The 61,550-nt window shown below is 40.8% G+C and overlaps 2 protein-coding genes across 6 annotated transcripts; both read right to left on the reverse strand.

The window, feature by feature from the left end:
• Window positions 1–18,145: 18,145 nt before the first annotated feature.
• On the reverse strand, window positions 18,146–59,131 carry LOC143038859 (mitochondrial inner membrane protease subunit 2). Of its 5 annotated transcripts, XM_076208492.1 has the most exons (5): window positions 58,776–59,131; window positions 27,187–27,265; window positions 24,938–25,031; window positions 24,578–24,841; window positions 18,146–18,279 (listed from the first exon to the last, which is right to left on the reverse strand). In XM_076208492.1, the coding sequence occupies exons 1-4, from the start codon at window positions 58,867–58,869 to the stop codon at window positions 24,620–24,622; spliced, it is 489 nt and encodes a 162-aa protein (XP_076064607.1). In that variant the 5' UTR covers window positions 58,870–59,131; the 3' UTR covers window positions 18,146–18,279; window positions 24,578–24,619. The 5 variants fall into 5 exon arrangements, with proteins under 5 accessions (XP_076064607.1, XP_076064602.1, XP_076064606.1 ...); XM_076208487.1 differs by lacking the exons at window positions 18,146–18,279; window positions 24,578–24,841; window positions 24,938–25,031; window positions 27,187–27,265 and adding an exon at window positions 49,561–50,206 and having other exon boundaries at window positions 58,776–59,111; XM_076208491.1 differs by lacking the exons at window positions 18,146–18,279; window positions 24,578–24,841; window positions 24,938–25,031; window positions 27,187–27,265 and adding an exon at window positions 49,561–50,206 and having other exon boundaries at window positions 59,035–59,106.
• On the reverse strand, window positions 48,088–49,558 carry LOC143038858 (KICSTOR complex protein ITFG2-like). Its single transcript, XM_076208486.1, has one exon. The coding sequence runs from the start codon at window positions 49,556–49,558 to the stop codon at window positions 48,242–48,244; it is 1,317 nt and encodes a 438-aa protein (XP_076064601.1). The 3' UTR covers window positions 48,088–48,241.
• Window positions 59,132–61,550: the final 2,419 nt, after the last annotated feature.

Genomic DNA, 61,550 nt, shown 5'->3' on the forward strand with positions numbered 1-61,550 from the left:
CTCTTTTGTCTTTTATCTCCCTACAACTTTTGTTGTACCACCACTTTACATATTCTTTTTCTTGTTTTTGTCTTGGGACATACTTTTCTACTCCTTTTTTATAGATTTTTGTCAAAATATTCCATTTATCTTCTATTGTTGTATCTTTGTGTATTCTTTCCCAGTTTTCATTTTGGAAGAATTCTCTTGTTTGATCAAAATTTGTTTTTTCATACATCAATCTTCCTTTTCTGTATTGTTAATTTCTTTTCATGTATTTTTTCTCATTTAGTTCTAGTTCTATCAATATGTGGTCACTTTTGCTTATTGGTGCCTGGTATTCTATCTTTTCCACTATTTTAGGTTCTGATGTGATTATTAGGTCTAGTCTCGATGGTTCCTCTTCATTTCTATACCTAGTGTTCTCTTGGATCCATTGTGTCATTGTGTGGTCAATAATCATCTCAAGTAGAACACATCCCCATGAGTCTTCTCCACCCTTTACGGTCATCTCTTCCCAGCATATTTTTTTGCAATTATAGTCGCCCATCATAACTATTCTTTCTCCATCTTCCATCATTTCGTTTAGTGTTACTCTTGTGTCTTCTAACATGCTTTTATGTTCATTCTCTTCCCATGAGGCTGTTTTTGGGGGCACGTAGTTTATTACAAACTTTCTGCTCTTCTTATCTCTATCTTCTACTTCTATCATTATCATCTCTACTCTATTCTTCCCATATGTGACTCTCTTCACGTTTATATCCTTCTTAGTCAGGAACATAACTCCACCCCCTTGTTTTATCTTTCTGTTTCTAATCCAATAATTATATGCATTGTGTCCTATGCTGTTGGGTGGTAGTGGGCCTTTTAATTTTGTCTCAACAATTCCCATTATGTCCGGATCTTTTTCTTTCAGATATTTGTTCAGTTCATTCAGTCCTGTTATTAATCCATCTATATTTGTGTAGGATACTCTTAACTTTCTGTTATTTCCATTGTATTCTCTGTTTCTTTTGTGTTTCTTTTATGTTCCATTTCTTCAATTTCATATTCACTACTCTCCAGTAGAATTCTTGTTTTTCTGTCTCCGTTCTGGTCTCGTTTTTTTCTTAGCTTCATGTCTATTCCTTATTTCCTCCTCTCTTTCCTCTTTATTCATTTCCCTTTTTATCCATACCTTTTTATATTGTTCACTTGTTGCTAGTTTCCCTGTTTTGGATAAGATATTCTCTGCCGTCGTTTGTGACCTGAATTTAATCTTAATTGGTCTGGTCTTGTCTGTACTATATTTCACAGGCCTGAATTTCTCTTCGATTTGTTTCATTATTTCTGGTTCATCTTCCTGAACTAATTCTAGTAAATTTCTTACTTTTTCATTTTCCTCTTTGGTTCTTGTGGTTCTATCTGGGTTATGTTTCTCTTCCATTCCTAATATAATTATACATTTATTTCTATCTGCTAAGTGTCTTACTATATTCTCCTTCTGTCTCATCACTTTAATAACTGAGTCTTCAGTTTGTTCTTTCATTTGCTGTTTGATTATGTCAGTAAATGCAACTTTACTGTTTTCTTGAATTTTTTCCAACCCTCCTTGTTCTCCTTATTATTCTCCTTTAAGACTTTATTCTCCTCTTTTACTTCTTTTAACGGTTTTTTTAAATCTTCAATTTCCTTAGTTAAGTTTTTGTTCGCCTTCTCTAGTTCTTCCAATTTTTCAACCCTCTGCACAATGTTGTTAACGTGACCGAACCTAAGTTCCCAGTGCTCGATCATCTTATCGAGCTTCTCTTCTAGTCTTGTTAATCGGGGGGGGGGGGGGTTGTGTCCCCCCCCCCCACCCTCTTTAAATCCCTGGAAAATATTCTCATCACCTTCTACTGTATTGCTCTTATCTATACTTCTGATCTTTACATTTTTGTTAGACATTTCGTCGTCGCTAAATTGGTCCGGACCTCTTTTGTTTAGATGGCGTCTGCCTGCCTGGGCCAAGTCCTCACCTTCCTCATTTCCTTCCATTTCCCTCAGTAATCCCTCCCCTTCTCCTTTTTCCTCACTTTCCCCTACACCACGAGCAATTTCCTCCCCACCCTGTAAATACAATAGGTACTTCCTTTGCTTCGGGATCCACGAAATTTCACTTTTTCTTCAGAACGTCCTCTAAGCCGTCCGTTCGTTGAAGTGTGTGTGTGTGTGTGTGTGTGTGTGTGTGTGTGTGTGTGTGTGTGTGTGTGTGTGTGTGTGTGTGTGTGTGTGTGTGTGTGTGTGTGTGTGTGTGTGTGTGTGTGTGTGTGTGTCTGTGTGTGTGTGTATGTGTGTCTGTGTGTATGTGTGTGTGTGTGTGTGTGTGTGTCTGTGTCTGTGTGTGTCTGTGTGTGTGTGTGTGTGTGTGTGTGTGTCTGTGTGTGTGTGTGTGTGTGTGTGTCTGTGTGTGTGTGTGTGTGCGTGTGCGAGATAGAGAGAGAGAGCTAGAGCATGCTTGTCCAAAACTTGAGTTAGTATACGGGTGTATTAATCGCAGTTAGCTGCTTCAAGAATGGCATCGACAGAAGGACGGTCACTTGGAACTTTGCTGCGATAAAGAAAGGACAAGATCAGGTTTGGATCCACGATAAAGTCTCCGCCCATCTGATGAAGATCATCTTCAACGTCATGATAGGCAGCCGGCAATGGTTTCTCTGCAACGATTTGGCCACCATAGTAACACAGAGACGTTGTGCCCCACACTTTAGCAACAGTCCTGCAAAAGAGAAATTCAAGAACTGAGTAGTTTCGAGTTGATGGGAACAAGGTGGCTGAAGGTAGTACTAAATCTTTCTATATTAGGTCTTCAGCTAAAAGTAAAATAAGATTAATCTGTGTTATTGCTATTGCCAAGAGAGAGGGAAAAAAAAGTTGAAGCTAGGATTCAAGAGAAGAAAGCTAAGGTTCAAAATAAGATTCCAAAAGGAGATGAAACGGATAGGAAAAGAGCTTGAACATGTGCATATGCGTACTAACGAAGTGGCTGCTGCCAGAGAGGAACCATATCAACACTTTATGGAAGAGCAGCAGAGTCTAGAACTCGCAGGAATACATGGAACTAATGTCAGGCATGGAATTTATGGTTAACAGTCCAAGGCCCAATCTCCAGTGTTGTTAAATCCAAGAACTGATGTTATTACACCTTGGGCACAAACGGTAAACCTCATGTGTTAACACTTCAAACATTCAGTCTTGTGTTCAATTTTTTTTTTTCCAGTAAATCCTACTTTTTGCTGCGGAGTTTTTGCAGCTTTTGTGCACAGGAGTGTCGGTTGTATATCCTTAGACTATGATACCTAGGTCTTTTTCTTGATCAGATTTCTTTAGCTGGTTACCGTTCATGGAATAATCATTACAGATGTTTTTGTTGCCTATATGCAAACTTTACATCTATCAATGTTGAATTCCATTTTCTATTTACCGTTCCACTCAACTAAATTATTCATATGAAGTTTGTTAACTATGGTTAGAATTCCTTTCTAGTGACCAAGACCTGTACTTATAACTAATGCTAATGTATTTATTTCATGTTGAATTTCACTGTTAGATCCCTGATGTGCTGTCTGAAGGACATGTGCATATTATAGTGTTTTGTAACCCCGCTGTGACCGTGTAAGCTTGTTGTCATGACCGCATGGTCATGTAGTCCTCTTGCTGAGGGGGGTCCTGTGTGCACTGTAAGGTCCCCTAAATCACTCAACAGATTTATGTTATGGGTCACCCCAGGTGCAAAAAAAACTTGGGTAGACATGGTGAATCATGGTAGCAACTTGGGAAATCATTAGTTTGTAAATGCCCCTAAACGTTACCGAGAGCCGAAAAACAAGGATTTTCAATTTACATAATAAAAGTTATAAACCATATAAAAAGTATCAAAAGAGCTGCATCTTGTGTTTCTCAAACGTTGTTGTGTTTATACACATTACATATAGTGCCTTTCATGAAATTTAATGTGGACATTTAGCATAAAAATGTCAAAAACGACATAAAATATATCAGTTTAAAAGACCATGCAAAATAATTCGGACCAAGTTCCTTTTGATATCTAACAATGTAGCATTTTGATTACTTTTTCATGTTACACACATATAGTCATATTATGTGTATTACAGAATTCAGACAATTCAAATTGTACCAAGCAATTCACATTGTATGCAGTAGAACACAAGTAAAAATGCATTGTTAAAAAATTCCATCTTATGAATCATTCATGTTTTCTCAGGCACATTCAAACAGATTATAGTCTATTGGGGTTCATGCATTGTAATATGTCAGACTGACATTTACAAAATACACAGCATGGGGCAAGATTATGCCTACAGACACATCGTTTTGCTGCACATTTCTGGCAGGAACAGGTGAAGGGAATGTCATCTGGCAGCATGTGAATGTTGATGTCTGGCATTAACAAACCATCCACTTCTATGAAGCTGTATTGTAGTGGACAAAGAGAGGTTCCGTTGAGGCAGTTCATCTGTATGTGTGCAGCATAAAAGCTTCTACGAATATGCTGCAAGGTGGCACGAGAATTTGAGGAAGCTGATCAATCGTTACAGCCTTACTTTGACGATACATCTGGTATCTCAGCCTGTGAGGGTATGGACTGCCGGGAGTACATCACACAGGGGCCCAATCTTCTGTGCAAGTGTGTGAAGAGGAATGTACCTTGTAGAGTCGCCGACACCAGCTCTCATCCAAAGCTCAGCTAGCCCATGCTGGCAGAGCATTTGCCAGTGATTAAGTGCAATAACAAGTACATCTGTATCTGCAGATAAAACACATATTCTCTTGGTTCCAGTTATTGTTGCCTGTACTGCATGGGGGACCAGTCTGACATCAGCCTCCTCAATGGCAATATCAAGTTGTGGTAGATAAATTACAGCAATGGTCTGAAAAGTGGCTAATGAAATTTAACACAAGTAAATGCAAGGTAATGCACATAGGTAAAAATAACAGTAAGTACGATTACAAGTTATTTGGAAATTCGTTAACCAAAGTGGATAGTGAAAAAGATCTCGGCGTAATTATCAGTAACGACCTCAAATCATCAAAGCAGTGTATTTCAGCCTCTGAGAAAGCAAATAAGATTCTGGGACTGATTGCGCGATCTTTTGATTTCAAAAGTCCATCACTCATTAACAAGCTATATAAATCGTTAGTTCGTCCACATTTGGAATATGCTGTTTCCGTATGGTCACCGAATCTCATTAAAGACATTGACAGACTGGAAAAAGTACAACGGCGAGCCACAAAACTGATCCCAAATATCAAAAATAAATCATACGAAAATCGACTAAGACACATGAATCTGTTTTCCCTAAAAAAGCGTAGACTCAGAGGTGACTTGATACAGGTCTTTCAGATTTTAAAGAGAATTGACAATATCAAAAGTGACAAAATTTTCACATTGAATGAGAATAAGACAAGGAACAATGGTCTCAAACTGTCCGGAAATAGATTCAATTTGGAAGTGGGTAGAAACAACTTTGCCAACCGTGTAGTTAATGAATGGAATAAACTTCCTGCACAGGTAGTGCAATGTAGTTCAGTTCGAAGCTTTAAGAATCATTTAGATAAATACCTAAGTAAGATGCTGTAATGATTATAATTTATCTTATATTATTTGTTTTTGTTTTGTTATCTTTTGTCTGTCTGATTTTCATTTATTATTAGTTATATGTCAATTTATTATTATTTGCTATTTACCTGTTTGTTTATTATTTAACTATACCTATGCATTTATTTATGTATTTTATTTATTTACATTATTATAGTTTTTATTTATTATTTTATTATTAATATGAATTTTTTTTTCGCATCCGACCTAGATATGGATCAAAAGGTCTCCTGTCGGTATGCTCCGCCTTTGTAATCCTTTGTAGATCAACCTCTAGTTCATCACGGGTGAGTTGGCAGTGCTGTGTGCCCAAGTCGTCGGTGCTTTTCATGCCTCTAATTATAACATCTGGCCAGTTGGATTCATGGTGAGTCTTCAGCCATTCAGAAAAAAGTTTCTGGAGTTTTGTTTTGTTTGATGCTGAGGCCCAGAAGGATTCAATTGAGACTGGCAAAGGAAATGATTCATTCAAGGCACTGATCTCTATGCCTCTGCCAGTGGCCCTTCTGGATCTTTCTGAATCCTTTACTGAACCTTCTACATAGCTGTCAAAGACAAAATCAATGCTTTTTGGATTTTTGCAAATGTTGAAGATCATGTTCCAAAGATGCTCACACAGTTCTCCAAAGGATTTCACATTTTTAGTCCTGATGCGTCTCATATATGCCATAACATCAACAATATAGGTTGTTGGAAATGTGTAGTCCCACTGAGAGGGATGTATGTAGTCTTCTGCAGCTAACACCTTCTCAAGTTCTATTATGAGTGAACTTTTGGTGGGCTTCGTCATATACCCATCACCATCTATGAGGCTGCTTGTCGGCAGTAGGTCATATCGAAAAACTTCTTTCATGTCACATCCCCTGACCCGAGCTATGTCTAATATCTTCTGTGCATTTCTGTTCTTTTTCTGACTGAACTATCAAACTTGCCATGTCATTATGATACCGAAGAAGTTCATCATAGCTAATAGTGAGGCCAAATCGATGAGAGTAGAACTTTTGCAAGCCTTATGTATAGCTTGAGCATTCATGATGTGTAGAGGTGTTCTTTACCTACAAAGGATTACAAAGGATTACAAAGGCGGAGCATGCCGACAGGAGACCTTTTGATCCATATCTAGGTCGGATGAAAAAAAAAAAAAAATCATATTTATAATAAATAAAAACTATAATAATGTAAATAACAAATAAAATACATAAATAAATGCATAGGTATAGTTGAATAACAAACAAACAGGTAAATAGTAAATGATAATAAATTGACATATAACTAATATTAAATGAAAATCAGACAGACAAATTATAACAAAACAAAAACAAATAATATAAGATAAATTATAATCATTACAGCATCTTACTTAGGTATTTATCTAAATGATTCTTAAAGCTTCGAACTGAACTACATTGCACTACCTGTGCAGGAAGTTTATTCCATTCATTAACTACACGGTTGGCAAAGTTGTTTCTACCCACTTCCAAATTGAATCTATTTCCGGACAGTTTGAGACCATTGTTTCTTGTCTGATTCTCATTCAATGTGAAAATTTTGTCACTTTTGATGTTGTCAATTCCCTTTAAAATCTTAAAGACCTGTATCAAGTCACCTCTGAGTCTACGCTTTTTTAGGGAAAACAGATTCATGTGCTTAAGTCGATTTTCGTATGATTTATTTTTTTATATTTGGAATCAGTTTTGTCGTTCCCCGTTGTACTTTTTCCAGTCTGTCAATGTCTTTAATGAGATTCGGTGACCATACGGAAACAGCATATTCCAAATGTGGACGAACTAACGATTTATATAGCTTGTTAATGAGTGATGGACTTTTGAAATCAAAAGATCGCGCAATCTGTCCCAGAATCTTATTTGCTTTCTCAGAGGCTGAAATACACTGCTTGGATGATTTGAGGTCGTTACTGATAATTACGCCGAGATCTTTTTCACTATCCACTTTTGTTAACGAATTTCCAAATAACTTGTACTCGTACTTACTGTTATTTTTACCTATGTGCATTACCTTGCATTTACTTGTGTTAAATTTCATTAGCCACTTTTCAGACCATTGCTGTAATTTATCTAAATCTTCTTGAATATCTAATTGGTTTGAGTGATCATTTGCCACTCCGCACAGTTTTGTATCATCAGCAAATTTGGAAACAGTAGATTTTAGTCCATGGTCTATATCATTTATATATACTATGAATAGAAGTGGCCCAAGAACGGAACCCTGAGGAACTCCACTTGCAACACTTTTCCATCCAAAAGTTTTTCCATTTTAAACAACTCTCTGTTTTCGACCTTTCAACCAATTACTAGTCCAACCTAATAGGCTACCACTTATTCCATGCAAAGCTAATTTAGTAAGTAGTCTTTCGTGTGGGACGGTATCAAAAGCTTTTGCAAAGTCTAGATATATTAAATCTATATTGTTTCTTTTGTCATAATTCGAGATAACTGTGTTGTAGAATTCGAGTAAGTTAGTTACGCAAGAACGTTTCCGTCTGAAACCATGCTGGCTATCATTTATCAAACGGTTACTTTCTAAATGATATTCGATAGCATCTCTGATGATAGTTTCCATTATTTTTCCTATGATTGAAGTCAAACTTATAGGCCTATAGTTATTTGGTTTCTTTTTGTCACCTTTTTTGAATATGGGAGTAACGTTAGCTAGCTTCCATTCTCTTGGGACATCTCCTGATATGATGGATTTCTTGAAAATAATTTCTAATGGAACAACAATCTCATTTTTAATTTCCTTTAAGATTCTTGGATGCCAACCGTCAGGCCCTGGTGTTTTATTAACTTTGAGTTTGTCTATACACCTTTTAATTTTTTCTTTTGTTATATTTACCGTAGTGAGTAAGTTTACCCTAGACTTTTCACAGGTTTCAGTTTGGAATTCACTTTGAGGTGTTTCGTTTACGAATACCGAGCTAAAATAATTGTTTAAGATATTACACATTCCTTCATTTGAATATTCAAGTTGACCGTCAGCAGATAATAGGGGACCAACGTGATTCCTAACAACCTTTTTATCTCTAATGTAACTATAGAATTCTTTGGGATTCTCTTTGGATTTATCAGCGATGTTACTTTCGTATTGTCGTTTTCTTTTTCTTATTGTCTTTTTTAAATCTCTCTGTATTGAAACATAACTTTCATAGTCATTAGGTGCACCCGAGCACTTATATTTCTTATAAGCATGTCTCTTTTTAGCAATACTTTTTTCAGTTTCTTTGTCGAGCCACTTTGGGCGAGCCTGATTTGGGGGGCGTCTGTCCTTAAAAGGAATGTAAGTTTGAATCATCTTAGTGAGCGTATTTTGAAATATTTCCCACGTCTGATCTACAGGCCTTTCGTTTAATTTTGCCTCCCAATCTGTAAGCTGAAGCTCCTGACGTAGTCCTATGAACTGAGCTTTACTGAAATTGGGTATTTTAGAAGCACAAGTATCTATTCTAAAATTGTTTAGGAGTTTGAATCTGACTAAGTTGTGATCGCTATTTGCAACAGATTCACCGACTTCTACATCAGTTACCATGCTTTCGCGGCTAGTGATCAAAAGATCGAGTAAGTTTCCATATCTTGTGGGCTCTTTTACATGCTGAATTAAGTAATTGTCACCAAGAAAATCAATCAAGCGACTACCTATATGGCCATGTTCAAGGGTCATCCAATCAATGTCAGTAAAATTGAAATCACCCATTATCAATAAATCCCGGTTGCAGAAACTAAACAGTTCTTGAAATAATAGTTTGTCGTCTGCTAATGGTAATGTCTTTGGCCTATATATTACACCTATATTCATTTCTTGTCCATTTGTTTGGGTTAACTCAACCCACAAACTGTCATATGCATCCTGTTTCACTTTCTCTAAAACACAAGCATGAACATTGTTTTTAACGTACAATAGAACACCCCCACCTTTCTTATGGTTTCTATCCTGATGAAAGTGTTTAAATCCCGCAATATTAAATTCAGCTTCGAATTCTGTACCATTTAACCATGTCTCAGTTATTCCTATCATATCGAGATTTTCGCTTTTGACATACGCCTGTATTTCTTGAAATTTGTTCCTAATACTACGAGCATTAAAGTACATGGTTTTAAGAAACTCGTGATTATTTCTTTTTGACACATTTTGAGTTTCAATATCATGTCTTATATTATCATTTTGTTTTTTATTTATGCCTTGCTCTATATTATTATTATTTGGTCCTTCATTGACATTCAATGCCTCATTAACATTTCTCCTATCAAAATTAATATTTCCCCCATCCTGGACATCTGGTCGATCACGGTCATCCGATCTATTTTGTACATTTTGTCCCCCTACGTCACCGTGATTCACGCATTGTAGTAGAGTATCTGGTACAGTGCAATCATTCGTCTCCTTATCCTGTGAGATACAGTAGACTGACCATCATCGTTTTCACCATCAACATAATCAGCCATCAGTACTTCAACTTGTGGGAATTGATTGGGATCAAACTGGAATAAGACTTCGAGGAACTTCAACACTACAGGAGGTATAACAATGCTGTTCCATGACGTCTCCAGGTCGTTTGCATCACAAAATTTGTCTTTCAGGTGGAAATCTTCTGCCATCAATGCTTCCCGAATCATTTTGGCACAAGCAGTAGTGGGATCAATAGATCGTATTGTGTCCGCCATGTCCTCTACTGATGTGGTATCCTTCAAGAACACCATACCAGACTTGTTTGGCTCTCTTGGAAATGAAATCGATAAGTTTCCCTTGTAATGATGACAAAGCAAGATGCGTAGTTCCCTATTACTAAAGGTGCATTGTACTTCACTACCAAGCACATTTGCCATGTCTCTAATGTCACAAAGAGGATACCCAACACCTTTAAGGAGATTAGCATCTACAGAAGCAATAAGTTCATGAAATACCTTCATTTTTGGAGAAACTTCTTGTTGGGGGTCACTACATTCTGTGTCTTTCTCATATCTACGGATGTATGACCTGATACAGTTTTTGTGACACAGCAAATCAGCTCCAAATGCGATTCCACCAACCAGAGCTGCCTTGAGGGAGCACGCTAAGCGTGCGGCCTACCAGGGTGGAGTCATATGGGGTCAGGCGACTGCCTCAAATCCAGAAACCAGTACCCCTGCTGACTGGGGTTGGATTCAAAGTGAAGAGGTGTGGAAAATACATTGGACAACTCTTCCATCAATAGCTGCATGCTACCAGGAATTAGCCAAATGCTGTTGCAAGAAAGACTGCCTCAAGAGGTTCAAATGTTTCCGTGCCGGACTTTCTTGTACCGCTCTATGCAGCTGTGTTTGTGACCAGTAATGTTGTAGTGAACCGAGGTCAGTTCTCGAACATTTGACAGAAGATTTTGAATAATTTGTGCATTATTGTTTCAGCGTTAATGTCATGTTCATGTTTAACTAAGTCAGTTTTTTATTTAGACTCTATAATCATTCAGTCCATTAATTCAGTATATGATATGTCGTTAATAAAATGTGTTTTGATGAAATTTTTGGTTTATTTTGTTAATAGTCATGTAAGTGGTGCTAAAATGCTTTCAAGCGTATCATAAATGAGTTCAGCATACCCAAAAACATACCATTTGATACCAAGATCACTAAAATCGGTTGAATAGATACCAATCTATGAGGAATATCGTCATCGCGAGCTCCTGATGGCGGCCATCTTGAAAAATGGCCGCCATCTTGGATTTTTAGGTGGCTAGTCGGACAGATCTGTTTAGTATACCTTATGGAGTCATCAAGCCAATTTTGGTGCTTGTATCATCAAATGCATGATTTTTCCACTAGCCGCCCCACTAAAATACTGAGTGAATGTCTTGAAGATCACATGTTCTTGTGTAAACGTCATCTTGACAAAAAACTGTTGCTTTAAGGAATACTTCTGCTCTGTTGCTTTCTGCAATGCGGAACTTTTCACATACACCTTTGTGCTTGATCTGACCACATGGGACACATGCTTTTGAATAAATGTCTGCAGGATTAGGGGACTCACGTGGTTTTATCTTGGATCGTGTGGAGAACCTTTTGCTCTGGTCACCAGTAGTCTCTACACTGCCAGGCGTAGAGCCCTGTGATAGTTTTTTGTCACTAATTCTATCTAAGGTCTTTTTCAATGTGTATTTTTTGTAGCAATCATTGTTCATGTGATAAACAAAGTGTGAAGTGTTTCCTTGCAGCAGCCGCTCATGAACAATATCTTGTCTGATATTTGCCGCTTGAAGAATACGCTCTCGGCCATTTTCAGTGCTGGTCACCGCACAGTTTGTGATTTGCTGGCATATAATGCACCTCTGAAAGTCTGTTTCTGACGGTCTTCTCTTTAGTGGAACGCCCTCCATGATGTTAGTTATTTACCCGAAATAGAAAATAATTCAATAACTAACATGCATCTACTCTTCATGTGTCAAAAAATGTGAAAAGGCGATAATGTAATGAACAAAATTGTTGCTTTTTCACTACCTTGCTGAAAAATTAAGAAAGTGTTATTTATGAGATCTCAAAATATAATCATTCCTATGCACAAAAACATGAGTATTGACATTTAAATATAACATATTCACAGTAAAATAGTGACGGAAATTTCATACGAGGTAGCCGTTTTTGACGTATACTAAATCGTGATTTCCTGAGTTGCTACCATGATTCAGAATGTCTACCCAAGTTTTTTTTTACACCTGAAGTGGTCCCTAACATGAAACTATTAAGTAATTTAGGGGACCTTGTAGTGCACACAGGACCCCCCTTAGCCACTGGACTAATGATAAAGACAATCTAAGGACCTATTGGTTATTGTTAATCACTCTCAATCAACAACATCGACTTAGGAGTGGCGACGAGAATTGATGCAGTGCTTTGTATAGTGGAAATACAGAAACAGTGTTTTAAGTGAGTGGGATAATGTAATAGGAGAGTGAATTGGTTTTCAGGATGACGCCATGAAGCATGCCGGCTATATCGATCCTGAAAAATTAAGCATCCAGTGATGATTGGTTTTATGCAATTTTGCTGAAATATTTGGAACTGAATCACCTGGACTGGCTGCAGATTCGAGGTTTTTGACTTGTTCATATATATACATAGCCTCAACGTTTTGGTACATTCGTTTGGATTGTTTTGAAATGGCGGGAAATCAATCGAAATTTTATCCATTTCATCCGTCAAGTAAATGCCTTGGTGGATTGAAAAGGGTAATGAGAAATAGACATCTGGGAATGGATGCTAAGAGGAGGTTGTATGAAGGAGTGATTGTGCCAACAGATTTGTACGGGGCAGAAACATGGAACATGAGAGAGGAAGAGAGAAGGAGTTTGAATGTGTTTGAGATGAAATGTCTGAGAAGTATGATAGGGGTTACTAGGCTAGATAAAGTGAGAAATGAGGAGGTGAGGAGAACAGGGGTGGAAAGGGAACTGGGAGATAGGGTTGATGAAAGGGTGTTAGGATGGTTTGAACACATGGAAAGAATGAGTGAAGAAAAATTAGTAAAAGAAGTGTGGAAGGCAGAGATGGAAGGAGTGAATATAAGGGGACGTCCAAGGATGAGATGGATGGATGGGGTGAAAGGGGCATTACAAAAGAGAGGAATGTCTGTGGAGGAAGGACGAGAGAGGACAGAAGATAGGGGTGAATGGAGAGGGGTTGTGTATAGATGATGCTGTGATGCATGAGGGGGAGTGGGTGGGGGATGGGGGGTGAGGAAGTATGTACGAGAAAAAATTTGACGCAGCCCGAAGGGATTTCTCCCCGTCTTCTCCTTTTTGCATGAGGGGACGGAGAGGGGGGGTCGCCGAATTTGTGAAGCGGCCTTGCTGTGGATGTGCTGTGTCTTGCGACACTGCTTCTGACCCAGGGCGGTGGACGGGATGCAGGGATGGCCCGTCGTCCAGGAGGTGCCAAGATAAGAGGGAGGGAGGAGGGTGGAGGAGAGTCGAATATACAGGAAATGGAATGGGTGGGAGTGGTTTCTATGCCTTTTCCTTTTTGGCTACCCCCCATGTAGGGGGAAAAAGCCTTTGGTATATGTATGTATGTATGTATGTATCCGTCAAGGATTAAATTGGTTCTATGGATTAGCCCAGTGTTTCCCAACCTTTTTTGGCTGCGACCCTAAATCCACTCTTAGCCTGGGGTCGCGACCCTAATTGTAATAATAAATTCAACCATTTCATGTTATATTTCTACGTACTTGCATAATGTTTATAAACTTTCGTTTTTATAGTTCAGTTTATATTTACTATCACAATGAATTTAAATACATTTGAAACTTGAATGAAAAAAAGTTAAAAAAGACCCTCTGGCGACCCTCAAAAACACCCTCGCGACCCTAGTTTGGGTCGCGACCCTGGGGTTGGGAACCACTGGATTAGCCCATCAGAGGCAAATCTTGATAACTTGTCTATTACCGAAGATATCAAAAAGAATATTCTTTTAGTGCGGGTGGGAAACGCAATTTTTTATGTTCTAGGTAATCTGTGTGCGCCAGAAATACTAGGTTCCAAGTCTTATGAGGATATTGTTTCTTTTGGCATTCCAACAAAGGAAAAAGAGGAGTCGGTAAATGAGTTATAAATAGACTTAAAAAAGCTATCCAATGATTGTGCATTTGGATTGCAGTTTGTAGACCACCCGGTAGGCTGGACTCGTAATTATAAGTTATGTGTTTATCTTTAAAAGGAGACAACTGGTGTTGTAATCCCACTACGACTGGGTAAGCTTGTTGTCATGGTCGTCTGAGACCATGTGGTGTTTATATTTGAGAGCCCGACCACATGGTCATAGTAAAGAGAAGCTAAGGACCTATCAGTTATTATTAATCACTCTCAATCGACCCCATTGACTTTGGACACATCAAAAGTGAGACCTAAGATTTTGGGGCTCTTGTCTAATTCATTAATGTAAGAGGCTGGTAGATTCAGTTATTATTAATCACTCTCAATCGACCCCATTGACTTTGGACACATCAAAAGTGAGACCTAAGATTTTGGGGCTCTTGTCTAATTCATTAATGTAAGAGGCTGGTAGATTAAGATAGACAAATAGGTAGATAGAGAGGTAGGTGTCGAGAAATTCATTTTTACGACTTAGATGTTTTGAAAACAATGGTCGCGTCGGAGTTGCAGAGTTGCATAATCTCGCTCAACGCCTAAAGTTGTAAAAACAAGCTAGGGTATCGATATTGGTGCTGATGTGACGAAATGTTAACACTAAGCCACTTCGCTTCGTGACCAAGATTGCTTGTGTAAGCAGTATTGCTTGAGACAGTGTAACAGTCTTTCTGATTGGAGAAGAGGGTGGAGAGAAATTACACAACGTAACATTTTTTTTTCTTCAAAAGTTTTGTTTATTGTATTTTTTTTAGAGTTTATTATTCCATTTTTCCTGCTGATTTCAAATATGCAATTATTTTTTCTGTATCATCGACCGTTATAGAAATACATATAATTTCAATGTTACCATGTATATTTTGGAATTGTTATGTGGTCTGCTACTAAATGTTTATCTAATTTTCTCTTTCAGATCAATGACTGAACTATTTACCTGTTAAGATGGCTACTAGAGGATGTGAAGATTCTCCTGATACATTTTGCTATGTGTGTGGTTATTATATTGGGAAAAAACAAGTACTACATAAGATCGTGAGAGGTGCTAAAGTGTGGATAGCGTACAGACTCTATTTCGGAATGCCCATGGGTGACCAGGACAAGCCATGGGCACCTCATGTGATATGTGGAAGCTGCCGATCTACCCTAGAAGGATGGCTGAGAGGTACAGGAAGGGCAATGCCTTTTGCCATTCCTAGAATATGGAGAGAGCCGAAGAACCATCACGACGACTGCTACTTTTGTATGATTGATGTGGCGAAGTACAGGAAAGTGAAAGGAAGACAAGCTCTGCAGTATCCAGACATACCATCATCTAGAGCACCTGTCCCACATGATGATAGCTTACCAGTACCACAACCACCAGAAAATGCAAGTTTATTTTTATCATACTCTCTTTACTTTTAATTAACTTCAATATTAAGTACTTAATATACATTCACTTTCCTAAAGATATATGGAATACTAATGCTATTCGTCTTTGTTGAAGTTGCTATATTTAGTTATTTCTTTCCAGATGGAAGATGCAATGGAAATTTCATCTGAAGGGTCAGCAGGTAGCAGCAGCCATGAAATGGGAGACGAAGATTTCGCACCAAGAACGACTTCGGAGCCTCACTTTCCAAGTCAGAGTGAGCTAGATGACTTAATCAGAGACTTAGGTCTTACTAAGTCAGGAGCTGAGCTTCTTACATCAAGGATGAAAGAATGGAATCTACTAGGAGAAGACTGCAGGACATCTGTGTACCGGAAACGACATGAAGAATTTAAAATTTACTATGACTTTAGTGATGATATGTGTTATTGTAAGGATGTTACTGGTTTGTTTACAGCCCTTGGACTCGAACATGATCCTGCAGAATGGCGACTGTTCATAGATAGCTCAACACGAAGTCTCAAAGCAGTATTGCTCCACAATGGAAATAAAAACCCATCTTTGCCTCTTGCACACTCAGTACAGAAGAAAGAAAACTATCATGTCAAACAGCTTCTTGAAAAAATCAATTATGCTGAATTCAAATGGGATGTTTGTGGTGATTTCAAGATGCTAGCCTTTTTGCTTGGCTTACAAGGGGGATACACAAAGTATTCCTGTTTTCTTTGTTTATGGGACAGCAGGGCTGATGATGATCATTATAATAAAGTTCATTGGCCCCCAAGAGTTGAACTGCAGCCAGGAATGTTAAATGTTCTCAGACAGCCTCTAGTAGATTCGAAAAAAGTTTTATTACCCCCACTTCATATCAAGCTAGGGTTAATTAAACAGTTTGTGAAGGCTTTGGATTTTGGAGGCGAAACTTTCCAAGAAAATTGTCTTATATTTTCCAAGCTATCTGAGGCTAAGCTCAAGGGTGGTATATTTGTTGGACCCCAGGTAAACAAAATGTTGAAGTCGGAGAAACTGGAAAGAGCGATGACGAAAGTTGAAAGAGAAGCTTGGTGTTCATTTCGTGATGTAGTTCGTGGATTCCTAGGAAATCACAAGGACCCTAATTATAAACAAATAGTGGCAAAGCTTATTGAGAACTTCAGGAAACTTGGTTGTCGTATGTCCTTGAAGATACATTTCTTGCATTCTCACCTAGATTTCTTCCCCGAAAACTTGGGGGCTGTCAGTGAGGAGCATGGCGAGAGATTTCATCAGGATATTGCAACTATGGAAAGAAGATATCAAGGACGATGGAATACTGCTATGATGGGAGATTACATATGGTCACTAGTCAGAAAAGACGAAAGCATGCATTCTAGAAAATCTCGATCGTCAAAGCACTTCTAATCATGAGAAGAGTCATCAAAACACTTGCAGTGCAAAGTTGTGTTGTTTATTTTGTTCTTACTAATATTGTAGCTCTTAAATACACTTCATATTATGAAAAAAATACTAGATGTTGTATAATTATCCTTAGAATGCTAAAGTAGATTGAATCAATTAACTACTGTAGAGAAAGGTTGCGTATATAACAATAAAATATAAAATCAAGAATAAATAAAGAAATATTGATGTTACGTCAAAACTAATGTGATATTTGGATTCAGTGACACGAAATACATATATAAACATGAAAAAATACAAATAAACAAAACATGTGTTACATTGTGTTATTGGTACACGGAGGAAAAGTCACGCCCTTAAGGAATGACACTTATTTGTAACGGTCAAAGTTATTGGATGAATTAAGTAGTGACATCGGAGCAAACATGGCTTGGTGAGTGAATTAAGGATCCCAGGTGGGAGTCCTCTGATGTAGTTGTAGAAGTAGTGAAGAAACTGAAGAAAATGATTAAACAGTTTTAAATATCCTAGGAACAACTTATATTAAGTGGTACTTGACTAAGCAGGCATGAGACCTACAGAGGAGTCACTTAGAATTATACAATGATGAAAAGAAAGTGAAGAAAGTTGAAAGTGAATGAAGAAATAGAATATCATAGAAAGAACACTTAACAGAATTAAAACCAGTAATTAAGGAAGAGAAAGGAACTGAAAGTGATGGTGGCAACAGAGTTAATAATTAATGTATTATGGAAGAATATGCTACAAAAAGATAGGGGGCATACTCACAAGCTTATGCAATCATGATAGACCAGCCTAATATAATAAACACTTTCTAGTATTCACATCAACTTCGATTCACACAAAGGGAAAAAAAATCAGCTTTGTTGGGGTGAATTGATGCTTTTCATTTGGATAAGTTGGACTTTTGTGGCAAAAAAGAAATTTAGACAAATAAGAGTTATTTAATTTCCTGATGAAACTAATTTGTAGCAAAGTTTCAGGAATTTGAGTAACTCGTATATTTGAGTTTCCTTTACCATCACAGTTCAACTTCAGAGGTTAATTTTGTATATGTAAATGGTGATGCGTGAACTAACAGAGGATGACCAACCTCTTAAGGCCAAGAGCATTGTAGAGATTTCGCTGTTGATCCTGTAGCAGAGGAAAGGGACACTGTGTGTCCTGCAGCCACAGTCTTGCTCCTTTAGTACAACCAAAGGTTACCACTATCACGTTGCACCCTGCACCTTGCAGCTCTTTCTATAGAGGGCACCAAGAACATAAAAGAGAAAATAAACCAGATTAATTATACACATTTGCATGCACATGCATGTTTATTTGTCTTTGCGTGTACATACCTGTACATATTTAGTTTTTTATAGTTTGGATGTCTTCATGTCATATTTTTCAGTCACATTAGCCCCTCTGGCTACACTCCTTAATTTCAAACAGAATTTGAGGGAAAAAAAGACTTCATACAAGAAAACACGAACTACAAATAAGTGAAAAATCAATAATACACGGGAAAACAGAAAATAATTTGAAGACCTCTGTTATAACCCAATTTCCATCCACAGAGCAGTGGAAGAAATCGCAGTGACCATATAGCAAGCCTGAAAAATATACATTGGAGTGATGACCACCATAAAAAAGAGCAAGAGGAAGAAGAGCCACAACAACTAAACAAAGTCAGAAAAAACAGGTGGGTAAACAGATGCACATATATTATCTTTGTATGGAGTCAAGAATGGGAAATGATGTTCAATACCAAAAAATGTCATGTACTTGAAACGGGTAATAGTGGCAGACCATCATTAAACTATTCTTTGGGAAGTGAACCCATCACAAAAGCAAAAGGGGAGCAAGATCTGGGAGTCTTGATAAAAGACAACCTGTCACCTGACAAACATATCAGCTGGATTGTGGTAGAGACATACAGACTACTGCAGAAGATTAAAGTCGTATTTCATTAAATGGATGAAGAGATGATGAGAAAACTCATCGAAACCCTGATCCATCCAAGATTGGAATATGCATCATTAGTATGGTCCCCACACAGATAACAGCAAGATTTAGAGAATACAAATAGCAGCGACCAAACTGATCCCCAGGCTGGCAGATAAACCATATGAAGACAAATTAAAAGTACTGGGTATACCAACTTTGAAAGACTAAAGAGAAAGGGTGATATGATTACAGTATTCAGGTCACTAAAGGGGATAGATTTCATTGACAGAAGAGATCTGATCAAAGAAGTCATGGGAGCAAATTAAAAAATACCACATGTCTAAAGTATATGAATACAGTTTTCCATATAGATACATAAATACTTGGAATAGCATAGGTGATATAGCCCAATCTCAAAGAATGTTGGAGTTCAAATCTAAATATGATAATTGGAAATCAAAGATATATACAGTGGTACCTCTACGCGATTAATCCGTTCTGTACGCCTCCGCGTAAATAGAAATTCGCGTAATGGAAACGCCATTTCCCATTGAAATCAATGTTAATTCAATTAATCTGTTCCCGACCTCGAAAAAGTTTTTTCCCTCTGATATGATGAAGCCTGTCACCAAACGGACATAAATAGGTATGATTATGATGTTCCTGCAACATTAATGCCAAAAATCAATGTTAAAGACCACTTACAAGGTAAAAAAATATAATGAAAAAAGCAATCTTTGTATCTACCAATGGTAAGGCTTGCAGCTGGCGTAGGGGGATGAGAGTGAGGTGGTGGAGTGATGGGGGCTTACTGGCCCCCCTCTGAAGGAGGAGGTGCTCCTTCAGCTGGAGCGGCAACCTCATCAGGGCGCTGTCGTTTGGTACGAGGCTGGAAGAACTCTGTGATGGTTGCTTGCCGGCGCCGTGTGTGCAGGATTTGGTGGTAGTAAGGCATGACCAGTTCATTGAACTGGCCTGCAACACGGCTCACTAGCGTCTGGTCCGGATGCGTGACCTTCACGAAATCGTAGAGTTTCCTTCACATTACACAGGCCTCCTTCACCTCGGTGGTGGGGCCCTGAACACGATCGTCGTCTCCCTCAACCTCTTCTGTTCCAGGGCCAGTTCGGCGCCCTGCTCCTGATCCAGCTTCTTCAGCTCCTCGGTGGTCAGTTCATCCTCGTGCTCCCCTACTAACTCCTCGACACCCCCTTCCTCCATCTCCAGGCCTAGGTCTCTCTCTAGCGCAACGATGTCCGAGATGACCGATGGACCGCTCAGCAGGCTCAAAACCCTCGAAGTCCCGCTCCCTGTCAAATGATGGCCAGAGTTTCTTCCACGCTGCCTGTAGAATCCTGATGGTAACCTGCTCCCAGCTGTTGCTAATCATCTTGACACAGTGCAAGATGTTGAAGTGGGACTTCCAAAATTATCGCAGGGTTAGGTCTGTGTAGGTGGTAGCGTTGAAGTAGCGTTCAAACAGAGCACGCGTGTACAGCTTCTTGAAATTAGAAATGACCTGCTGATCCATCGGTTGCAGAATGTAAGTGGTGTTCGGAGGCAGGAATTTAATTGTGATGAAATCCAGGTCGTGGGGAAGATGTGCCTGCATGTCGAGGGGATGTGCTGGGGCGTTATCCAGCAGCAGGAGGCACTTCAGTGGCAGTCCATTCCCCTGCAGAAACTTCTTGATCTCAGGGCCGCATGCCCCTTCGAGCCACTCCTGGCACAGCTGTCGGGTTGCCCACGCCTTCGGGTTGGAACGCCACATCACTGGAAGTCTGTTCTTCAGGACGTTGCCCCTCTTGAATACTCGTGGCGTCTCCGAATGCTACACTACAAATGGCGTGATCTTGCAGTCGCCGCTCGCACATCACTGTAAGCCTGTCTTTCATAGGCTTATACCCCGGCAAAGCTTTCTCCTCAGCAGTAATGTAGGTGCTGTTAGGCATCCTCTTCCAAAAGAGCCCTGTTTCATCACAATTAAATACCTGCTGTGGCAGGTAACCCTCACGACGCACCAGCTCCTCAAACTCCTTGACAAACGCCTCAGCTGCGTCCGTGTCCGCGCTTGCCGCCTCACCATGCCATGTCACTCCGTGGATGCCCGTACGCTGCCGAAACTTCTCAAACCACTCCCTGCTGGCTATAAAGGGCACTGAAGGTGGTGTAAGCTGGCCACTGGTACCAGCCTGTTGCCGCTGCAAGTCGGCATACACTTGGCGAGCCCTTGAATAGATAATTTCCTCACTCAAGCTGTCACTCTTACGCTGCTTCTCGTGTATCCACACAAGCAATAACTTTTCCACCTCGTCCAACAATGGTAAGTGGGTATCGTCCGAGAAGGAACAATGACATTTTATATCTCTTCTGGACTTATTATTGACATTCTCGTCCGCCATCACATAAATGATATACAATGAATATTTAAATGTTTTGTACAAGTATGCAAATATGTTACATATATTTACAATATAAGGGTCATCCCTGCATGTGACAATTACATTTACAATACACAATTTATTTACCACGGACACATAATAGCTTGACCACGATTGATAATTTTATTTACAAAGATGTTATATGCGTTAAGGGGACACTGCAGAAGTGGCGCGTTGCCACATTACTCCCCCCCGAGTGACTGGTGAAACGAGACAATCTTGGAGGTCCGAGGAATAGGAGTGCAGTTGACGGCAGTGTCCGTGGGTGGTACTTGCATAGGAACCAAGTCCGCTGAGGTAGGACCACGTCCGCTGAGGTAGGAACAGGCTGGTCCATGATGGTTAGGGCATCGGGTCTGCGGCGGCGGCGGCTGGGGCGGCAGGGGTGGTCCACGTCGACTGCGGCAGCGGAGGTTCATGACGGCTGCGGCTGGGGCGGCGGCGGTAGGGGTGGTCCACGTCGGCAGCGGCGGCAGGGGTGGTCCACGTCGGCAGCGGCGACGTCTGGGGCTGCGGCGGCAGGGGTGGTCCACGTCGGTAGCGGCGACGGCTGGGGCGGCAGGGGTGGTCCACGTCGACTGCGGCAGCGGCAGGGCAGGTTCACGACGGCTGCGGCTGGGGCGGCGGCGGCAGGAGTGGTCCACGTCGGCAGATGGCGGCTAGGGCTGCGGCGGCAGGGGTGGTCCACGTCGACTGCGGCAGGTCAAGTTCACGTCGGCAGACGGCGGCGGCAGGAGTGGTCCACGTCGGCAGCGGCGACGGGGTGGTCCACGTCGACTGCGGCAGGGGTGGTCCACGTTGGCGGTTGGTACTGCGGCGCCAGGGGTGTTCCACGATGGCAGCGGCGGCGGCGGCGCTGGGAGTCCACTCCGGCAGAGGCTGACGGCGCTGGGATTTTCTTACGAGCACTAGGTTCAGTAGGACTTCTCACCTGTTTTGGAGGCATTTTAAAGGCACAAACAGTACAATACCAAGGGGTAGGCGCCGAAAGAAGGACCAATCGTGCACACAACAAAGATGGCGGGAGGAGACACAACACAGCGCGTGAATGGTGACGTCAGCAAGATGGCGGCGCGGGATTTGATTTCCTGCGCAGTAATGGACACCAATGTGCCCGCGTAAATAGCAACAAGATTTCCCCATATTTTGACCGTGTTAATAGAATTTCGCGTACTTAAGGGCATGCGTAAATAGAGGTACCACTGTATTAAGTTGGGACTGTACATGGATTTAAGGCTAGGTATGATAGAAAATTAGAGAATTGAGATGGGATTCAATGAGCGTTTCTCCTTTCCTGTAAATTACAATTAGGTAAATACATACATAAAAAACCCTACTATCAAGAGGGCGACCAAGTCAAAACACACACCCTATACCTATTCCACATCTATCCAAAATTCATTTGTTGTCTCACCCATCCCATATTATATATATATAGATACATATTATATATATAGATACATATATATACATATATATTATATATAGATATATATATATAGATATATATATATATATAGATATATACATATATAGATATATACATATATATACACATATATATATACATATATATATATGTCTATATTATATATATATATTATATACATATATGATGAAGGTGGAAAAAGAAGTCACGGGTCTAGTTCCGGGTTCCTGAGTTTATTCCTGACCGGTTTCGCTCTATGCTTCTTCAGAGGAACTAGACCCGTGATTTTTTTTTCCACCTTCATCAACTTGTCACAATGTACCAGCATATATATATATATATATATATATATATATATATATATATATATATATATATATATATATATATATATATATATATATACACATACATATACCAAGGCTTCTTCCCCCTTACAAGGGGGGTAGCCAAAAAGAAAAAGGTATAAAATCATTCCCACCCATTCCATCCCTGAATACACTCCACACCCCTCCACCCTCCCTCCCATCTGAGCACCTCCTGAATGAGGGGTCATCCCTGCACCTTGTCCAACAGCACATAAGAATGAAGGAGACTGCAAGAGACCATAAGGCCTACACAAGGCAGCTCCGTATCCATCACCACCTGTCAACCCCATCCATAAAGTTGTCTAATCGTTTCTTAAAACAACTGATAGTTTCAGCGCTTAATACATGGTTACTAAGTCTATTCCATTCATCGACCACCCTATTAGTAAACCAATTCTTGCCTATTTCCTTCTTAAATCTAAATTTGTCCAGTTTAAAACCATTACTGCGAGTCCTGCCCTGTTGTTTTAATATGATGACCCTGTTTGCATCACCATTGTTAAAGCTTTTGATCCACTTGGAACATGGAACATAAGAGTGGAGGGGTTTAAATGTGTTTGAGATGAGGTGCCTCAGAAATGTAATAGGGATAATTTGGCTGGATAGATTGAGAAACGAGGAGGTGAGGAGAACTGGGTGGAAAGGAAGTTGGGAGATAGGGTTGATGAAAGAGTATTGGGATGGTTTGGACACATGGAAAGAATGAGTGAAGAAAGATTAGTAAAACAAGTGTGGAAAGCAGAGGTGGAAGGAGTGAACATGAGGGGGTGACCATGGATGAGATGGATGGGGTAAAAGGGCATTGGGAAAGAAGGGAATGTCTGTTGAAGAAGGACAGGAGAAGACAGAAGATAGGAGTGAATGGAGAATTGTTGTGTATGGATGATGCTGTGATGCACGATATGGAGTGGGTGGGGGTGGGGGGAGTATGTGTGAAAAATAAATTGACGCAGTCCAAAGGGATTTCTCCCTGCCTTCTCTTTTTCTGCATGAGGGGATGGAGAGGGGGGTTTGCTGATTAAATGAAGCGGCCTTGCTGTGGATGTGCTGTGTCTTGCAACACTGCTTCTGACCCAGGGCAGTGGGCAAGATGCAGGGATGATAAATCATCCAGGAGGAGTGAAAATAAGAGGGAGGGAGATGGAATGGGTGGGAGTGGATTTTATGCCTTTGTATTTTGGCTACCTCCCTTGCAAGGGGAAAAAAGGCTTTGGTATATGTATGTATGCATATATATCTATATATATATATATATATATATATATATATATATATTGAATATTTTTATCAAAATTAAGAATTATTCTAATAATTATTCATCTTATAAAAAAAAAAAAAAGGAAAGTTGTAGCAATCACATGAGAATTTTTCACCTGTTTCTCTGCAAGCTGTGCAACGTGAATTCGTCATGGCAGTCAAGCAAAGTGGCGATTGAGGACGACCAAAGTGCGTTTGCTTCCAGCTGATACCGCCTGCAATGTTGTCATTTCCGTTGTCTCTTTACTTGCATCACCAAGAGTACCTGTCTTCACCATTTCCAAGCTAACATTTGGCATCGAGTCACCCTTGGAGAGTTGCACAGTCGATGAATTGGCAACATGAAGGTCAACCTCTTGGAGGAAAGCATTCCATTCATCCTATGTAACAATAAGAATAAATAAGACTACTGCATAAGATAGCAGTATCTATTTCTTGTGCTTGAAATAATGTGATTATAAAGTAAGTCTTCTTACTTCAATTTCCAAAAGTTTAGTGGCAGCGTTGCAAACTTCCGGAGACAATTTTCCAATCTCTTGTTCCAACTCATCACGTTCCTTTACGCCACACCTATAAAGGCAAACAAATTACATACATGAACTATTGGCCATTAGAATAGCAATTTCCTCAGATCCCTGTTACCTTTGAAGGTTGTTAGTCGATACACGATGGGGGTTTCCAGACTTGATATATTGAATATAATGTATTCACTACAGAGTTGATACAGAGGTGAGAAGATTGAAGGTAGAGAGTTGGAGGTAGAGGGTTGACTGTGGACCTATGAGACCTGCAAGTACTGTGTGCAGTGAACACTGAAGGAGCTGAAATGAGACCCATGCTGAGTTATATGAAGTGATAATGACCTGTGGGTATGCTAAAGGCTGTCAGAGGTCTAGAGTCTGGAGCAAAGGGGATCTGGAAATATCCCGACATAAGGTCTAAGGTCGTGAACACTACGTTTTCACCAACGGAGTGGAATATTTCTTGTAATAAAGGGATAGGGTGTCTATCTGGTATAGTTAGCATATTTAACTTTCTGAAGTCTACTGCTATTTGGATCAAATCAACACTATAAAGTGCTAGACACGTGCCTTTTAGTGTTTTAACTTCTGAGTTATATTTTTGTACATGAAATAAACAATAAAGAAAGCCAAAACCTTCTTAGTTAACCTTTATGGTAAGGGGATGAAAGCAAACACCAACTCTTGCAATTTTTGGCATTCTTGCTGTAATATAGGTGATATCTATGTATATGAGGGCATTATTTTAAGTTGAAAGCACGGATACCAATGCATAGAGAGGAGTGTGAGTAATCTGTTGCATGTAAGAATTGTTGTGCACGTGTGTTGAATCTTTGGTTGTTACCATTGTCTGAACCTCTATGAGAAACATTACAATTTGTTATGTGAAACATTACTATCATTTGCATTATTCAACCTACATGTATAAGGGGATTAAATACAGAATATTCTAACAAGGTATCTGCCACTCGGGTCAACTCATCCACTGAGGTATTGACATAGTACATTACTAGTGGACTTACATTACTAGGTAGAGCTTTGAAAAAAAAAAGCAAAAAATATGTAACTTGTAAAGGTGTGGCCATCATACGTAATTCCTGTACCCATGCCTTCCTCTCATTGCCACTCGTTTCAGGCTGGACGCTTAGCTTACTTCACACAGGCGACGCCGGAGAAGACCTACATTGGCGACCCTGGGGCGGGAGCTAACATTGGTGACCCTACAACCCGATAAATGGCGATCTATGGCGTATGCGTGGTCCGCGTTCGATGGCTGCGTCGGTCTAGCACAGGCGTCAGAAGATGGAAACCTACTTTTGCTACTGACTTCTTCTAGCCCATATTAGTCATTTCGTAGGGTCACCACTGAAGGTTGTTAGTCGATTCACGATGACGGTTTCTATACTTGATTTAGTGAATATAATGTATTCACTACAGAGTTGATAGAAGGTAGAGAATTGGATGTAGAGGGTTGACGTTCTATATATTCACTACAACTTCACCTCCAAACAGTTCCTTATATTTTGGTTCTCTCCTGTGTTTAGAGGTAGATAAATAGAGAGAGACGGGGGGCATTATAGTTATGCTCGAAGAGGATAAGGGTACACAAAGCCAAGGCAACAATATCAGTCTATCACCTCTTGGTAGAATGCGAGTCTTGCCTCACCCATTAAGTTTACACGTACTGCATAGGCTACCATATTGTTGTGACTGTTGCCCAAGAAATTTAAACAGAGCGGAGCTAGCGTACCCATTCAATCGGACACAAACGAAAGTTATGTGGTCATAGTTTACAGGATGATGTCGATTGCCTGTTTTGCAGTTACGTACAACAAATAACTTTAGTATTAATCTGTCTCATACCACGGCACTGCACTAAACTTTCATCAGTGCACAAATTCTGGAATGGACTGAATGTAGACATTTATTTATTTATTTGTTTGTTTATTTATTTTTGTGATTAAAAAAAGAATAAAAATTATATTTGTTGTTTCTTATGTCCCAGATTAGGCTATCTGAGAAATCTAACAAATGCATTATGCTGATCAATCAAGTTGAAGTTAACACTTAAAAAAAAAAAAAAAAAAAAAAAAAATCTCTAAATGTCGGTATTCCAATAGCCACATGGTTACTTTCGCACAATACCCATTAACATGAACGTACATCTCGTTCACACTTAGATTTAACAGAGGTTTTATACATACCTCTTAAAAAGTGCTGCATAAGCTTCAATACCTCCACAGAGGATGCCAGTGTGTTTGTCCACAAAATCCAATCCATTATCTGCAATAATGCACCATCTTAGAATATGAATATTATGCGGTTGAAATGTTTGGTTACGTATGCTGTCCACAAAAATGTGTATAGGGACAGTCTGGAGATAAGTTTTCAGAAAATTTAGAATGGCGGAGTATGTGGGTTCTATGAAAGGAGGTAGCAGAAAGTAAATGTGGATAAAAACAAAGATGTACAAAAAATACCGTGTGTAAGGACAATCTGGAGATAATTTTCAAGAAAATTTAGAAGTGGCGGAGTATGTGGGATTCATGAAAGGAGGTAGCAGAAAGTAAATGTGGATAACAACAAAGATGTACAAAAATACCGTGTATAAGGACAATCTGGAGATAATTTTCCAGAAAATTTAGAAGTTGCGGAGAATACGCGATTTGTTAAAGGTGTCCCGAAATCCCTGAACAGTGAAAGGAGAAGGGGGTGGTTGAGGGGCATGAGAATTCTCATACATTGAGGAATTGGTGAATGGAGATAACTGCAGTTGGGAGCCAAAGTCCAGGAAATTTGAGACGCCGGCCGGGACCACGTACGTTCCCTTCAAGCCAGAGATTTTTTTTTTTTTTTTTTTTCCAAAAGGTGGGGAGCAAACTCGTGTAAATCACAGTCCTAGGGCTAATAAAACAGAGCTTACTACACTAATTTTATTACGATTTAAGGTATCTTTACAATCAGTGGCATACAATTGATATTCAACAAGTCTTATCTTCAATAAATGTATAATGAAAACCATTTCACATTTATTCATTTATCAGCTAACTGGGCAAGATACAACATACGTATTTAGTTAGAGACTTCCTACCTGGCTAGCCCTGCGCACTCTAAGAACTAGCTAAAATATAATGATACCTCTGATTATTCCTGTTCTCTCCTGTAATAGTGCACTGACTGGTGATGTCTTTAAATGAGTGGATGCCCTCAGTTGAACAGGATGCTCTCGATAGTCGTGGGTCCATGCGTCGCATAGGGGCGGCGGGAAACATACCTGTCCTTAGTTGATAGCACCGATTTCGTCAATCTCTCCGTGCGCAGATCCCGTTCTAGAGGTAAATTTTCCTGATCACGTAAGTTCCACGTATTGAATCACTGGAGTGGGATTGGCAATTACCCCCAACTGAACTTGTAGATACTGATTTCGGGGCACATCATGAAGCACATTTTCTTGTTTCTGTAAGTTCAGGGACACTAAAAACGAGTCACTATAACGTGATTGGCGATGGCCAACGACGAGAAAATTTTGTTCATGTTCGTGGTGATTTTGTTCACTGGCGAGGTTGCGAGGTCCTCAGAGGACGTGATCTATGGGAGTGTCGCGTGCCTTCTGCCACGACGTGATACCAGCGGCACCAAGCATGAGGTACAGTACGCTGTTTTTCGGCGGTCACATTTCCAGTCGTTAAATTGCGAGGAACGCGACGCAACGTCTGGGCAGAAGTTGAGGCAATTCTAATAGTCTTGTGAGGTAGTTACTAGTTACGGGAAAGGGACACATGATCCTAACTAGCCTAATTAAAACTAGCCTAGACAAGAAGTGGTAAGCGCGCAACGGACCCTCCAACCAAAACAATGAGAAATAAGATCAAATGGTAATACATAGGTAAAATGTATCAGTCATGATATGACGAATTAGTTCAACTAATTGAGAAGTTGAGATGTTTCAATTTTAACATTATAACGCCTGTGATGACTTCGATCATGAATCTACGAAGATTTCTTGGAAGATGGGGGGGTGGGAGTTTCCTGAATAAATAGAAGATACTTAGACTCAATAAGGCACTGCAACCAATTAGTGCTAAACTCTCGCAACAGTTGCTGGGGAGAAGAGGGAGCAAAAATACCAAGTAGTAGTTACTGGTGGCCTTAAGACTTCCAGCGCTTCCATAGAGCGAAGGAAAATTGGTAGCCGAAGGAGCTGAAAAGAGATCGCAACAGTTGCTGGGGAGAAGAGGGAGTAAAAATACCAATTAGTTACTGGTGGCCTTAAGACTTCCAGCGCTTCCATAGAGCGAAGGAAAAGTGGTAGCCGAAGGGGCTGAAAAGAGATCGCAACAGTTGCTGGGGAGAAGAGGGAGCAAAAATACCAAGTAGTAGTTACTGGTGGCCTTAAGACTTCCAGCGCTTCCATAGAGCGAAGGAAAATTGGTAGCCGAAGGAGCTGAAAAGAGACAAAAGAAAATGGGAAGCACTAGGCCGTTTGTCACAACGCCAAAGTTGTGACAAAAGGTATCTAAAAGTAAATGTAGATAAAAGTAAAGCGAGATGTACAAAGGGTAAGAGTAGGGGTGGGTTTGAGGCGAATTTAAAGGGTGAGAGGCTTACAGAAATGGAAAGCTTTAAATACTTGAGGTCACATGTAGCAGGGTATAGAGAGGAGGTGGAAGTGAATTACAGAGCAAGGGAAGCAAGTAAATGTCTGGAAGAGTGAAAAGTGTCATGAGGATTAAGCATCTTGGGATGAACATAATGAAAGGACCGTAAAATTGTGCTCACGGCGCTGCATGGGGTTGAGACTTGGAATCTGGTGGAGGCAGAAAGGAAGAGCCTAAACTTGTTTCAGATGATGATGGTGGTGATTGATGATGATGGTGGTGATTGATGATGATGGTGGTGATTGATGATGATGGTGGTGATTGATGATGATGGTGGTGATTGATGATGATGATGATGATGACGATGAATACTTTATTTAGTCAATTTGTAATGATACATATAAATTGAAACTGTGGATCCAGATCATTCAAAGTTACAGTTACAACACACATACAGTACAACCCACAATAAAAAATATCTGACAGGGTAAGGTCCAAGATTAAAACTACACATACTACACTATTTTAAAAACACCATGCTGTAGACTTATCATGCATCAGAATCGAAAACACAATGGAAGCAATAACTTTACCTTTTTGCATGGACAGAAATATGGTGCAGGTTACAAGGGTAAATAAAATGAGGAATAGGGTCGTGACGCAGAGAGCGGGGTTGGAGAGCTGGCAGATAAGGTTGATCAAAGAATGACGGGATATTTTGGGCATATGAAAAGAATAGTAGGGATTGTCAAATCTCATTATTATTATTATTATTATCAATGTAGCCGATTACTTTGATTACTTTTGTGACCAATAATGGATTAGTAATCGATTATTTTCAATTAAGAGCTAGATTATGCAGTGGTTTATTTGTAAAGTATAAGGCATATATTCATGACTTTAGTGTAGTTTCTCAGCCAAGAATAATGGGAAAATGAAACAAAAAATTGAATAGCTGTCATTTTATTAGCATCTCCCGCTGCTGCCAGAAATCCCTCCCTATCCTCCTCCACTTTCAACACTCTCTAAAATACTCCGCACATCTTCCCCTTACCGCCACTTCTGTTAAGATCTGTCCATCTGTGCCTTTTGCCCTTTCTTCTCTGGCACCATTTATAAACTGCACCCAATTCAGTGAGTCGAGTGAATTGCACTCTGACCAGAAACGATTCAAGTAGAGGGTCTTGGAGGAATACTGCGCACTCCTGGTCGTTCATAAGGTGCCGGCTTAGTATGTGGTCTACGAATTTTTTTTCTCTGGTATAGTATGTGGCCTACTTATTCAACGGACCGAGGAACGCACCCAACTCTGCAGTATATATAGCTTGTAATTAGTAATAACAGTTCTCCGTCTGTTTCCTTTGTCATCACTGTTCAACAGAGGTACGTTTTTCAAAATTTACCATTACGTTTTAATTTTTTTTTTAAGTGTAACTTACAAGTTTAAACTTGTTGCTATATTCTAATAATTTGTTTATATTTCTCATATTTCTTTTCAGTTAACCTTACCCATTCGAAGATGTTGCTTAGAGAATTTTATTTGACAATTGCTGCCAGTGATGAAGTGCAACGTCATGTTAGGTTAGGTTTAAATGATTTTTTTAAGTATTGTTGTTTGTTTTCAATTTTTCCTGAGGTAGGACACATTCAAATAGGGTCGGCCACATACTAAACCAGTTTCAAAAAGATAGGCCACATACTAAAGCGACACCGTTCATAAACCCACACCCCGCCACAGTCAGGTAATCGCGGCCACGAGAATGCGCCGCTGGGACAAAACGCCGACTCGCCAGGTACTTATAACTATTAAAGGCGAACCCTTCAATAAGATCGACTTGGGTTGGTATGGCAGGTATGATGTACGAACGTACATTCCAGATCCTCTTCGTTGCTTCAGGTGTCAGCGCTATGGTCACCACCAGGCGAGGTGCACTGCTAAGCAGCCCAAGTGCGGCATTTGCAGCATACCTCATGCCACCGAGACTTGTCTCAAGTTCAAGGCTGGCACTGAGACTGTTGCAAAGTGCCCCAATTGTGGAAAGAAGCACCACGCCTGGAACACCTCATGCGCAGTGCGTAAAGTACAGGCCATTGCCTCAAAGGAGAGAACTGAGAAGCGACAGGACTTCATACCTGCCCCCCCAGAAACATTTGTATGGGGGCAGCAGGAAGCACTCTCCCACCACAGTACCACAACCACCTACACATAGCGCTCCTGATTTGAACAACCAGGTGCAATTTTCGTCACTTAACCCAGCCCCCACACAGACACAACAAGTTCCCAAGAAAGTTAGCGCACCCAAACCCACGTCAACCTCCAAACCTGCACCCACTTCCAAAACCACGCCCGCCTCCAAACCTAAAGCCAAACCCACGCCCTCGGTACCAACCCCACGAGCACAGGAACGGCAGCCCCCTCCACCTCAGTATCCGTCTGATGTCATCCCCCTCAGGGAGGATGACATCGACTTGACTGTGACTGGTGTCGTCTCTGCAGTCGCTACTACCCTCGGGGAGAGCGACCCAGACAAGATGCTAGTCATGATCGATAGGGCCGTCAAGAACGTGCTCAAGCTCCTTAAAGAGAAGAGGAACCCTAGGCGAAAGGAGAGGACTCCCTCCCCCTCTACCTCCTCATCCTCCGCCTCCTCCCCTTCCACTTCCCCCAAGCCCGCCACGCCCACTTTCACTATTGGGAAAGCAACAAAAACAATGTCAAAGACGAGGAAAGTGCTTTCTGCTAGGCCCCAACGTCAATGTGCACTTAGACTTGAAGACTCCTCTTCTGATGAGGAGGAAAATGTCCCCACTGTAACAAAGACGCAACCCATCTTGTCTTCTGACCGGGGAGGACAAGATGAGACCGAAATGGAAACTGACAGGGAAGATGATCGCCCTGTTCAATAATCACTTAAGGTTGCTACAGTGGAACATAAACGGGTTCCGCAGCAAAAGTTCGTATCTCCTTGCGCTTGCGCAAGAGCATGATTACGATATCATGCTTCTCCAGAAGACATTGGTGAGCGACGAGGTGCGATTTCCGGGATATCGCATCTTCTCCCTCCCTCGCTCGCTCACTGCTAGGGGGTGCATGATCTTAGTCAAATCATCCATCCCCTGCAGTGAGATCACGGACCCTGTATCATGTGGGGATGGTGTAGAAGTTCTCGCGGTTCGACTCCATCGAGCCCATGAAATGTACTCCATCTACAACATATACAGGGGCCAGGGAGCGGAACTGGACCTTGGAGAAGTGTGTGGTCTTGGTGCGGACAGGCTCCTCATCATAGGAGGGGACTTCAACGCTCATCATGATATTTTGATGTCGCCCCATGGGCCCAATGTCGCTGGGCGCCACTTAAATTACGTATTAGATGAATGCCCTGACATTGCGTAGTTGAATGATGGAAATCCGACGCACGTACAAGGTGGACGACTTGATCTGACCTTGGCGATGGCCACTCTCCTCCCTAGGGTAACCTGGGAGGTGCATCCTATTGTCACTAGCGATCACTTCGGTGTCTCTGTGCACATACGGGATGCACCACCCATACCAGCTGTATTACCTGTTCCCAGGTGGAAGACAGCTTTGGCAAACTGGCCAGTGTTTGAGAGGTCTGTTGAAGAATGGGCAGCGTCCTACGTTCCACCACAGGACGTGGAAACGTTAGAAACTGACTTTTCTGCAGCCATTCAGGAGGCTGCCAACAGAGCCATCCCAAAGACTCGCCAGTCCCCCAGAGTACATAAGAACAGCTGGTATTAAACCCCCGAGATGAGAGAGGCCAACCATCGGGTGAACATGCTCCGGCGTGTCTTCCGACGGCGCCGAACTCAGACCAATTTGGCCAAATTGCGCGCTGCAGTTCATGACGCTCACGTCATAGCTGCAGATGCCAGAAGAGCTAAATTTCTTGAATGGTGTGAGGGCTTTAACGCTCGCACCTCCCTAGCAGAGCTATGGTCTAAGCTCCGTAAAGCCACTGGCAGGACTCAACCACGACGCACTCATCATGCCCCTGATGCTGAGGCGCAGCCGCTGGTGCAGGAGTTTGTCTCTCGCTCCAGCAGCACCTCACTCCCGCAGTGTGTTCAAGACACACTGCAGGACCTCCAAGGAGTGAGGGGTCAGTGTTGAGGACATGATGAGTCAATCGGATGATTCTGACGCTAGCTTTACGCTTCAGGAGCTACGGGTCACGCACAGGACCAGCTCAGACACGGCACCTGGAGAGGACCTCGTCACCTATTCCATGCTGACCCACCTTGGGCCACCGGGTGACGAGACACTTCTAAGGGTGATAAACGCGTCTTGGAGGACTGGCAAGCTACCAACAGCCTGGAAGACGGCAATCATAACGCCAATTCCAAAGCCAAAGAAACCTAGTGCTTATCGCCCCATCAGCCTGACAAGCTGCATGGGAAAGACAACGGAGAGGATGGTGCTAAACAGGCTGCTGTGGAAACTGGGCCCAATGCATGAGCATATCCATACTTACTGCAAGGGCACTGGCACAGCAAACAGTATAGCAACACTCCTCAATGCTGTCAGTGGCACACCGTCCATCGTGGTCTTTTTGGATTTGGAAAAGGCGTTTGAGCTGGCCAGTCCACTTGTGATATTAGACACCCTTGCTCGCAAGGGCGTAAAAGGCAAGCTGCTTTCTTGGATTGCTGACTATCTCAGTCACCGGTCTGCGAAAGTACGCTTTCAGGGTCATATATCAGAGGCCAGAATGCTGGAGAATGGCACTCCACAGGGGGGGGGGTCCTCAGCCCCACTCTGTTTAATGTGCTCGTCTCCAACATTCTGGAACTACCTCTACCCAATGGGTGCAAGGTCATCTGTTATGCAGATGACATTGCGCTCATAATTACTGGGAAACGGTAGTGCTTCAACAGGGCTCAACGCTGTTTAAGTGCTGTAGCGACAGAATGTTGCAGGTTAGGGTTAAAGATCTCCCCTACAAAATCGAAGGCCATGGCATTGAGACTCTGGAAAGAGAGGGAGCACCTCACCATCCAGGACCTTAGGCTGGACTGGGTTCACCAGTTTCAATACCTGGGGGGTCTGGATTGATGGGAGGCTCACCTTTCGGAAGGAACTAGCCTATCTCAAGGAGAGACTGAAGGCAAGAACTACAGTTATGAGAGCAATGACGGGGAAGGCACTTGGTGCCACGCATCAGGTCCTTCGCACGTTTTATGTGCAAGCAGTCCACAGCTTGGTGGACTACGCTGCCCCAGCTCTCATAAATGTGGCAACTGCCAGGCTTGAAGACCTGGAGTCTTGCCAAAATGCCGCAGCAAGGATTATCCTGGGAGCTCAACCTTGGACTAAGATCGTTAACCTCCAGATGGAGGCTTCATTAACATCACGGGTCAGAAGGCTGGAGGTCGACTTTCTTGCCAAGATAGTCCAGAGCCCCAGAATAACTGAACTGAGTCAGAGCCTTGTGACAGCTCTGGGACGAGTGGGTACTCTTATCCACTCCGGTACCTGGCTGTCACAGGCGGCTGGGCTCCTGGACTCCTTCAGGCTCACCAGCACTCTTCTTGAGAAGGGTAGGGACTCTCCACACCCAGAGTTCAAGCCCCCACCACCATGGCTGTCGATACCTGCAACCTTCGTTGTCACAAAGCTTCCCAGTAAGAAGTTGTGATCAGGAAAGAGTACGAGCGCAGGCCCTACAGGGCATCCGCGCACTGTCGGAACCTGGAATGGCGGTCTATTACACGGATAGCCCCGTAGATCCCAACAGGCCTCGCAGTGCGTGGGCTGCCTTCGTGACGGATGGTTTGACCTTCGGCAGGAGAGTATCTGATCATGCGTCCACTCTCCAAGCTGAGGCCGTAGCGGTCCAAGGAGCGTTAGAGCATGCTCTAATATCTCGAGCTGGTCCTGTGGTGATCCACACGGATTCACAGTCTCTGCTAGGCAGCTTAGAATCGACACAGCCCAGCGACAATGTACGCCTACTGACCTCCGTCCTAGCACTCCTGCTGAAGCTGCATCAGCAAGGCAGGAGTGTTACGCTCAACTGGGTGCCAAGCCACGTGGGCGTCCCAGGCAACGAGCTAGCCGACGCCGCAGCTGAAGCGGCGCGCCAAAGACCCGAAGTGGATGTTGTCGTCTCTCTCAGCAGAAATCAGTTGCCTCTACGCACCAGGGCTCTTAATCAGGTACAACGGTTCTTTCAGCACAGACTGGAGGCAGAGTTGTCAGAGAGGGCGAGGTGGTACAGGGCAGTCACAGACTACGAGCCCCTTGTACTTCCTCGCTCCACACCTAGAAAAGTGGAAACTCTGCTTTTCCGTCTGCGTCTGGAGGACCGTTGTTTCTGGGAAATCAAGAGAGATTCAACACTGCAGAAAGAAGATGCCACCACTGTAGCCACCCTCCAGCACTGCCCCGCAACTGCTTTTCTGAGGAGAGGGCCTCCGACAACATCTGAGGTTCTTGTGCGTCGCCTATGCCGCCACTTAAGCGATTATGAACTGCGTCGGCTGGTGGAATGTCAGCCCCCCCCTATAAATTTTTATATATATATGTCTCACTTAGCACCATTCACTAAAGTATTCACTTAAAACACCAACACTGATACATCATGAAGGGTGCATTCGCCGGGATGTGCATACGCATTTTACATGAGTATGCACATATTGTGAATGTATGAGTGTGTGTGGTTGGGCCCACACAGTGCACACACACTCATAAGTCAAATCACCCTCCAAACGGGCTCACACTAAAAGCCCATGGGAACTTCACTCCCGAATCTAGCAGAACAGAACACTGACACCTCACAGTGATGGTATGGAGCAATTCGATCGTACCCTGGCTGACGAGCTCACTAAATACAATGAGGCGAGCAAGCAGGAATGATTATCGTTCCGCTGAACACGATACTACCGGATACACTCGTCTGTCAAATCCGAGTACCGCAAACATGGCGACGCATTCGGGACTCCCGGGTTTCTCTGACGTCGGTGTAAGGACTCTATACTCGGTCTCGTAGACTCTTGGCGAAATTATTTTCAGAAATGAGGTGATGGTATCCAAAGTATGCAGATGTGTTAGTTATCTGTATCATCAATAATATTAGTTCTGTTTACGCACATGCTACACAATGTGACAATGTTTAATTTTCCTAACCGTGGTTTTTAGACATGAAAACTTCCAACTTGCAAAGGTAAATTATTTATTCTGTGCTAAGAAGAAATTTCTGAATATCATGTTCTAATATAAGATTTATATTACTTTCATCGCTTAGTTCAACTTACCAATCTTTATTTTGAACATAGTGAACAATTCAATTGGATGTATTTATTATGTTACATGTAACAATACAAATTGATTTCACATGGTTACTGTAGGGATATCTAATGTACATCATCACACATCAAACAAATTGGATTGCAATTCTGCATTACAAATTAATTATCTCAATAACAAGTCCAATCACCGCGTGCGTCAATTACCTCGTTCAGGCTACTGCCCAGTTTATGTCACCTTTCAAGGCAAGAAGGACACTACCTGTCCGAGACGACGAGTCTGAGAACACGACATAGCTGTACCAATTATAAATTCAGTCTATAATACATCTCATTACCTTATTTTTACCCACATTTACCTTCAACTTTCTATCGCATACCTTCCCAAACTCCGTCACTAACTCCCTTAATCTCTGACCTTAACACAAGCGCAGTGTCATCAGCAAACAACAACTGGCTTAGGCCTACCTCCCATCTTCTCCAATTTCTTTAACCACCTCCTATCCCCTACCCATTACCCTTGCATTTACCTCCTGCACCACCCCATCCATGCACACACTGAACAGCCACGGCGACATGACACATCCCTGAGGCAGTCCCACCTTTACCTCAAACCACTATTTTCAACTCTATCAGCTGCCCAGGATGTAACACTTCACCCCATACTATACAACACATAATGGAAGACTGCATTATACACAATCATGCACGCAAACAACACAACATACGCTCTATAAAGGATTTGTGGGAAAACCCAGTTTCGGCTATGGCATTCCTTGGGGAGACGGGACTGCTCGGACAGACAGTCTAGGGAACGACAACAACAACAACTCTATCACAGGCTCTAATATAGTAAAAACTCTTGACTGCTCTTAACAGCTTCCCTCCCACCATTCCATATACTGTATATGCAAAACCTCCCACAGAACCTTCCTGTCCATCCTGTCAAACTTTTCCAAATCCATAAAGGCCCAAAAAATATCCTTACTTTTTGCTACAGCTTTCTTACATACCTGCCTTACCACAAAAATCTGATCCACACAACCGTTACCTTTCCTAAACCCATACTCTTCCTCACCAATTACTCTCTGTTCCTCTCAATTAAAACCTTCCCAACTACACTCAACAAACTGATCCCTCTAAAACTACTACACTCACACTTGTCCATTTTTCCCTTATAAAATGGAACTATATAGGCACTCTTCCAGTCCTCTGGGACTCTACCCTTCTTTAGACAGACCTTAACCTCACTAGCCAGTCCACCATTACTGTACTTCCCTTCTTCAGACTGTGTGACACCCATCTAAACCAAATGTCTTACCTGCTCTTATAATAACTACTTGCCCCTCATCTTTTCTTATTTTTTCCATTTTCCTTACCAATTACTGTCATTTTTGTACTGCCTCACTGTTACCACTACTCCCTATCTTCTCCACATTTTGCAGCTTCCTAAAATACTCTACCCATCTTCCCCTTACCACCACCTCTTCCGTTATCATCTACCTGCACTTTTTGCCTATTCTCCTCTATTTGATTCACTACCCCTTCCTCTTAATTTCCTTCCAAAACAACTTATCACTTTCAATATTTTCTGTCATAGCCATCCATTTTACATCTGCCCTCCTTTTTGTCTTCTTTATCTTACGTTTTGCTTCTCTTTTCCTCTGTACCTCTCATATATTTCTTGTCCTACCTTGCAACCAGTCTGTGAATGCTCACTTCTTTTCTACAGCTTTCTTCATTTCATCCTACCACTCGCTACCCTTTCTTCTATTCACTCCCATCTCCTTGTTCCACACACTACCTTTGCACAACTTGTTACTCCATGGTACATCCCCATTCCTCCTCTGCTCCTATCTCTACTTTATCCTTAATCACCTCCCACACTTCTCCTTGTAGTCCTGCCCCTTTTCCTTCTAATTTAGTTTACTCTAAGCACCTCCTTACCTTTTGTCCTTTTCCTACTTCTCCACTCTCAACTTACCTTCCACCAAAAAATGATCTAACATTCCCCCACTCTCCCTTAACAACATGGACATCCAAAACTCTTCTTGCTCTTTTCCTGGATACCACTACGTAGTCCATTAAAGCATCATCAACCACCCTTCCATCAACTGCCCACTCCCATATGTACTGAAGACAATTTTTTTCCTAAACACTGTGCTAGCTATCATCATCTCTCTAAACACATCTCCACCATTAATTCTCCACTATATTTTTTTTACTGGCACTCCACACTTCCCAATCATACTCTTTATCAATTCATCTGCTACTTTATTATTGAAACCTCCCAAAACCACTATATTGAAATTTCTCTTAAAACTATGCACTCATTTAAATCTATCCAAAAAGCCTCCCTTTCCTCTACACTCTTCTCACTACCATCACCATATACACTTACAAAGACCCACATATCCCTTCCTAATTTCATCTTCTCCACATTAACCTTAAAGAAACTTCCTTCCTCTCCACCACACCCTTACCTAACTCTCCACTTACTAGTATGGCCACCCCCTCCACTTACTAGCATAGCCACCCTTTCCCTCCCTCTGTGGGAATTAATTTCTGTGTGATAAATTAGCACCTAGTTTGGAAGGGGAGGTCCTCTGCTGGGGCATGCCAAGTTCCTTCCCTGCCAAGGGCCTGATTAATATGATTAAATAAAACTAGATATACACACATGTTGGCATGTGACAGGAAAGGAACCTATAAACATGTATATTATATATATATATATATATATATATAAACATATGTATATATACATGTGGTGTGAAGTAAAAACTAAAAAATTACTGACATACCAAGAAATGCAAATTAGGAGAGGAGACAGGAGAGAGAGAAGAGAGAAAAAGAGTGTGAAAGTGAGAGTGTGAGATTATGCGAGTGTGTGCATGTTGTGTGTGGGAAATTTGAATGGAGTACCTGGTTCAAGAAGTGTACAAAGAAGCATTGTCTCGATGACCATATACTGACGAGTCCTTATTGTAGCATTCCAGATACTGAAGGGATCACTAGCTTTTTTTTTAGCATTTCCTCGTTTTCACTTATGTCTTTCCTTGGTCAGCATTTCCCAATTCTAATGAAAATTTTCCAAATCCATTGACCTATAGTTCTGCACTGTCAACATCCTATTTAAGGAGTTATTACAATATTTTCTCCAATTGACAATACCACCTACCTGAATTTTTCTGCTATAAAATCACTATGGGAAATTATTTTGTTTTCAACAAAAATGCAGAATGTCATTTGATATGATGGAGGAAAATTATTTTCCTCCAGCGTATCAGATTCCTTCCTGAAACCTGGGCCCACCACAAAATACACATGCCCAACATGCTCTAAACCCATTACTTCGAGCAGACAGACAAAGGGCTCAGTTCAATGCAGTATGTGCAAAAACTGGGCCCACCTCACTTGTACAACACTTGCTGACACAAACCAATACACAAACACTTGAACATGTTCTACCTGCCCTCCAGTAACTCCACTCCCACCTCCCCAACCGCAGCCAGCACCCTCACCCACTCACAGTTTCCCTCTGCCCTTACCCCCGATTAGTACTCCCCTTCCTTTGTCCCCGATCTCTCCTTTCCCCCCCTCTGACCCAGATCCTACACCTACCCCACTACCACCCCAACCTCAACCCCAAACGGCAACATACAACACATACAAAACACACATCATCAACATATTACAACACAACATTGACGGTATTAACACGAAAAAACATGAACTTGAACACTTTCTTAAACAACACAACATACACATTGCGATTTTACAAGAAACAAAACTAAGGCACTCACACAAAACACCATCATTTCATAATTACACCACCATCAGACAAGACCGGACTGACGGCTATGGTGGTGGACTCATCACCCTGATCCACCACTCCATCTGTTTTGTGGACACAAGTGCCACAACCAAAATTCTCCTCCCTACCACAGATAACACAACAGAAATCCAATCCATTCAAATCCGCACAGGCAACAAATCAACACTGACAATAGTTAACATGTACATTCCCCCCCAATCATCCCCCCACAGTTCCAGACACCTTCAGGCCTCATTTTAGCCAACTAGCCTCAATCCCCAACCTGATCATGGGTGGAGACTTCAACGCCAAGTCGTCTGCCTGGTATGTCGACAACCCTGACACAGACAGAGGGCTTGATATACAGACTCAGTTTGACTCATTGACTATCATGAACAACACACATAATCATCCACATATCCCACACCAAGCCCTCTACACTCCCTCCTCTCCTGATATCACCTTTTGCTCCCCCTCCCAACAACATCATGGAGAGTGGTCGGAACCCTTGGCTCTGACCACCTTCCAATCATCATCACCACCAAAACAAGATGCACCCCAGTCGGCCACAGACACACTTACACCAATTACAAGAGAGCTAACTGGGAAGCTTTTACTGAAGAGACAGAACAACATTTTGAAACACTTAACCCTATATATCCCAACCTGACGAAATCGTCAGTCAAGCTTCGGGTGAGTCTCACTGGCATAGAAAAACAGTTATAACCGGTGTGTCTATCCTGACGAATTCGTCTAGGCTTCTTCTCTCTGAGAACAACACTTGAAGCTGATTGGTCGAGAGTCCTTTGGGCAGTTCACCATTAGCTGATGACATCAACAGTGGTGTGAAACACGGTATTTCTGGTGCTATTTATTTCATCATGGAGGAGTTGTCAGATATGTTACAGGCTTCATATAATTTTTTTCTGAAATGGGAATAGTTATAGATGTCTGAGAATGTCATACTGTTTCTTTTTTTGATGAAATAAGGACCCTATGAGCTCATTTTATGTCGATGACAAATCCGTCATGTTGGTCATATGGCGCAGAGAAATAAATGTATGACCAACATGACGGATTCGTCATCTACGTCTTTGGACCAGAAAAACAGAGTACACCCCTTCACCTTTACCAAATTTTATCCCTGGCAATGAGACAGCTTCAATCAACAGTGACTTGAACCCATCACAGTCGAACCCATTATGGTATTTCACACAGTTTTTCACTCCTGATTTTTTAGATATGATAGTCTATCAGTCTAATTTATATGCTACACAAAAAGATGTGAACAAACCTCTAAACCTCATTAGGCAAGAACTTGAACAATGGATAGGTCTACTTATTCATTTCAGCATTATTGGGACTCCCCAGACACGTCTCCATTGGTCTGGTGAATTATTTGGGAGGTATAGAGAGTATACTGCTTTAGTTATGAGTTGCAACATATGGGAGACTATAAAATCCAACTTACATCTTCGGGACAACACTGATGAGTTAAACAATGATAAACTGTTCAAAGTCAGGACAATGGTAGACTATTTGCGAAAAAAATTCCAAGACCTTCTTCCATTGCAACAAAACCTCTGCATTGATGAACAAATGGTGCCTTTCAAGGGAAGGCCTTCCATGAAACAATACATGCCCATGAAACCCAGAAAATGGGTTTCAAGTTCTTTGTTCTTGCAGACAGTGGGGATCTTATTCATGACTTCATACCTTACACAGGGTCAATTCAACCTGTGAATAGAGACAGTATTCCAGATCTGGGTACATCCTCTAATATTGTCTTACACTTGGCTGAGACTATTCCAAACAATAAGAATCATCTACAATATTTTGACAACTGGTTTACTTCTTTACCACTTGTAGAACATCTAGCTGACAGGAATATATGGTGTTGTGGGACAATCCGGGCAAATCGGCTCCCAGGCCTCAAGTTCACATTGGACGCTGACATGAAGAAGAAAGGCAGAGGTACATTTGAGGAATGGAAATTATCTGGTGAGGGCAGCCTGGCAACAACAGTCAAATGGTTTGACAATAAATGTGTGACATTATTGTCTTCCTTTGCTGAGGGCAATCCAACTCACACTGCATGACACTATGATAGAAGTCAGAGGAAAGTTGTGGAAATTCCACAGCCTAACATCATACATTTGTACAATAAGAACATGGGAGGTGTAGACCTGGCTATCTGTCTTCTAGCACTATATAGGATCCCAGTACATTCTACAAAAGGATTCCCCAGGAAAAAAGACATTCCCTACTGACCTTCAGGATGTCCTTGTCAGAATCACTCATCAATGCAGGAAACTATATCCCCAAGCGAGGTCGTCCATCTTCAAGTGAGAGAACTCCTCCACCACCATCAACAAGAATTCAAAGAGTTGGCCAATTCAGGCCCCAGAATGATGTGGGACTAGATAAAGTAGGGCACTTCCCAGAGGTGAAAAATCCTCGTTTGTACTGCAAACGAGTTGGATGTGTGGGTCGCACCAATATCAGGTGTACCAAGTGCAAAGTGAGTTTGCGTCTAAATGAGCGAAACAATTCATTTCCTAGTGTAATGAGTGAGACAAACAAATACATGCACTGTATTTTTTTTTGCTCACACATACATGTGAGCAAATTTTGACGCAGCCCGAAGGGATTTCTCCCCGTCCTCTCCTTATATGCAAGGGGGGACGGAGAGGGGGGGTCGCCGATTAAATGAAGCGGCCTTGCTGTGGATGTGCTGTGTCTTGCGACACTGCTTCTGACCCAGGGCGGTGGGCAAGGTGCAGGGATGACCCGTCATCCAGGAGGTGCTCAGATGAGAGGGAGGGTGGGAGGGGTGTGGAGTGTATTTAGGGATGAAATGGGTGGGAGTGTTTTTATGCCTTTCCCTTTTTGGCTACCTCCCTTGAAAGGGGGAAAAAGCCTTGGTATATGTATGTATGTATTTTTTTTTCATGATAATTATTATTTTCCTCCTTTCCAACAGATTTCTCACTGAGGAGTTCAGGTGTTTTCTTTTCTAAAGTATAATATTTTAAATAAAGGTGTTATTGATGATATTTCTACAATTTTCAGCAGGTTTTTCACTGCTAAGAACAGGTATATTATTTTTTGTAATAACCCATATTATATATAAAGATATTTCAATTATTTATATACTTAAAAACAATTAATTTTCATTAACAAGATGTCAAGCTATCAAAAGAAATTGTATTCAAGTTTAATTTTTCAATAAGATATTAATTTTTGCTGAGATGAGCAACATAAATGCTTTCTATATTCTAATAATGTAATAAATCTTGATAATACAATCATTAGCCAATTTCATTTCCCTCGTGACCAACATGACTAATTCGTCACGGTACTGTATTATTGCATAGACTGTAGCAATTGCCAAGAAAACTGATCTATAACATTCCTCAGGTCCATAATAACCTTGAAACAAACGCATGATTTTTTTTGTCCAACCAAAATATATGTGGTCCATATAGGGTTAACAGTACACCAATCACAAACATAAACAATGCTGTGCACACTTTTAATACAATCATACAAAATGCAGACAAGAGATACATCCCTAGAGGCAACAGAAAATCACACAACCCCAACTTCACACCAGAAATCCAAAGCCTCATCAGACAACGTGACACACTTAAAACACGGTACCCCCACACCTATCCCTCAAAACATAGCAGACCAAATACAAACACTAAACACTGTGATTGCCAATAAAATACATGAACAAAAAACACAAAATTGGCAAAACTTTATCAATACACTTGATCACAAAACAAACACCAGCAAATTGTACAAAACACTCAACAGCATTACACTATCCACACAGCAATAATCACAACAACAGATAATCTACCCTCAAACAGACAAGCAAACGCACTCATACGTCATTTTGCACAGACAAGCCATCTCACTTCTCACCCTGACGACCGACACACCATTCGACGTAAGAAAGACTTTCCCACAGACTCAGACTATATACCCTTCATAGACAGTCAGACAAAACTCATAATACATAGTCTCAAGCACTCATCTGCCTGTGGCCCTGATAACATAAGCAACATCCACCTAAAACACATTGGACCACAAGGTATACACGCACTCACAAACATTGCAAACTACAGCTATTCACATAACACTATACCCGACATCTGGAAGCATGGTAAAATATATAACACAGACATGCACAATAACACCAAAAGATGGCTGGCCAATTATCTGGCAGGTAGGAATGCTTACGTGTCATATAATGGCCAATCATCGCACATCAGAAACATTAAGAACGGAGTACCACAGGGCTCGGTTCTATCCCCCACACTATTTAATCTATACATGCATGACTTACCCACGCCAGACAACTCAGAAATACAAATCTCTTCCTACGCAGACGACATAACAATCACATGCACGCATGTAACACAGACAAAGCTGCAGAAATAATCAAGCCATACCTTGACACACTCAACACATGGTTCATCACAAACAGACTCAAAATAGCTCCAACCAAATCTACAGCAACACTTCTCACCAACTGGACAAAAGAACACAAATACATACCTCATCTCTACATCAACAACACTCTAATACCGCACACAAACACACCGAAAATTCTTGGTGTAACGTACGATACATCCATGTCTTTCAAACAACACATCACAAACATAAAAAACAAATGCACACCCAGACTTAACGCACTTAAGTCAATCACTGGAACAACATTTGGACAAAACAAAGAAACTAATATAACAATATACAAACAATGCATACGCTCAGTGTTGAATTATGCGAGTCCTGCATGGGCTCCTAATCTCAGTGAGACACACCACAACACCCTTCAAATCATACAAAACAAAGCCCTAAAAACAGTTACAGGCTGCACAAATACAACACCTACAGACCATTTACACCATGAAACAAAAGTCCTCAAAGTCAAGGACCACGTCGACATGAGAGGCACACAAACACTTGCCGCAGCCACCACAAACACATTACACCCACTACACTACATAGCAGAACACCCACACACACCAAGAAACATTAAAACAACACCCAAAGACCTTTATCACGCACAGATACTCTCTTCTCTTCCTCCACAACCACCAAATACCAGCCTCCGGAAACATATTCATAATCATATCACTCACCACTCCATTAACACACTGAAAGACAACACACTGCTGCATGCCAGACCCCCTGATATCCACCCTTCTGAATCCTCTCTCCCACGAAAGGACTTGGCCAGACTGCGGTGCGGTCACCACCCAGCACTTCTAAGCTACCAGAAGAGGCTGGATGACTGCGTTGTGAACAGCTGCCCAGGCCCATACCATACAACACATAATGGAAGACTGCATTATACACAATCATGCACGCAAACAACACAACATACGCTCTATAAAGGATTTGTGGGAAAACCCAGTTTCGGCTATGGCATTCCTTGGGGAGACGGGACTGCTCGGACAGTCTAGGGAACGACAACAACAACAACAATCACAACACTGACATATAATTCCTTATTTCAGTCTCGACTATTGTTCATTACACTATTTGTGTGTGTATTTACCAAATTGTAGCATACAAGACAGAAGCAATGCTTGTTGGGTCCCATCCTATACTCTCCAGTTTCTCATACATAGCCTCAAATTATAGTCTATATTCTCGACTTTCAATTAACATACATCTGAATTCATATATTGTTCCAGCTTGGGCTATATCATCTTATAAGCCAGTGCACCATCACTGTACCTCCCTTTTTTTAGACATTCTGCATGACACCCATCCAACCTAGGTGCCTTACCTGCTCTCGTCGTCTTGACTGCCTTCACCTTTGTGATAATGTCAATGTTAAAAATACCACAAAACACTGCACTTCATTTATATCTATCAGTATCTATGCATTTTTCATCTATATAACTAATAGTTTTTTTCATACAGAGGATGAAATTTTCTTTTCTTTGTGGCTCAATATCTAAGTAACTATTTTTGTCACATTTATGCTTACAACTCTAACTTCTTTCTCTATGTAAATACTTTTTGTTTATACAAGACTTATCCTTTTTTCCAAATTGTCATGTTGACTTATGACTGCAAGGGTAAACCTATGGCTTTTGGCAATAAAATTATGTTTTTTTACAGAATTTGGGTATTCACAAAGAAATATCCAGTATGGCATAACTTTTAGACAGTAATGAGTCACCAAGATCTTTATGAAAGCTCCTAGTTTCCTAAGATATAAGAAAAATATCAAATTATTAATTTTTTTCATTTATTTTTTATTTTTTCAATGGATTTCCATAAAAGTTGGCCCATCTTTTTTATGCTGTCTTCTATGAAGAAGAAGAAAAAAAAAAAAAAAACTTTATTATTCTGATATATATATATACTTATGTCCTTAAGTTAGTTTTGAGTGAAAGTGGCCAAATAAATGAAAATGGCTCCTTGGAGTGTGAAAACAAATTTTGCTGTCAAGGGCCATGTACACAAGTGCGACTTGTAGAGGCAAATTTTGGATGTGTCTTTTTTCCCGGAAGAAGAAGAAGAAGAAAAAAGAAAAAAAAAAAAGATAATGATGAAATGATAAACCACATGGAAAACATTGCCCAAGAAATAAGCTATTTTTTTGTCATTTTGCCGTTTTTGTTTCTATACATTTTAAAACATTGTACATTCATAGGAACTAATAATAAGTGTGGTAGTGTAATGGTTGTTAATTTTTAGGATTTTTTTTCTTCTTCAAAATTCAGTGTGGCAGGTTGCTTAGGGTATGGGTTACCCCCATTTTTTTATATTTTGCTTTTTAATTTCTTTGACTTCTTCAAATAAATGTGGTCAAGTTCAATCAAATTACATTTTGGATGCAATACGAGGTGCCAATTAAATTGTACATGTCACTCCACACCCAGTATTTTTTTTTCTTCAAATTCTCAAAAAACATGGTTGCCCTAACTGGAAACCTTTGAGGTGGATGCCATACTTGACTAAAGGGTTCAAGATGATTTTGCACCCACTGTACATTCTCTCACCTCAACTGAATTTTAAGAAACACTTTTCCACTAATAGTACAATTCACCCCCACATTACCCTATTTCTTCATATCCTTTACATATGTAGTCTTCCTTAGTTTGTTCCCAGGACCTAAGCCCTACTATCCTGTGTGTGTGTGTGCACATTATGCCACTGTTTCTGTAAATTTATTTAAGATGTGAGGCAACATAGATTACAAGTTCAACAGTCAGCATAATCTAAACAATATCAAGCTTGTTATGCTGTACTTGCACAATCATTAACACAATAGTATGTGGAATAGATCATATAGTAATATGCCTATGTGGTAGATATAGACTTTAAACTTCTAATTGAAAATGTCTAGAAAAGTAAGAGCGGTCTGAAATCATACAATCTAAACATCTAGTTCAAACCTTTAATTATCTATACAATTGTCCTCACTTTGAGAGGCTAGCAATAGAAACTCCATATGTATAAAACAAAACTAAATGTTGCATATCAAATAGCTAACAATTATTATGTATGAATCAACATTGATAAATAAGACAATTGTCATCAAACAGCTCTATCTGATGGCTCTGGTTCATCTCCGAGTGAAGGGGAAGGTGCATCCTTTTCTTCTTTAGTTTTATCAGCAGTAATTTTAATGTTGTGCATTCCATAGAGCAAAAAGTGGTTCAGCTGTCTAATAACATTTGGGTCAGTTGACTGGACCCCTATCTTTTTTATTAGCTCCATATACTGTGGGTCTTTCATCAGAAGATCAGTCAAATTCACAGTGCCTATGTGTGGAGTACGAATGTCATGATATAAGAAGATGCGATTGTTGAAAGTTGCATACACAAGACAGGGAACTTGGGTACCTCCATGCCCATAATAACCTGCTGTGAAAGTGCTGACTGGTTCATCAAAGGTGTATCGCACTGCTTCTCCACTGTGTGTGACTATGTACGTATTACCATCCCATGCACAAGCAACCACTTCATCATTTCCATCACCTGTAACATCGAGACCAAATAATGCAAAGAGCTGATGGTCCACCTGTAAATTGGAGCGAATCTTGCCATCTCGAACCAACATCAGTGTTCCATCCAATGTTGCTACAGCAAAAGCAGTTTCACCACTGCCCTCTTTCAAGTTTCCACAGATCTCGGTATCTATATTGGGATTTCTCAAACGAGCAGATGCTAAAGGTTCATAAGTTGCAGTGCTTTCATCAAAAGTATCTGTTCCATTGTCTGGATTAGCTGATCGAACTAAAAGGCTGAAATATGTTCCTCCTGGCTGAGCAACCAGAAGGCTGGGATGACCCTGAGCATCTTTATGAGGTGTAATGCTCCCAATTTGTTCAGCTAATTCCCATTTATTTAGACCAACCAGTTTCCCAACAGGCTTGTCTCCACTGCAGTCATCTGATCTTACCCAACGATAAGTTCTAACAACACGATCTGTCAATGCCACAACCATTTCATAAAAGCCATCACCATTAACATCTTCTATAAGGAGGACTTTAACATTTGCTGGAATTCTCTGGGCATGCATAGGCTGCAGAAGTCGTTCTGAAGAACCCTCAGATACGTCACCTTCAAAATCATATATATACACATAGCCACAACCAGTCACTACTACTAAAACATTTCGCCCCACATTTAAAAGATCACCAACAGCAATTGCTGTTACCATGCCCAGATCACTAGCAGTACGTATAGGTCGTTTATTCTCCCCTTTAAAGAGTGCTAAGTTCCCATTTTCACTTCCAACTACAAGCTCATTTTGTCCATCATTATCTACATCTCCAAGGCAGATGGCATTTTTCACAATATTCCCTTCAAACTCAAACTCCAAGTGTTCAACATATGCAACAACCCTCATCTTTAGTCTTCTACTTCCAAAATTTCTTGAAATTCTTCTGGCTCAGTTCTCTTCCCAGCAATACTTAGGAGATTAATAGGTATTCTATCTTCTGGCAAATGACTGTTCAGCCTTTGCCAACGAGGTGGAGGCCACACAATATGTGAAGCTTTGGCAGTGATAAGCCCAACAGCAATGGGTCCAAGAAGGTTAGAATCTAACGAGTGACCCTTGTGATCTCCTTCAACCCAGCAGTGCCCCTCAGGTACTCTTAGGTATTTTCTTTTATAGCCAATTGTTTTCACTAGATCACCTTCCAACGCAATAACTCTTTTTATAAGTTTTTGATCTGGTTCCTTTGGTGATATAAGAGAGACAATATCCCCTCTGTCAATTCTAAAGGCTCTTGAGTACCATCTGCTCAGGAACACAAAATCACTCTTCCCCGAGTTATCTGGGTTAAGGGAGGGCTGCATAGACACACCTTCAACTTTTGCCACATAGCCAAAGCAGTCAACGAAGGTTATGCCAATAGGAATCCCAATAAGAGCAGCACGAAGCATCAGGGTGAAGGGAAAGGTGTGTGTATGATATGGATGCTGTGTATGAAATGGACCAGCTATGCACACCTGACCACCTCATTACAAGGTTTCCCCTCCAAGTCAGCACCTGGAAAGTACCAGAACATGTCACACACTTATACAAAGCATTATAGAAAACCAAAACACCAAAAACAATTTTCATATTTTTAGTCTTGAAATTGAACTTTCATGCAAGTGAATAAAAAGGTACAGCTATTGGCAGAAGAGAAAGAAAAGAAAAACAAGACAATAACTGAAGCAAGGTAGGACAGGATGTGGTAAGGTACAGCTGATTATGGTATAGGAGGGTTGAACTTGGTAAAGTAAAAATGAAACTGACATAATAAGCATTTAACAAGTTAACTGGACTGATCAATCAATCAATCCATTCCCCAAGTGCCCTGCAGCTGCCAAGAAACTGCCCACAGCTACCAGTTCAACACACAAATCTCTCAGAAATTAGATTTTGTGGAGCTGTCTAGAATGAGTGAGAGAACACAGGACAGTGTAGTATAATGTGCACACATTGTCTTTGTGCAGCTGTTGTATTAGTCATTTAGTGTTGCTGCTGTTTCAGTGTAGGGTGAAGACCAGAATGTGGGCATGCAAGTGGTGAAGCATATAATTTGGCGATACAGCAGACCCTCGTTATCAACATATTTTTTTACAGTTTTAATTATTGATGGATTTTCTACCAATTAAAAATCATAAAGTAATAATTCTATTTTTACCTGCACTTCTCAGAAGTTCCTGCAACTTCCCACTAGGCATCACTGGCAAGATAATTGTTTGATCACTTAAATAATATCTACTGCTTATCCATACTGTATCACACCTTTACAATGATTTCTGCCAGCTCCCAATTTGTCTTCATTATTATACAGTAGTGATCAGGACATGACTGAACATAATTTCAATATGAATGAAGTAAATCATTATTTGTGGTGCATGACATGGGTAAAGCCAAATATAAACATATCGTCACTAAATCATGTGGCACATGAAAGCCAATGAAAAAGCCAGCTGTGCAAAACAACAGCAATAAAAATAATGCATGTGTTAACATCCGATATCAACACATGCGCATACAGCTCTACAAGGTTATCATTTCCGCTCATCTTTGCTGCCCCTTCCTAAACTGCTGATGCCAATCTATTTAAATATGCTACTTTTATTTAATATTTACTACTTCTAGCCCTTCAAATTTATAGTTTCAGCCAGTCTAATATGGCAACCCTGGATAGAATAGAGGTGAGACAAGCATAACAACAAGTGGATGGAATTAATTTTTTTTCTATATCTTCAGCATTACAATGACAAGTTCAGTGGAAACTAGATCATTTTAGCACCTGGCAACTATTGTCGTCAACTTGTTTTTTTTTTAAAGAAAGTAGTTCTATGTGTCTTAAACTTAATTAAGGTTAGTTAACTGTTGAGTGTGGAACAGAAAATACAACCATGTTGATAAATCCTTATATTTTCTAAACATGCCTAATCTACTGGCCTATTATTAAATTCATGGACATAAATGATGAAACAGCATCTTTATAAAGAAAAAGGGTGCCATGACAATGAGTTAACTCAAACTGCATTTTGAAGTCAATGGAAATAAGCTTACATGCTTTTTTGTGTTATCCTCGGCAATTGTAATTGTTATTTTGAACTATGTGTTCTTTTCATTATCTGCACTTCATGTATATTGATTCAATGCCAAATAAAATTATTACTATTATTATTATTACAAGTTTTTAGCAATGCCTAAAGTTTGAGAGTGAGAAGGTCTTATGGGCCTTGTGACCACAACCAGTGTTTCATCATCTGCTCAATGCAGGTGACAGGAGTTTCAAATTCTTGTAGAATTTCCTTGGCCTATCTGAGTATATTTATCATTGGTATAATGTAGAAGAGAGGTTGTAGAAGAGAAGAAGAAGCGAGCTTTCACAGATTGGTTACAAAATAGGACGAGGGAGTCATATGAGAGGTACAAAGAAAAGAAAAGAGAAGTAAAGCAAAAGGTAAAGGTTGCAAAGTGGAGAGATGTGAAATGGGGTAAGAGTATGACAGAAAATTTTGAAAGCAATAAAAAGATGTTTTGGAAAGAAATTAAGAGAGGAAGAGGAGGCGAATCAAGTAGAGAAGAAAAGGTAAAAGGTGCAGATGAAGATGGGCAGAATATTTTAGGGAGTTGCTAAATGTGAAGGAGGATAGGGAAGGAAAGATAGCTGCAGTGGAAAATGCGAAGAAAATGAGAGTGAGGAGTGAGGAGAATGGAGGAGAAATCAGGAAGGATGAGGTGAAGGCAGTTGTTAAGATGATGAAAGCAGGTAAGGCACCTGGTCTGGATGGATGCCATGCAGAATGTCTGAAAAAGGGAGGTACAGTGATGGTGGACTGGTTGGTGAGGTTATTTAATGTTTGCTGGAGAGGGGGTAGAATGCCGGAGGACTGGAGGAGTGCCTGTATGGTTCCTCTTTACAAGGGAAAAGGGGACAAGTGTGAATGTAGTAGTTTCAGAGGGATTAGCTTGTTAAATGTAGTTGGGAAGGCTTATGGGAGGATCTTGATTGAGAGGATTAGGAGAGGAACAGAAGGAGTAATTGGTGAGGAACAGTGTGGATTTAGAACAGGTAGAGGTTGTGTAGATCAGATCTTTGTGGTAAGACAGATATGTGAGCAAGCTATAGGAAAAGGGAAGGATGTTTTTTGGGCTTTTATGGATCTGGAAAAGGCTTATGATTGGGTAGACAGAAAGGCACTGTGGGAGGTTATGCAGATATATGGGATAGGAGGAAAGCTTCTGGGAGCTGTCAAGAGTTTTTATGAGAGTAGTAGAGCTTGTGTCAGGATTGGAAATGGAGAGAGTGAGTGGTTCGAGGTAAAGGTGGGACTTCGTCAAGGATGCGTTATGTCACCCTGGCTGTTCAACTTATACATGGATGGGGTGGTGCGAGAGGTAAATGCAAGGGTAGTGGGCAAGGGATTGGAGATGGTTAAAGAAAATGGAGAAAAGTGGGAGGTGAGCCAGCTGTTGTTTGCGGATGACACTGCGCTTGTGGCAGGATCGGAGGAGGGATTGAGGAAGTTGGTGGCAGAGTTTGGGAGAGTATGTGATAGAAGAAAGCTAAAGATAAATGTGGGTAAAAGTAAGGTGATGAGATGTACAAGGGGTGAAAGTGGCAGTAGACTGGAAGTGAGCATTAAGGGAGAGCGACTGGAGGAAGTGGATAGTTTTAGATACTTGGGTGCAAATGTGGCAGGAAAAGGTGGAGTGAAGGTGGAGGTAGAATGTAGATTGAGAGAAGCGAGTAAATGCCTTGGTGGATTAAAGAGTGTGATGAGGAATAGACATTTGGGAATGGATGCTAAGAGGAGACTGTATGAAGGAGTGATTGTGCCAACAGCACTGTATGGGGCAGAAACATGGAACATAAGAAAAGAAGAGAGAAGGAGTTTGAATGTGTTTGAGATGAGGTGTCTGAGAAGTATGATGGGGGTTACTAGGCTAGAGTGAGAAATGAGGAGGTGAGGAGGAGAACAGGGGTGGAAAAGGAGCTGGGAGATAGGGTTGATGAAAGAATATTGGGATGGTTTGGACACATGGAAAGTATGAGTGAAGAAAGACTAGTAAAAGAGGTATGGAAGGCAGATGTGGAGGGAGTGAACATGAGGGGACGTCCTAGGATGAGGTGGATGGATGGGGTGAAGGGGGCTTTGGGGAAGAGGGGAATGTCTGTTGAGGAAGGACGGGAGAGGACAGAAGACGGGTGATTGGAGAATGGTTGTATATGGATGATGTTGTGATTGCATGAGGTGGAATGGGTGGGGGTGAGGTAGTATGTGTGAGCAAAAGTTGACGCAGCCCGAAGGGATTTCTCCCCGTCCTCTCCTTTTATGCAATGGGGGGTCGCCGATTTAATGAGGCGGCCTTGCTGTGTATGTGCTGTGTCTTGCGACACTGCTTCTGACCCAGGGCAGTGGACAAGGTGCAGGGATGACCCGTCATCCAGGAGGTGCTCAGATAAGAGGGAGGGTGGAGGGGTGTGGAGTGTATTCAGGGATGGAATGGGTGGGAATGATTTTATGCCTTTTCCTTTTTGGCTACCTCCCTTGTACGGGGGAAAAAGCCTTGGTATATGTATGTATAATGTATGATATTTCAAAGTTGGATGTTGTTAATGTCATACACTTTTATATATACATACACAAAACCCCTCACCCCCACCCCAATACTAGGGTACTATGCTATTGTACAGTATTAATTACATAGAAGCATACAGCCAGTGCTTTAGGAACCATTTTGGGGCACCCCTATGGATTAGAGCCACAATATTTATGTTGGAGTGAAATATCTATTCCTACAGGAATTTGCTACTTTTGTACTAAAACTATCACTCTTATACAGTTTCCTTGAAACTATCTTTTACCACTTCCTAGACTATACTTTCTTTTTTCCTGGTATGGGGAGAAAAGAATTCTGCCACCATGGTTCTCATGCGAGTCATAAAAGGTGACAAAGGGGGATGGAGTGATGGGACTCAGTATCCTGCTCTCTGTATACTCATCCTACTAGAAGTCCAGGCATAAGAGGTCCTGGGAAACCAGAACCCTAAAATCTGTGTCATTAAATGGGCATGGTTGTGGTAGAGATGAGAGCAGAAAGGAAGAGATAGGCAGTATGTTTGTGAGAAGGAAGATAGATGTGTTAGCATTATGTGAAACTAAGTTGAAAGGGAGGGGTGATTTTGAGTTTAGAAGTTTGGTGCTGGCAAATGATAAGACAGGAAAGTGTGTGGTGTAGTGGAGGGAATAGTTTTCAAGGTTAACGTGGGTGAATGTGAAACTGGGATGGAAGATGTGGAATTTTGTAAGCATATATGGACTTGGTAGTTAGAAGTGTGCAGAGGAAAGGGAGGCTTTTTGAACATATTTAAAAGAGTACTTAAGAGTTTTGGGAAGAATATCACTACAGTTGTGTTGGAGACCTCAATGCTCAAATAGGGGATAACCCAATTGATAGAATAGTAGGAAATTTTGAAGTGCCGGGTAAAAATTGTACTGCAGAATTTATATTATGTGGTTAGAAAGGAAGTTGATGATAGCAAACAGTGTTTGAGAAGAGTCAAGTACAATTATATATGGGATAGAGTTGTAGCTGGAAAGGTGGTTGATATGGCATTAATTGATTATGTAATGTTATCTGAATGAAGAATAGGAAGATTTCTAGATGCTCATATTCTTAGAGGAGGGTGTGGGGGAGTGCCAGATCATTTTCTTGAAATTAAATGACGGGTGGAGAATAAGTAAAGTAAAGTAAGTGGAAAAGGGTGGAAGGTATAGAGGTGCTTAGAGTAAATAATGTAAATGAGAAGGGAAAGGAAAAGTAATGCCAGAAGCTGAAAGTATGGGAGGTGATGAGGGATAAAGTAGGAGTTGAAGAGGTATTGTTTTGTCTTAGGAAGTAATGTGTGTAAAAATGGTGTGTGGAACTAGAAACCAAACTTTTTTTTTTTTTTAGGGGGGGGATTATAATTTAACAGTTTCAAAGAAAAATATATTTTCCAATTTATAAGGTGTTGAAGAACTTTTGTTCTATAGATTTTATTGATTCAGGACATCAGTATGCTAAAAATATATTCATCATTTAGTGCATATTTGAGCAGGTTAGGGTGTCATTACTTGCAGCAAAGATTGAGGGGATGGTGGTTCATATCTTGCCATCGGCAAAGTTGAACCAAGGGCATGGTTCATTAATTTCCACACTAAATTCCCCTCTGTGAGGGGCACCATCCTAGCCTTCCAATAGGGGGAGTTTGTGATGTTAAACCATATCATTAAACCATGTATTATTCTAATGATCAAAATCAATTTAAGAAAAACATCAAATGTGCAGTAAATGATGAATAATGTCTTATGTCACATCCCTTTAATTAGAGGGACATATCCCACTTGAGAAAAAAAGTAAATAATGCTGTACAACAGTTTACTGGTATGTTGTGCATACTTAAAAATTCCACATGTTTTCAAGGGAGGAAAGGGCGGTGGATGGTTGTGGATGGGCAGGAATGAAATGCATGGGAGTGGGTATATACCTTTTGACTTTGGCTACCTCCCTGGTAAGGGGGGAAAAGCCCTTTTACGAAATTTGGGTACTGTTCTCAAAAGAAAAACCCAGTATGGTGCAACTTTTGGACTAAGTAATAGCTTAACAAGAAATCTGTATCAAAGCATTTACATACATATACCAAGGGCTTTTTTTTCCCCCTTACAAGGAAGGTAGCCAAAGTCAAATGCATAAATCCACTCCCACCCATTTCATCCCCACATACTCCACTCCCATTCACTATCCCTCCTAGTTTAGTTTAATTTCCTTTAAAAAAAAAAATATATATATATATATATTACCGATTGGCATACTTCTCTTCTTGTTTGCCTCTTACAGAAAGAAAATATCAGTCTAGCTTAATTATTTCAATATATGCATACCAATGTCCTAATAGGCAAATGGAATACAGTAATTATAATACTGCTTCATAATTAGGTTAAACTCCAAAATCACACAAACACAGAAATTTAACATGAAACTTGTTCTTCAATAGCTCCTAACTCAATATAACCTAACCATTCCATAATGAAAATAGATCTCAAATGGAAAGTAGAAATGGAGTGAAAAATGTGCTTGTGTGATACTGTAAAAGAACCCTTAAATTACCTAACATTTTGCTAATTCAATTTTTTTTCGCAGTTTTTCATATTTTTTCCTCTGGTACCCAAGGATTCTGAATGGTTTGGTTGGGTTAGGAATCCATTCCACAAAATCCATACCAAAACACATGAATATGTATCCAGTCTTTTCAATGCTAAGATTTGAAGAAGCATTGTATGGTACATAGATTAATTTGTGCATATCTATAGATGTGAAACATCTCCGAATCTTGTGAAGGATAAGGGTCTGAAGTACTCCAACACCACTAAGTGTCATCACTCATGTCATGGTTTTATGCTGGGAGAGGTTATACCATGCATCACTTTATTTGCATACGATCTGTGTGTACTTTTCTATGATATGTATTAGATTTAGATTTTTTAATATATCTTAACAGGAAGGTTCCATAAATTCATAGTTTTATTATTCTATGAATGACTCGTATAATCATTCATAGAATAATAACTTAATTTTGTTTGTGCTTCATTATCTTAGTTTTACTATAACTCAACTGTGCATTAAAACAATATGCATGGCATTAATAAATTTTAATGTATTCTATTTACGTAATCCATTAAAAAAATAGATACATTTTGAATCTACTTTATATCTATTTAAAGGCATAAAATATTCAATCAAGGAAAGTATTACAAGGTACATCACGAAGAACTATGACTTGAGAAAACTTTATATTATCAGAAAATAGAAGTCCTATAGGTAAATTATTAGAAGTGCACACCTATTCCATATAGCAATAGAAAATTAAACATTATTTTTGTAAATCATAATACATCAACATAAACGCTTTTCTTGGCAGAAATCAATAACAGAAAAATTTGCTATATGCGATACACTAATGGACAGAGCCATTACGACTGGTTGAGACACCACCCTTGTTTTGATAGATGTGGTCAAAGAAATTAAAGTATGATAAATTCATGTAACCTAACCTACATGACCTGCATTTAGTAATGTGGTACCTTTAATGCAAGAGGTCATTGGGGTCATCATCTTCAGGGATGTTGAGAGCTGGTTTTGGCATCTGCTCAGACTGCAGGGTGTAAAGGAGTTTCACAGCTTGAAGAAAAGTAAGAAGCTCCGTTCCGTAGTACTATTTAAAAAATATGTAGTGTGGGGACATTACTTGGAGTGGGAGAACACCTGGTACACAATGTTAATGCCATTGTCAAACTGACGTTGACAGGACTAGATAGATGACACGTCTTAAACCTATTGTCGCAGCTCTGTTTGGTAGTATATTTGCTTTCAGCATTTTTTCCTATTGATTTCTGCCAAGAAAAATGTATATTACATAATTGTATTATAATTTACAATACATTAAACATTTAATTTTTTATTACTATACCCTGGAGGTGTGTACTTCTAAAAAAAATACCATACCATATATTAAATAATAAAGGGACTGGTAACATGTAGCATGGTAGTTCCATTTCATTGATGGCAATAACACTTTGGATATTGTCATGTGAAGGCATACACAGTGTGTGTCATTATCCAAGCAGCAGGGCATTTTCCAAATCTTTACCCAAAATATTTTGCATAAATGCTCTGAGACAAATTAAATGTAGCAATACTAACACGATTGGTGTGACCATACTAGCTGCCGCATGACCCCTTGAATTTTAAAAAGGAGCCAATGAGTTAACTACGTGACATACCGATATCTACCCCACACACATCCTGTCCATGATAAATATGGCAATATAGCCATCTAAATTACTTACAATCAACTGGTGGCAGGCAGATAAGCGTCACTTGAATACGGACTAGTGTTGAAGTATGGACCTTGTTTCCCAGAGACTGCCAATACTCTAACTTATAGTTTTAACAATACACCGACACTTAAAGAATCAATACTTCATATATCTCTGCTTAACTTAATTTATATATTCTACTATGACGTAAAATCATTCTGGAATGTTAAATACGCTACCTTTGTACAGTTGCCTTGCTCCTTCTAATATTTTCTCTAGCTTCTCGCAGGTGTCTTTTAATGCACCTACTACGAGAGAACTGTCTTTATTCATGGGAATACAGTGTATTTTATTCACACAAAAACTGTCTTCTCAGACTGGATTCGCGTCTCTTCCACTTCTTACTTGTACCGTGGTAATGGTTGCTTACCCTGACTTTGCCCACCTCTCTACCGTTTCTATATTCTATGACGTACTCTTAGAAAATGGATTAGTTACCAAAAGTTAGTATATATCCTGGCACCGCTCGTATCACAAACCGACAATTGAGAGAGAACGAATAGAACACGATGGCAATTTCAGAGTATGTGCACTTATTTTTTACAATTAAATGCTGCTTATCATACAAAATAAGGAAGAGGTCAGTTAAAATGATTTTTTTTTGCCATATCACGAAACTGCAGAAAGTAGGGAATTTTTTATTATGTTACCTATATATATTTTCTTGCCTCAAAGGCAACCCTTACAACTATATTTATCCACCATATCTTACACATTAATTACAATTATCAAATTGTGGTCGCGGGCAACGTACCGCGTAGCTTATCCGAGTTATTTCCTGTTTTTTTCTAGGTATTATTTCCAAAGTTTTGGAACGTATAGTATAGTTAGATACCTACCCCAGGGAACGTAATCTACTATACGTCATGCAATCTGGTTTTAGATCGAATTACTCAACAGACACCACCTTTACGATCTGATAAAACAAGAATGCGACAGAGGTAACTACACGGGTTTAGTTTTGCTGGATCTACAAAAGGCATTTGACACAGTGGACCATATCCTATTTTTAAAAAATCAGGCATTAGGAGTGGCGAATGTTGGCTGGTAAAGTCCTACCTCACAGGTCGCAAACAACTTGTACAGGTAAATGGAGCCTGCTCAGGTGACAGAGAGATAACTTGTGGTGTACCACAAGGTTCAATCCTAAGACCGCTTCTGTTCCTGGTCTATGTTAACGACATGCCAGGTGCGGTGAACTGAAAGTTACTGCTCTATGCAGACGACTCTTCACCAATTGTCTCAGGTAGGGACTCAGTTGAAGTAGAGGAGGCCTCGACTGTTGAACTGTCATCAGTCCAGGACTAGCTCATAGATAACAGGCTGTCTTTACACCTTTGTAAAACGGAAAGTATTGTCTTCGCATCAAAACCCAACCTCAGGAAACACCGCGGTGTACAGGTCAGATGTGGGGATAATGTCTTGGAGTCAAAACAAAAGGTAACTTATCTTGGAATACCCTTAGATCAGTCCCTCTCAGAGAATGCCTTTACGGATAAGATTGTATCCAAGTGTTCACATAGTCATTTTTTTGTACAGAGAAGCCAGAAATTTTGGTATGGAAACAAAGAAGCTTCTGGTCTCAGCCTTGTTACACCATCACTTTGATTACGCTTGTAGCTCTTGCTACAGTAGTCTGTGCAGAAAAAAAAACAGTCTCGGCTACAAGTTGCACAAAAGATAATTAGATTCATGCTAGATTTACTTCATCGTAGTCATATTGGTATAGAAGAATTTAGCAAAGTAGGAATGTTACCTGTAAAATATTGTGTCTAGCAAAAGATCGGTTTTTGTGGGAGGGGAAGAACGTCTCTAAGAAAATGTAAAGACAGTAGTGCATAAAAGAGGGCTATTGCCACCGGGCGATTGAGCGAGCGATTAGGGGCGGTTGGTGGTCGTGGCTCAGGAGAAATGGGCAGGGAACTCGGATGGCGGCGCCGACGGCCGGGATTAGAATCACCAAAAATTGAGAAAATGGTAGGAGGCGTAGTAGTAGAGAAAGGTGGAAAAATGGAAAAATCTTTAGTGGGAGGTAAACTGAAATGAGAAGATGTAGTATAAGGGAAAGTTAGAAAGGAAGCGAATTTTAGTCGAAGAAAAAGTACGTGTAGATGTTTGTGCGTGGGGTGGGGTTATGTTCGTGAGAGGTGTGTGTATGTATCTTACGGGAAGTGAGTAGAATTCACTACCCGCGTGTAGAGAGCGCGTTCCTGATTAGCCCCAGGTTTAGGCGTGAGCGTCCCTGTTTAGCCCCAGGTTGGGCTTGAGCGATGAGCGAGCGATGTCCGAAGCGTAGTCAGGAGAGTGGATCCAATGGCGGTGCGAGGGTGGGTGTTGTTTTATCTTTCTCCTTCCAAGCACAACTCTGAAAGCAGAGAATTACGTGACTTGGGAATTGTGTGTAAATGTCAGAAGTGTAAACCCGCTCACCAGCGTCACCGATGAGGGCAAGGCTTGGGTGCGGGCCGGATGACAAGACAAGAGAAGCTCCCCAATTCCTCTCTCGCGACCAGCCGGCGAAGAGTGGCTCTGAATCAGAGTTGAGTTGTGGGCCTCTGCTAAGCGAGCGAGCTGTTGTGCATGTATCTCTTCATTGAAGCACAACTCTGAAAACAGAGGATTACGTGACTTGGGAAATATGTGTATTTGTCTTTGGTGTAAACCCGCCTGCCGTCGCCAACGAAGAGGTCAGCCTTGGGCCAGACCGGCAGCAGCAAGGGAGACAAGTCTCATCTTCACCACCGGCCGGCGAAGATTGCTAGACGCTTGTCGAGAGAGCTGGAGTGGAGAGCGACGTCCGGCCTCTGGTAGCACTGTGTTGATTCTTTTAAAAGAGGCTGGTGCAAACCCGGACAGATTTCCGTGTTCCTGATTGGCTGGCCGCTGGCTGCCCGGGACGTCTTTGCGAACTATGCTTGCCAACTACAGCGAGTATAAAAGCCAAGCTCGGGTTG

The sequence above is a fragment of the Oratosquilla oratoria genome, chromosome 25 (genome assembly GCF_046742065.1).
Source record: "Oratosquilla oratoria isolate Oo_2021 chromosome 25, ASM4674206v1, whole genome shotgun sequence".
Lineage (NCBI taxonomy): Eukaryota > Metazoa > Arthropoda > Malacostraca > Stomatopoda > Squillidae > Oratosquilla > Oratosquilla oratoria.

What these genes read in the sequence shown, in the direction of transcription:
- LOC143038858 (XM_076208486.1), bottom strand. Translation starts at nt 49,558, where the DNA reads ATGAGGGTTGTTGCATATGTTGAACACTTGGAGTTTGAGTTTGAAGGG.
- LOC143038859 (XM_076208487.1), bottom strand. Translation starts at nt 50,100, where the DNA reads ATGCTTCGTGCTGCTCTTATTGGGATTCCTATTGGCATAACCTTCGTT.